The sequence below is a fragment of the Callospermophilus lateralis genome, chromosome 18, assembly GCF_048772815.1.
Source record: "Callospermophilus lateralis isolate mCalLat2 chromosome 18, mCalLat2.hap1, whole genome shotgun sequence".
Lineage (NCBI taxonomy): Eukaryota > Metazoa > Chordata > Mammalia > Rodentia > Sciuridae > Callospermophilus > Callospermophilus lateralis.
Window position 1 is genome coordinate 16,953,590 of NC_135322.1, and position 54,198 is coordinate 17,007,787.

The following is a 54,198-nucleotide window of genomic DNA, read 5'->3' on the forward strand; positions in this document are numbered from 1 at the left end:
AAAAATCTTAAATGGAATGTCTGGAACTTCACCTGTTCTGTGTTAATTATGTTTTCAGAATTTTGACATTACAACAATAAGAAAAAGATCCTTGATTTAACCCCAATGACATCTAGATCAAGGTGTGTGAGTGAACCTTAGGAAGGTCAAGAAACTCATCCTTTTAGCTCTTGAGATTGCCCAGCAGTATCTGAGGCAAAAGTCCTATTGTATTTTCTTGTGTTTTTTTTTTTTTTTTTGGAGGGGACTACTGGGGATCGAATCCAAGGACACTTAACCACTGAGCCACATCCCCAGCCCTTTTTATATTTTATTATTTTGAGACAGGGTCTTGCTAAATTGCTTAGCACCTCCCTGTTGCTGAGGCTGGCTTTGATCCTCCTGCCTCAGCCTCCTGAGCTGCTGGGATTATAGGAATGCACCATTGCACCTGGAGTGATTATTTTTTTAACACAATGCCTTTATTTTATTTTATTTTTTTATGTGGTGCTGAGGATCGAACCTGAGTCCCGCCTGTGCTAGGCGAACGCTATACCTCTGAGCCACAATCCCAGCCCTGGAGTGATTCTTAATACTCTCTTTACCCCTTTCCCACTCAGTTACCATTTATCAAACGATCACTAAGAGCAAATTGTTGTCCAGATTTTAAAATTTAATAAACAGACATACACATAACATGCTCTATAAAAGTTTTTTACACCTTGGTAGCAAATTTCTATACATGATTACATTTACTAAAATATTAGTTTTGCTTGGATTTTTGTTTTGTTTTGTTTTGTTTTGATTTGGTTTAGTATTGAAGATTGAGCCCAGGGGTGCTTTACCACTGAGCTACAATCCCAGCCTTTTTCATTTTTTATTTTGAGACAGGGTCTCACAAATTGCTGAGGCTGGACTAGAACTCACTAACATCCTCCTGCTTTAGCCTCCCAAATAGCTGGGATATAACCTATAGGTATGTGCCACCATATCAATACATACTTAGCTATTGCTTCATATTTTCTCTCTCTCTCTCTCTCTCTCTCTCTCTCTCTCTCTCTCTCTCTCTCGGAGGGGGTCAGATGCAGTGCTGAGGATGGAACCCAGGGCTTTGCATATGCCAAGTGCACACTGTAACACCGAGCTACATCCCATGCCCCACTTCATTCCTTTATAACAACTGTTTATTATTCCTCTATATGTGTTTTATAATTTAATATTTTTTCATGTGTGTTTCTCTTCTAAACAATCTTTTTTTTAATATTTACTTTTTAGTTGTAGTTGGACACAATATCTTTATTTCACTTATTTATTTTTATGTGGTGCTGAGGATCAAACCCAGGGTCCCGCACGTGCCAGGCGAGGGGGGGGGGGAAGAGAGAGAGAGAGAGAGAGAGAGAAAATTTTTTAATATTTATTTTTTAGTTCTCAGCGGACACAACATCTTTGTTTGTATGTGGTGCTGAGGATGGAACCTAGGCCGCACGCATACCAGGCGAGCGCGCTACCACTTGAGCCACATCCCCAGCCCCCCAAACAATCTTATAGCAAACATTTTCCTTGCACATAAAGAATTCTTACTAGTGGGATATCTTTAAGATAAATTTCTAAGACCTGCTATCTGCCACAAAATGTTCTAAATTCACTTTGCTGACTTCCTGCTTCCCATTGACGTAACCATTTTCTAAGGAATCCTCTTTCCTTTGGTATTTTACCAAATGGTATTTGAGAAAACATGTTGGAAGGGATGCTTTACGCCCCTGGTTGGCCTTTTTTTTTTCCTAACCATTTGCTTGGTTTTGAATACATATATAAAATTTGCCTGGAGATTACATAAGAAACAGCATAGATTTCTTGGTTCTCTGGAAAGAAACTCAAAGGTTCACATGAGAAAGAGTCCCTTTTTTTCTTTTATGAATTTTCAACCATGTGAATGTGTGATCCATTCATCAACTGAATGACTAAAAATTTACCAAACACACTGGTGCATGCCTGTAATCCCAGAGACTTGGGAAACAGGCAAGAGGATCACAAATTCAAGGCCAGCCGCAGCACTTAGACCCTGCCTCAAAATAAAAATAAATAAATAAAATTAAAAGGAATGGGGATGTAACTCAGTGGTAAGGCACTCTGGGTTCAAGCGCCAGTGCCACTAACAGAAAATTTTAAGAATTCAAAAAGCCAGTCTTCAAAAGGATTAGAGTTATGGGAAGGTCCAGTGTGCCAGGAAGTTGTTCTATGCATACCACAAGATGGCAGCAGAGAGACACCAAAGCTAGGTTCTGGGCTCTGGAAGGTTGCCTGGGTCAACAGGCAACTTTCTGCTGGCTTCCCTCTATGGTCTTGTGTGACTGTGGCAGATCTAAATCATCCCTAGATTCCTGACCTATAGAAACTGTGAGATAATAAATATTGTTTTGAGCTGCTACATTTGGGGTTAATTTGTTACTGGGTAAAAGATAACTAATGTACATCATAACATTGCATCAAAAAATTTTTGAAGCCAGATGTGGTGGTGCACACCTGTAATCCTAGCGGCTAAGGAGGCTATAAAGCAGGAGAAACGAGAGTTCAAAGCCAGCCTCAGCAAAAGTGAGGCGCTAAGCAACTCAGACCCTGTCTCCAAATAAAATACAAAATACGGCTGGGAATGTGGCTTAGTGGTTTAAGCGCTCCTGGGTTCAATCCCATTATTTTTTTAAATATGTATTTCTAAAATACAACGCAGTGGAGCACACCTGTAATTAGCAACTAGGGAGGTTGAGACAGGAAGATCTCAAGTTCAAACCAGCCTAAGCAATTTAGTGAGGCCCTAAGCAACTCAGTGAGATCCTGTATCAAAAAATAAAAAGTGTTGGATATGTTGCTCAGTAGTTAAACACCTCTGGGTTCAATCCCTGGCACCAAAAAAAATTAGCATAAAGTAAAACAAATGACTCTTTTAAAAAAACAACAAAAATTGCAATGTCATATATAAAAATTGAGGATTATTGAATTTGTTCCAATATTTATGCAGTTTAATTAATGACACATGCTGAAGTACTTGGGGGAGAATACTGTTATCTCTGATTTACTTTGAAATGCATCAAAAAAGAGTAAAAATTAATGGGAAAAAAAACAGAGGCATTCATGGCTCGATATAATGATAAAACAAATTTAGCAAAATATTGTAGAGTCCAAGTGGTGAGTATGAGTGTTTATGATTCCTTTACCTTTTCTGTGTCTTTGAAATATTTCATAGTAAAATATTGAGGAAAAAAATCAATCATGGTTCACATTCTACTTGTCTGAAAAGTGTCATAATTTTATAAACCGTTTATATCAAGATTCAAATAAGATCCACATGTTGAATTTGGCTGGAATACAGGTACTGTATCCTATAAACCACAGTATTTTGTGCCTTTTGGTTTTGGCAACTGAATCTTTCTATTATGACTATACTGCATTTGAGCCCATTTGTCCCAGAAGTTGGCAAAAACCACTCTTACATGAGACCTGTACAATGGTTGCAGCAGCACCTTGATTTGGGCTCCCTGACTTTATAAGGATGTGTTTTCTACTTTATTCCTCCAGGGCACCTTCATAATAACAGCTTTCCTCCAAGTAGCTCAGTTTTTAGATGTTCTGAGAGTTATTCTGGAAGACCAGCCCAGAAGCAGGAGGGCCCCACACCCAGGGCATTAAGCAGTTGCCATCTTGAGATTATTTATTTATTTATTTATCAGTGATTGAACCCAGAGGCCTTAACCACTTAGTTATATCCCCAGCCCTTTTTCATATTTTATTTAGAGACAGGGTCTTGCTGAGTTCTTTAGGGCCTTGCTAGTTACTGGGGCTGGCTTTGAACTCGTGATCCTCCTGCTTCAGTCTCCCAAGCCACTGGGGTTGCTATCTTGAGATTAAAAAAAAAATATATATATATATATATATATATATGCTGTAGATGGCCACAATACTGTTATTTTATTTATTTTTACGTGGTGCCAAGGATCGAACCCAGTGCCTCACACTTGCAAGGCAAGCGCTCTATCACTGAGCTACAATCCCAGTCCCATCTTGAGATTTTTCATGCTATCTTTACATTTGTAGGTTTTTTAAAAAATATTTTTTTAGCTGTAGGTGGACACACTACCTTTATTTTTTATTTAATCATATGTGGTGCTGAGGATCGAATGCAGCACTTCACACGCGCTAGTCTGACGCTCTACCGCTGAGCCATAACCCTAGTCCCACGCGTTTGTGTTTTGTAACTGAAGTCTGGTGGGACGATGGAGCATGTCAGGGCCTGGGAGGCTGACCTTTGTGCAATCTTATCTCCCACCACCCTGAGATGGGTTCTTGGCTGCTAGTCTTCTACCTCCTGGAGGCCTGGGTGTGGATGTGGAGAGGGTTCCTATTGAGCACATGCTCCATGGCCTCTCAGGGCAGGGTGGTAACTTCCCCCTCCCTGGGTTGGTACATCATGGCACAGTCTTGCCTACTCAGATCCAGGTCCCCAGCTCTTCTCAGCACAGAGGTTCCAGTACCAGGACAGCAAGTCCCTGGGGAAAGGAGACCCCTGGTTTGACTTCCCCTCTGGCCAGGGCATAAGTTGGTCCAGTGCAGGTGTGGAGGTGTATAGACTGTTACAGTGCTGGTGAGGGTTAGTACTCATTCTGTGAGTGTCCTTTGCCTTTGGATAGACTTAGTTAAATAGGTTGAGAGAGCTTGTGGAAGAAAGTTTATATTTTAGGTTTGTTTTTTTTTTTTCCCCTGGTTCTTGGGATTGAACCCATGGTGCTCTACCATTGAGCCATATCCCCAGCCCTGTTTTGTATTTAATTTAGATACAGGGTCTCACTAAGTTGCTTAGTGCCTCACTTTTACTGAGGCTGGTTTTGAATTTGCAATCCTCCTGTTTCAACCTCACAAGCTGCTGGGATTACAGGTGTGCACCACCATGCCAGGCCTTCCCTAGCCCTTTTAATTTTTATTTTGAGACAGACTCATTAAGTTTCCCAGGCTGCCCTGAACTTGTGAGCCTCCTGCCTCAGCCTCTCCAATTGCTAGGATTAAAAGTATATGCCACTGCACCTGGCAAATTTTATTTTGTTTTAATTTTTTTATGTCATTCATTTCTTTATTTTACCTGTTTACCGGGGATTGATCCTGGGAGTACTTAACCACTGAGCTATATCCATAGCCCTTTTTATTTTTTGAGTCAGGGTCTTGTAAGTTGTTTAGGGCCTCATTAAATTGCTGAGGCTAGCCTCAAATTTGTGATCATCCTGCCTCATACTCCTGACTTGCTGAGATTTAGGCATATTATAGGCATGTGCCACCACACCTGGAACCTGGCACATTTTATTTTATTTATGTATTCAATTTGCAGTGCTAGATATTGGATGCAAGACCTCATGCATGCTAAGCAGGAGCTCTAACACTGAGCCATTTCCCAGCACATATTTTAATGGTTTTGTTTTTTAATTCTGGTACTGGAAATTTAACCCAGGGGTGCTTTACCCAGTCCTTTATTTTTATTTGAGACAGCATTTTGCTAAGTTTCTTAGGGCTTTGTTAAGTTGCTAAGGCTGGCCTTGAACTTGCAATCCACCTGTCTCAGCCTCCTGAGTCACTGAGGTTAAGGCATGTGCCACTGTGCCTGGCATATTTTAATATTTTTTAATTTTATATTTATTTATTTTTTTTAAGAAAGAGTGACAGAGAGAGAATGAGAGAGAGAGAGAATTTTTTTTTATATTTATTTTATTTTATTTTTTAGTTCTCGGTGGACACAACATCTTTGTTTGTATGTGGTACTGAGGATCGAACCCGGGCCGCACGCATGCCAGGCGAGTGCAATACCACTTGAGCCACATCCCAAGCCCTTTATATTTATTTTTATTTGTTGTAGTTGGACACAATACCTTAATTTTATTTATTTATTTTTATGTGGTACTGACTATCAAATCCAGGGTCTTGCACATGCTAGGTGAGTGCCCTACCACTGAGCCACAACCCCAGCCCCATTTTAATATTTTTTAAAAATATTTTTACTTAATTGTAGATGGACAGATACCTTTTATTTTATTTATTTTATATGTGGTGCTGAGGATCGAACCCAGGGCCCCCCACGTGTTAGGCATGCATTCTACCGCTGAGCCACAACCTCAGCCCCCATTTTAATATTTTTTAAAATATTTTTTTAATCGTAGTTGGACACACTACCTTTATTTTTATTTGTTTATTTTTATGTGGTGCTGAGAATCAAACCCAGCGCCTTGCACATGCTAGGCGAGCGCCCTACCGCTGAGCCACAACCTCAGCCCCACCATTTTAATATTTTTAATAGCACTTTTCCCCTGCTATTTGAACAAGGGTCTCCATTTTGTATGGACTCCACCAAATGTGTAGTCCATACAAAATATGGCTTGTCCTCTCCAAAATTCATGTTGAAATTTGGTTGTTTTGGTGGTAGTGTTGGGAGATCTCAAGTCTTAAGTATAAAGAGGGATTAGTAGCCTGTCGTGGGAGTATACATGTTAATCCCAGCGTTTCAGAGGCTTAGGCAGTAGGATCACAAGCTCAAGGCCAGTTTAGGCAATTTAGTGAGACCCTGTTTCAAAATAAAAATAAAATTGAAAGGGCTGAGGATGCAGCTCAATGGTAAATCACTTCTCTAGCATGCATAAGTTCTTGGGTTTCATCCCCAGCACCACGAAAAAAAGAAAAAATGAATTTGAGCCAGGCTTGGCGGCGCACACCTATAATCCCAGTGGCACAGGAGGCTGAGGCAGGACGATTGCAAGTTCAAAGCCAGGCTCAGCAACAGTGAAACACTAAGCAACTCAGTGAGACCCTGTCTCTAAATAAAATACAAAATAGGCTGGGGATGTGGCTCAGTGACCGAGTGCCTCTGAGTTCAATTCTCAGTACCAAAAAAAAAAAAAAAAAAAAGGAATTGATGTCTTGGTCCCAGGGGTGGGTTAGTCATTTTGAGAAAGGATTGTTATAAAGCAAAGCTGCCCTTGTGCTTTCTCTTTCCTGTGTGCTCACCTCCTCTTCTACCCTTCCGCCACGTTATGACACAGCACAAAGACTCACCAGAAGTCAAGCAGTTAGCTGGCACCATGTTCTTGGACTTCCCATCCTCTTGGTCCATGAGCCAAATAAAATTATATTCTTTATAAATTACCTTGTTTTAGGTATTTTGTTACAACAACAACAAAAAAAATGGACTGAGTCACCAAACTTTAGATTTTGTCCTTCTTTTGGTACTGAGGATTGAACTCAGAGCACTTAACCACTGAACCACATCCCCAGCCCTTTTTTGTGTTTTATTTAGAGACAGGGTCTCACTGAGTTGTTTAGGGTTGCACTAAATTGCTGAGGCTATTTTTGAACTAGTGATCCTCCTATCTCAGCCTCCCAAGCTGGGATTATAGGTAATGAGGGGGCCCCTCGCCACCTCGAGGGAGGGGGCTCCCCCTCTAGGGTGTATACCACCATGTTCTAGATAGATTTCTATTTTCTTCCCCAAATGTTGAGGCTACAGGAGCAGATTATAAGGAACAGATGGGTGAGTGGGCCCATGCCCAGAAATATCTTCAAGATGGATAGAAGCTAAGAGAAGCACTGAGATCTTACTTATTTACTTAATATACTTATTTAGTACTGGAGATTGTACCCAGGGGCACTCAACCACTGAGCCACCTCCCCAGCCCTATTTTGTATTTTATCTAGAGACACGGACTCACTGAGTTGCTTAGCACCTTGCTTTTGCTGAAGCTGGCTTTGAACTCATGATCCTCCTGCCTCAGCCTCCTAAACTGCTGGGATTACAGTCATGCACCACCATGCCCAGAATCCCCAGACCTTTTTATTTTTTATTTTGAGACAGGGCCTGGTTAAGTTGCTTAGGGACTTGCTAAGTTGCTGAGGCTGGCTTTGAACTTGTGTTCCTCCTGCCTCAGGAGAGCGTGGTTGTAAAGCAGATGACTTACTCACACATTGCACATCACTTGACAAGACCCAGTCTCAAAATAAAAAGGACTGGTAAATGAGTAAATGCCCCCCTAAAAAAGTGTGATCCGGAGCTGAGGTTGTGGCTCAGTGGTAGAGTGCTCGCCTAGCACATGCAAGGCCCTGGGTTCGATCCCCAGCACCACATAAAAATAAATAAATAAATAAAGATATTGTGTCCAACTAAAAATAAATATTAAAAAGGAAAAAGTGTGATCCTACTGCCTCGGCCTCAGCCCCCTGAGTAGCTGGAATTACAGCTGTGCATCTCTCCACCCAGTTATGTCCTATCAAGTCAAAGAACATTTGGATTATATTTCCTTTAACAAATATTTATCAAGTCCACGCATATGCCATATGCTGTGGGCACAATGGAGTCTAAAGTCACCATATAGATAGGGCTATTCATAACATTCAGTGGTAAAGTGTGTGCTTAGCATGCTCAATCCCCAGCACCTAAATAAATAAACAACAAAATAAAGTCAACATATAGATACATAGAGCAACCACACTACCTTCCAGGGTAAAGAACTTAGTTCTTGGGGGTGGAGGCTAGGTAGGTGGAGGATATCACTTGTCAGGGCCTATTTGTTCAGATTCTTGCCTCTGTGTATAGGCAGGGCAACTCTGAAATGAGGATTATGGACCTACTTTCAGGCAAGATAAGTCAGAGACTTCTTTTATGACCAGGATTCATACAGAAAGAGACTGGGGTCGGGGTGGGGAGTAGGTCAGAGTGAACTTTCTGCTTCTGCAATTTTCTCAGGGTACCTTATTTTAGGGTATTCTGAACCTCAACACTTGATTCTCATCTCTTACCTGAATGAGGGGCACATTTTCATTCAATATGTTCTCTACACTGAAACCTAACACTGTTCTTTAGACAAAGCCACAGTGAGGTGTTTCAGCCTGGAGAAAGGGCTGTGTTTGACATAATAAAAGATGATGTCCTAGTTTCCAATATGGCTCCATTATAAGGTGTTTTCAAGGGAAATATTTTGCTTGTTTGTTGTTTATGGTACTGGGAACCCAGCCCTTTTATTTTGAGACAGAGTCTGGCTAAATTGCAGAGGCTGGCCTGGAACTGAGATAGGAATTTGAGAATAAAGGCAAAGATACTGAGTCTCAAAGGAAGTGCCCATGAATCATGAATTCCTGAAAACACCCAGGAACAATTGCACCTCCTGAGCAACATGCCCTTTGTCCCTGCCCAGTAAGGTGCGGGCAATACACAGTGCAGAATAAAAGTGGCCCAAAACTATATAGCTCCACCTCTAGTCCAGCCCCTAGCAACCATCTCTATAAACATTAACACCCCATATCAACAGTTGCTATCATTCACTCTAGAGATAGCCTGCATGCTCCCTTGAATTTGTATCTATTTTCCTAAATAAACCTCTAAAGACTCATGCTGCTGAAATTCTTTTCCAATACATATGCCATGACCCTGATGGTCCAGACAGAGTCAAGTTTCCTCTTATCTCTGGGAATTCTGTCAACCTTTCTTTGGAGACATGTCTTCTCCCATGAAAGAACTTGCCCTGCTCTTGCCTCACCCTCCTGAGACACTGGATTTACAGGTTGTGCACCACCACACTTGGCTCAGGAAAAGTTTTAACAACACAGTTATTTTCACCTTAGGCATTGACTTTTAGAATCTACCCCCTCACACAAAGGTGCCAGATGTGGTGGCCCACGCCTGTAATCCCAGCAATTTGGTAGGCTGAGGATCCCAAATTCGAGGCCAGATTCAGCAATTCAACAAGACCCTGTCTCAAAATAAAAAATAAAAAAGGGCTGGGAATGCGGCTCATTGGTTAAGTACCTCTGGGTTCGATCCCTTGTACAAAAAAAAAAAAACAGATAATAGTAACAATAAAGAGGAATTTGTCACCTCCCTCCTGGAAAGGCTGGCACTCCAGTCCTTGGTATGTAAACAAACCACTCCAAGTTTTGTGTACAAAACCTTAGAGATTCCTCCAAGATTTGGGGCTTCATTGCTTTTTTTTTTTTTTTTTTAATATTTATTTATTTATTTATTTATTTATTTAAAGAGAGAGAGAGAGAGAGAGACAGAGAGAGAATTTTTTTAATATTTATTTTTTTAGTTTTTGGCAGACACAACATCTTGGTTGTTTGTATGTGGTGCTGAGGATCCAACCCGGGCCGCACGCATGCCAGGCGAGCGCGCCACTGCTTGAGCCACATCCCCAGCCCCTTCATTGCTTTTTACATGAAGATATTGTTCCACACATCCTGGCACCTGTGGGTTAATCCTTGTCCAGGCTGTAACCATGGTCCTCTTGGTGAGATAAGGAAAGTTTTATTACTGAACATGGTGGCACATGTCAATAATACCAGGAGGGAGGCTGAAGCAGTGACTCAGAATGGCTAAGTGCAAGTTTGAGGGCAGCACTTGGCAATTTAGTGAAACCCTTAAGAATAAAATGGCTAGGGTAAAGCATCCCTGGGCTCAATCCCCAGTACTGGGGAAAAAATGTATTACCCTTTGGGTCACCTATGATCCAGAAGGTCATACATAGATCAATTGTTTCTTCTGCAAACTCCCAGTGATCCTGTGACTCAAATGGTAGGAAGCCTTTCGCCCTAAGTACCCAGACTCCCACCACACACCCACCCTTCCAAAGGCCAATTGTCTGCTCCCCTGCCTGCACTCTGTAGGGTAACATTTAAATATGAGATATGATATTAGCATTTGCTTTAAAATACATTGTTTAGTGTGGTACAGTGGCCACTTGGAAGACTGAGGCAGGAGGATCGCAAGTTCTAGGCCAGCCTTGGTAATTCAAAATAAAAAGAAGTAGGGATATAGCTCCATGGTAGAGTGCACCTGGGTTCAATCCTCGGTACAAAAAAGAAAGAAAAAAAATTTCCTTGATAAAACAAAAATCAAGTAAAAAACACATTTAGACACCCACCTGTAACCCCAGCTACTGGGGAGGCTGAGGCAGGAGGATCACAAGTTCAGGGACAGGCAGTTCAATTTAAGAAGACCCTGTCTTCTTAAAAACATAAAATATAAAAAGACTGGGGATGTAGTTTGGTGGTAGAGAGCTTGACTGCTTGACTGGTATATGTGATCTCCTGGGTTCAATTACAAGTAAGAATTTTTTTTTGGAGGGGCAGGCAGTGAGGCTGGGAGCATGTAGTTCAGTCAGTGGTGGAGCACCTGCCCAGCCTTATGCACTAGACCCTGGACTTCAACGGAGGAGGAGGAGTGGGGTGGGGGAGGGGAGGAAAGAAAAAGAAAAATAAAGTGTGTGGGGGGGCTAGGAATACATATACACACATATGCATACATACACACATATATACTTTACCGCTAAAAATAATGGCCATGGTTTTTCTCTGCAATTACTGACTTAGCTCAGTTATGCTCTCATATGAGCTCATTTACTGCTTTCAACAAACTCTAGGAAGATCCCGACTTGCCCTTGTATTATGAATGCGGAAACTAAATCTCTGAGGTGCAGTCACTGCCCTTACTCGTTCTTGCGTAACCAAACCCCTGGGCAGAGATGGGGTGGGGGGACTGCCCTGGCCCCGCAAACCACCCAAACGTGCACTCCCGGGCAAGGCTTTCCTCTCCTGTTGGACCCACAGAAATCCCGAGAAAGCAGATGGGTGCTTCCTTCACCGCGGGCCGGGCGTGCCTATTGGAAAATCCGATTTGCTGGGCTCCCCGCCCCCAGCGCAGCCCGGGCGGAGGTCACATCCTCAGCTGTCAAGAGCAGGGCGAGGCCTAGTCCCCAGCCAGCTGCCCCGCCGCGTACGCAGGGGGCGTGGCCTGGATTCCCCGGGAGGGGGAGGGCACCAGGGGGAGAGCACCCTGTGTCCTTGGGCGGAGAGGGGAGGTGACTCCAGCCGAAGAGGAGGACGCAGAATGAGGGCCTTGCGGGTGAGGGCCCCCACGGACTGGGCCGGAGCCCCCAACCCAGAAGCCCTTGCCATAACCCGCGACTCCTTAAACATTCCAAGATCTGGGGTCTTGGAACGTGAGCCCCCTTCAGGGTTTGGGACCCTCCTCCAAAACCCAATCTTCTGAGACAGCCAGGACCTCGAATATGGCCCAGATCCCCGGATTTAAACCTCCTTCATTCAGGATTCCCTTTGCATCACTGAGACCCCTACCCCTACTTGGGACTTCTTAGGCAACCTAGAAACGCCCGAGGGACCTAGTCTTGATATTCCCAGGACCTGGTTTCCTCCCTTGAATCTAGGAACTCCCACCCCTCATTATCTCAGGACTTGGATTTCCAGAACAGAGTCCCCTTTTTGTGTCCTCTTGCCTTCCAGGACCGTCCAGCCAGCCTTCTAACCTTAAGCCGTTCTCTCCAGGCACTAAGACTCTTCTTCCAGGCCTTTCTTGTTAGGCCCCTCCTTCCCTGCCCTCGCTGGCAGTTGAATCTTATTTTTAGGCCGCTTTAGGGATAGACTGGTCCCCAAGTACAGGCCTCACCAGCCCCATTTATGGATGACCCTCCAGCTGCCTCCAACCCATCCACCTGCTGTACCCTCAGGTCTCCCAGGCGTTGATTCGCTCCTTCAGCTCAACCACCAGGCACCACTTTCAGAACCGAGTGCCCGAGAAACAGAAACTCTTCCAGGTAGGCGGGGTGGGGAAGAGCCAGGGCTGCAGGCCTGGTCTCAGAGCAGGGCCTGGGGTTGAGGTCAGTGAGGCAGTCAGCATCTCTTCTCACTCCTCACTCCCACACTCAGGAGGACAATGACCTCCCAGTGCACTTGAAGGGCGGGGGAACTGACAACATCCTGTACCGACTGACTATGACGCTGACTCTGGGGGGTGAGTGCTGGGCTTAGCTGGTCCTGAGCTACCTGTGGAAAAGGGGGCTGGTTCCTGTTGGCATTTGGGCGAGGCCTTTGCTAGTGTCCGAGTTGGAGATTAGCAATCTGGGAAGGGGTCGAGTCCTCAGCTGGCCAGGTTTGGTGGATGGGACTGGAGTTGGGTTTGTCTCCGCAAAGGAGCTGGACTAGTGATGGGTCTGGGGCCCAGGTAGAAGCTGAGGACAAAGCCCCTTCTCTTGTCCTGATCAAGGCCTTCAGGGTGGGAGGTGGGGAGTAGGGTGGGGTTCCACCAGGGGTCCTGTTTGGAGAGGGAGCTGACATCTGAACTGGGGCTGGGATCCAGGATGGTGTTGGGGAACCTGTAGGGGGGCTTAAAAGTGGGAGATGAGGTCTGGAGGGGAGATTAGGGTCTCACTCTGTATCCCCCATTCTCCCATCCCAGGCAGTGTCTACAGCTTGTACTGTCTTGGCTGGGCCTCCTTCCCCCACAAGAAGTGAGACCAAGAAGTTTGGAGGACCTAAGGGACTTGGATAAACATCAATAAATTGGCTTCTTGGGAACCAAATGCAGCTCTGGCCTCTTGTGTGTGTGTCCCAGCCCATCCTCCCACCAGCCAGGAATGTGTGCCCTGTGGACAGTCCATTACCCTGATCCCCATGCTGGACCAGGATGTTGCTGCTTCCCAGCTGTCTGCTGATGGCTTCAGACAGCACCCCTGGACTGATTTTCGGGGTTTGGGGACCTGAAATGGTATCTAGGGGCTTTGTAATCCAGATGGAAGCCTCTCGCCCTACAGAAACCCACTGAGGGAGGAAGCCACTGAGCACAGCCCATGACATAGTAAGAGGCAGAGGGAAGTGATGACAGAGACTGGCTCAAAGAAAAAAGCTGAAAGAGGAGCAAACATGACCCTGGGGGACAGAATCCAGAGGGCACTGACATCTGCTACAAGCTCAGGCTCTGGAAGGAGAAGCAGAGACTACTTGGGCTTTTGGGTCCCAGCCTCAGGCTCCATAGGGCCTGTGTGGGATTCTCTGCAAGAACCAGGCTCTGGGTGATATGCAGATCTTGAGGATAGGCATGGAGATAGACAAAACCACCCTATCCCACCTATCCTACTCCCAAAGACTTTCTCTTCCCCAGAGCCCAAGCCACCCCTCGACTCCCAGAACAGGAGGCAGATCGAATAGGGAGCAGCAACTGAGATACATTTATTTCCTCCTGGGCCTGGCAGGCTGTAAGCAGAATACAGGCAAAGGCACTGGGGTGTGCAGGCCTGCAATGGCCTGGAGTATTTGGCTGCTTGGGTGGTAATTTGAATGAGTGTGCCAGGGTGTGTGGGAACTGGAGTGATCTTCTCAGAACTGAGACAGGGCCTTGGGGCATGGAAGCCACTTGAGTATTTGGCTTGGCACAGATATAGGAAAGAGGTAATGGAGAGTGTGTGAGATGGGTGTGGTAGGGGTGGGGCGACCCTTGGGCAGAACATACTAGAATGTCTTAGAGCTGGGGTAACACTCAGGGTATGGCATGTTGGGGCATGGTGGGCCCTGGTTATTGCCGAAGAAACTGGGTTTCAAGGACTGGGTGAAGGAAAGGTCTGTGGGTAGCAGGACCTATGAAGAAGTGACTGCAGACAGGCTGGGCCTTGGGAGAAACCCAGGATCTGGGGTGGCTCCGATGGCGAGGCAGTAAGGGGACAGGTCTGGGATTGCCATTCAGGAATACATAGTCAGCTGTAGCCACTGGAGAGAGAAAGGCACAGAGTGAGGAGCAGGGAACCCCAGAATACCAGACCCCCTTCTCTGCCTATACTCAGGGATTGTCGGGAAAATAAGAAAGGGGGGGAAGAGTTCTGAGCTGGTATACAGGGCTCTGGTATACAGAGTCTCCCTTAGTACCCACACCTAAGGAAGGGGATTCTTACCTCCTGGATGTTCACCTGGATTTGTCCAGAGCCATCTCTGTCAAGAGATTTGAAGGCACCTGAAGGAGAAAGAAAGGATACTTTTATATGGGGGATGGGGAGATTAGGATAATGATATACTACTCAATGGGATGATAAAAAAGTCATAGCTGGCTCATTTACTCTGTGCCAAACATTGTGCAAAGTGTTTCTCATATATTAACTCATTGAATCCAATTCTGTGAGATAAGTGGTTAGTATTGGAGATTGAGCAGGGCCACTCTGCCACTGAGCTACATCCCGAATCCTTTTTTTTTTTTTTTAGGCAGGGACTCCCTATGTTGCCCAGGCTGGCCTCCTTCTTGCAATCCTCCTTCTTTAGTCTCCCCAGTCATGTACCATCAAGCCCAGTGATTGTCATTTAAAAATGAAGTACAGAGAAGTGAAGTGACATGCTCTGGGTCACAAAATAAGAAAGGGAAGAGGGCTGGGGATGTGGCTCAAGCGGTAGCGCGCTCGCCTGGCGTGCGTGCGGCCCGGGTTCGATCCTCAGCACCACATACAAACAAAGATGTTGTGTCCGCCGAAAACTAAAAAATAAATACTAAAATCCTCTCTCTTAAAAAAAAAAAAAAAGAAAGGGAAGAAATTGGGACTGGAACCCCAAGCCTCCCACTAACATCTATGCTCCATTCTCTCCAGTCTCCACCAACAGGATATTGGGGAGTCTCTGCAGACTCCAATTCCTGCCCCCAAAATCTGGTGTGATCCCCACTGCTGAAGCTGACTCTAGGCTCCTACCTACAGTTAAACTGATGCAAACATGGGCCACATTATCTCTTCCCCCACTCACATCACTCACAGCGTCACCAGGCAGGCATCTACACACATGGTGTCCTGGACACTGCACTCATCGCAGTTACTACTGGTCTTCTTGCTAGAAAATCCAAGGGCCATTTCTTGGGCTCTCTCGCTCTCTCTCTCTCTCTCTCTCTCTCTCTCTCTCTCTCTCGGTAGTACTGAGGACTGAACCCAGGGGCTCTCTACCACTGAGATAAATTATACTTTCAGCCTTTTATATTTCATTTTGAAACAGGCCTTGCTAAGTTGCCCAGGATGGTGTCCACTCCCTCTATCTTCTACTTTTTCTTTTTCAATCTTTTTTTTTTGGTACCAGGAATTGAACCCAGGGGCACTTAACCACTGAGCCACATCCCGAGTGAGCCCTTTTATTTTTTATTTTGAAAAGGTCTTCACTAAGTTGCTTAGGGCTTGACTAAATTGCTGAGATTAGCTTTGAGTTCATGATCCTCCTGCCCTGGCCTCCCGCATCACTGGGATTGCAGGCATGCACCACTGCACCTAGCCTCTTTCAATTCTTAATGCATTGTCTACCCTGGGCTCTTGGGAGGCCAAAGGATCTTCCTAAAGCCAAACCTGAGCCTGTCTCTCTCCTAAAACTTGTCAAAGCTCTCCAATGTCACTGGTAGAGTCTAGTCACCCCTGGACTTGGCATTCACAGCCCTGCATGGCCTGATCATGCCCCTTGCTCCTGCATCCTCTCACTCTATTCAGTTCAGATCTCAGACAGACCCAAGTTCAAATTCTGATTTTCCAACTTCCTAGCTGAGTGGCTGCAGTTATACAATTTTGCTTCCCTGAATCCTAGGTTCCTCCTCCATAAAATAAGGACAGTAGGGCTGGGGTTGTAGCTCAGTGGTAGAATACTTGCATAGCATATGTGAGGCACTGGGTTTGATCCTCAGCACCATCTAAAAAATAAATAAATAAAATAAAGTCAAACAACTAAAAATATTTACAAAAAAAATAATATGGGCTGGAGATGTGGCTCAAGTGGTAACGCGCTCGCCTGGCATGCGCGGGGTGCTGGGTTCGATCCTCAGCACCATATAAAATAAAAAATAAAGATGTGTCCACCGAAAATTGAAAAATAAATATTTAAAAAATTCTCTCTCTCTCTCTAAAAAAAAAAAAATAATAATAATAATAATAAGGATAATAATTTCTACTTCTACAGGAATGTCTTAAGGATTCAGTACATTAATGCTCATAAAAGGCTGGGTGTCACTGGGTACAGTGGCACGTAACTGTAATCCCAGTGGCTTGGGAGGCTAAGACAGGAGGATAGCGAATTCAAAGTCAGCCTCAGCAAAAAATGAGGTGCTAAGCAACTCAGTGAGACACTTTCTCTAAATAAAATACAAAAGAAAACCAGGGCTGGGGTTGTGGCTCAGTGGTCAAATGCCCCTAAGTTAAATCCTCAGTACCCGCCCTCCCCCCAAAAAAGGCTGGGTATAGCTCAGTGGTAAAGCATGTACTTAGTATGTGCAAGGTCCCAGGTTTGACTTCCAGTACCAAAAAAAAAAAAGAAAGAAAGAAAAGCAAGCCCTCATGACCTAGTCCCTACTTCCTACCGACCCTCCTATTCCCGTGTCCCCCTCAACTACCCGCTCTTCATCATGCTTTGAACTAAGAATCTACCAAAAAAGCACCCAAAGCACTATTTCCTCTTTCCCTTCAAAGCCTTTACACAGACTGTTTCCTTGGCTTGCAACACTGCTCCCTACTCTCTCACTACATTCATTTTTCTTCATCCCTCCCTTACTCCCGGGGGCTGTCTCAGGTACCTCCTCATTGTGAAAAGCACTCCCTGGGGCTACCCCCAAGCACAATCTGACCACACTCTCCCCTGAGCTTCCCCTCATAATCCTGATCACTCTGAAAAGGCGCCCCATCCCAGCAGTACCAGTCTCAACTGTCACTGCTTGTGGCTTACTAGTGGAATATAAGCTGTGTAAGGACAGGAACTGGGGCTGTTTCCATCACTGCTCTGCCCCTACCACTGCACAGCTCAAAGTCAGGCTTAGAGGAAACTTTGGAGAACAGACCTTGAACAAATCCCTGCCCGAGAAGAGAGCTGGAGTGTTACTCACGGAACATGGCATCCAGCCTGACCAAGCAGCTGATGAAGTTGTCAAAATCCATGTTTCCTTCCTCATCAGAGTAGCGCCGGATGATCATGTTGTAGAGATGATCATTCAGGCGGAATCCTGAAAATGGTTCAGTCTCTTAGGTGTGAAGGCCATGTGGCCCAACCTACTCTAATTCCCAGGATTCAACTACCTCATCAATCCCACCTCCAACACCACCATGTTCCTGGTGGCCCTACCTGCTGCCTCAAAGGCCCCTGGGAGTTCAGAGCTGCAGATGGTCCCTGATCTGTCAAAGTCAAACTGTTTGTATATGGCCTGTGGAGATAGGATAGGGTCTGATTGAGCATCATGGGACATGGTGCTTCCATGGATTGGGGGTCTTGGGTGCTAGGAAATTTCAAAAGACTGCCACTCACCTGCCACTTTTTTATGTTGTTCCACAGATACTTAAATTCCTCGAAGCCCAGCTTGCCTGTGGTGTCACTCTGGCAAGAGGTTGTTAAGAACACCATGACAGCTGTACATAGATATACATACTATATGCCCTAGACACATGACAATATTATAAATTCAGGAACCTGGACTAAAATGTCAGCTCCCATTCAACATCCATCATGTCACATGGGGTGTGGTTTTATTTTTCATTTTATCTACACATCTTTCTCTCTCTCTCTCTCTCTCTCTTTTTTTTGGTGACTCTGTGTGTGTGTGTATATGTATGTGTGTGTGTGTGTGTGTGCGTGCGCGCGCGCGTGCACACGCGTGATATTAGGGATTAGACCCAAGGGCACTTTACCATTGAGCTATATCCCAAAGACTCTCTTTTAACATAACCATGGGATATTATATTGTGCTTCTTCAAATTACGAATTCTTCACCTAAAAAGAATTATGTCCTCATTTATCTATATGATCGACATCATGCTATGGCGTGTCAATGCCAAACCATCAGTTTTCAGATTAGGATCTGTGGAGGAACAGGTTGAAGATCAGAGGCCAGAGATCACAGCCACCCTATGCCCTCATGTATGGTAGGCAAACACTAGACCGACCACTGATGTATATCCCTAGCACTCTCTGTCCCATTTCCCCCCAGTACTAAGATCAAGCCAGGCAAATGCTCTACCATTGAGCCACATCCCCAGCCTTTTACATTTTATTTTGAGATAGGGTCTCCCTAAGATGCCCAGGCTAGCCTGAACTTGGAATCTCCTGCCTACCTCCTGAGTCACTGGGATTATAGGTGTGTGCCACTGTGCCTGGTTTATAAAATTTTAGATAGTACCTTGATTTAATATGTGTTAGGACATGTAAAAAACAGGCATGGTAGCGCATGCCTGTAATCCCAAAACTCAGGAGGCTGAGGCACAAGGATCATGAGTTCAAGCCAACTTCAGCAATTTAGCGAGGCACTCAGTAATTTAGCAAGACCCTGTCTCAAAATATTAAAAAAGGGCCGGGGATACAGCCCAGTGGTAAAATGCCCCTGGGCTCAATCCCTAGTACCAAAAAACAGAAATAAAAAACCCCTAGTATCTTAAAATTTTAAGGAACTAAGGTTATAACAAGTATCTGTTAGGAATGTAGCTCAATGGTAGAGCACTTGCCAAGCATGTGTGAGGCCCTGGGTTCACTCCCCAGTCTCTCTCTCTCTCTCTCTCTCTCTCTCTCTCACACACACACACACACACCCCCCCCAAAAACTGAATGAGATATTGATATAAAGCCCTTAGCCTGGCATTTAATAAATTCTCAAATAACAACAATGGTTAAGACTTATTAAGTTACTTAGTATATTCCAGATATTGTGGTAAGCTATTCAGGAACATCACTTTTCTCACTAAGTCCTCAGAACCCTAGCCCTACCTGGATTACTTCCAGAGAAGAAAACAGATTCAAAACTGAAAAGTCAGAGTCAGAACACAGTAACAGCTGATGGGATTGAACCCAGAAGGGCTTTACCATTGAACTATGCCCCCAATCCTTTTATTTATTTTGAGTCAGTGTCTCACTAAATTGCTGAAGCTGGCCTTGAATTTATAATCCTCCTACCTCAGCCTCTGGTGTAGTTCGGTTTACAGATATGCACTACTGTGCCCATTTTGCAGGCAGGAAAACTAAGGCACAGAGAGGGTCAGGAACTTGCTAAGAAGTAGAGCTGGTATTGTTTCACCCTATGGAATATATGTATGATCATGATGTGAATTCATATTTCTATATTGCCCTATGTTCTAGGTGTGCCTGTACCCAAGATCAGCTAGTGACTGGCCCATGTGTGGTCATATATTTTTTTGTTGGTTTGTTTTTGTAGTGCTGAAGATTGAATCCAGGGACTCATGTATGGTAAGAAAGCACTGTACCACTGAGTTACATCACTAGCCCACATGCATTTCTGTGTATATGCCTTCATATACCACATCATATGTGGTATATGGCATGTGTTGTGAATTTACGTACATGTAAGTGTTATCAGCTTGGATTCTCAAGCTCAAAAGTCCTGTGTCCAAATTCCTATTCTCTCATTTACTCTTCTTTATAACTTCAGACAAATGTTTGCTTCTCTTTGAGCCTCAGTTTCCTTACTTATAAAATGTAGTATAATAATTTCCCCATCCACCAGGGTGTCTGTGAGGTGCAGACCATTAACCTAAGTGCCAGGTGACATTATTTATTGCTACGTGTCTCTGGGGTATTTTCTGATATATGAAAGTTCATGTCACTGGGTATGAAAGCTGTCCCAAACATACTCTCAGAAAATTCCCCTTAACCCAGGCCTGGTGATGCACACCTGTAATTTCAGCAACTCAGGAGGCTGAGGCAAGAGGATTATAAGTTCAAGGCCATCTCAGCAACTTAGTGAAGCTCAAAGCAGCTTAGCAAGACCCTGTCTCAAAAAATGCAAAAGGTTGGATGTAGCTCAGTGGTAAAGAATCCCTGGGTTCAAGAAAGAAAGAAAGAAAGGGTAGGGGAGAGAAGGAGAGAGAAAAAAAAAGGAAAGAAAGAGAGAAAAGAAATTCCCTCTTTTTCCATGTCCTTCCCTAGTCTGAGCCCAAAAGGATACATCCATCACAGCCACCATGCTTCGACATGTGTCAATGCCAAAACCATCAGTTTTCAAATCAGGGTCTGTGGGGAACATGCTAAAGATTAGAGGCCACAGATCACAGCCACCCCAGCACCTAGGCCTCTAAACCTGCCCCATGCATTGACCCTGGACACTCACGGCGGGTCACGATCTTGTTGAGAATGTTCATGAGTTCCGTGGCACTGACCTCCATATCCTGAGGGCAGAAATTAGGGGCACGTCAGGGGAAGAATGAAAGGGGTCTGGATGGGTTATGAAGGAGAACGAGAACTTTGGGATTGTCAATCAAATATATGTGTACAAGAAGAGTCCAAGGGAAAGACATGGAAGGATTAGGACAGAGCCGGGTCCCCAGGTTACTTACATCTCCAGCCAGTTGGGCAAAGAGTTTCCGGAACTGCCGGACCTCCTCACTCTCGTTGGCCTCAATGTTGGAGTAATGGGTGCGCGGGGGCTGCAGAGGGAGAAGATCTCAGAGGAGATATGGGGAAGGGTACCTTGGCTCCCCATACCCAAGCACTGATGGTGAGAAAGTGAGTGGGCCAGGCAGCCTAAAGATCAGAGGACAAGCAGTGGTTAGTGAACAGGAAGTATATGTGGCACGGCTGAAACCCATGGCTAGTTTGGGGACTTGGCAAGGGAGGGACTTAATGACAGAGAAATTTCATAAGAGGGGGAGGGGAGGCTTATTTATAGGAACAGGGATGGAAAAAGCCCAGAAGAAGCGGGGTCTCTGGTTGTGGAGGGCCGCTTACCGGAGGCTCGGGGTTGTACTGTGCAGCCGCCTCGCTAAGAGGAGACAAGAAGGAGTTAGTGCGGGGGGCGGGGCCTCCAACGGGCAAAGCCCTCAGAATCTCCAACGCCAACCCCCGAAATCCCAACCTCCCACCCGCCTTACCTGGTCCCTTCATCTTCATCTGTTCCTGTCTTCACCTATCCCAATCCACAGATCCCTAGTTCTGCCTCTCCTCTCACTCCATCAGGCCAGCCACATCCCACAGTCCCACCCCCACGTGGAATCCATTCCTGCCAAGGCACATCCATCCAATGGCAGATGTCAGAATCATCTTGGTCCCACTCAATTATCAACCTGAAATCCTGCCCACTTCATTCACAACACCCCTTCAAAGACTCTTTTCACAAAGGCTCTGCCCCTGCTTCCCAGGGCTTAATCCTCCTCAGGTCCTATCTTCCCAGGACCCTTCTCCATCACTTTTGAATGTCTGTTTTCCCAGCATCCTAACCCAGATCCGTTAGGCTCTGTCGCTTTGAGAGGTCACTGCTTGTTGATGAAGGCTAATTAGGCATCAACAGACAACCTGCCCCACCCTGCCAGGGCATTTTTCTCTGTGAATGCAACCAGTTCTCTAACAGGCCCAGCTCCTTCTTGGCCATTTCCCCTATTCCATTAGATCCTGACCTCTCCTGGGCCCACTAACTCACCTAGGACAGCAGATTTTACCTATGTCAAGTACCGCCCCTACTAAGTGTCATCCAGACTCATTGGTTTTCCTCTAGAACTTTAATTTCAAGATTATCTAATAAATGCTGCGCCGTCCATTAAGTCCTCCCCTCCCCCACCAGCAACAGACCGGCCCCCTTAGAGCCCACAAGTATTGACCCCCATAAGGGAACTACGCCCATGACAAGCCCCACTCCCACAAGGTGACATCAGCCTCATTAGGGCCCTCTTCTTAAGGCCATCTTTCTGCCCAGGCCAGCCCACCCTAATTCAAGCGCCCGGACCACTCTCCAGGTTTATCCCATTCTATTCGTGTTGGACCACGCCCCTCCAGACCCCGCCTCACCTGATAGCGCTAATGACTCCGCCCAAGATGCGCATGGCAGTTCCACCGCCTCCACCTCCTCCTCCTCCGCCGCCGCCGCCGCCCCCGGCGCCGCTGATCAGGCCTCCGAGCACATTCCCCAGGCCCCCACCTAGGCCCCCGCCTCCTCCTCCGCCGCCGCCGCCTCCGCCTTTCAAGAACGAGTTAACCAGGAACATGACTGCGACTGGCTCCTGAAGGGGAGAAGGGGGTCAGGTAGCTGCCTCGCCCCTGAATCCTCCCTCTCCCACAAAAATACGCATTTCCGGCTGCAGTTCCTAGGAGAAGAATCTGAGGCCTCGGGGTGGAGACCGATCCTAAGGGGTCTGGGCTTCTGACAGAGGGTGGTTTTCCTTTGGGTGGGGTAGGGAGGAAGAAGGGTCAGGTTTGAAGCCGTGGGTCTAAAAGGTACCTGTCGAGCTTGAGGGACTTTGGGTTGAGTGCGTGTATAGACATCGTTAAGGGGATGGGCACAGGTCTGCCGCGGGGTCTCCAGATGGCGTCCCCTGGTGGTGGCAGTGGTACCCGGTGTGTCTGGGCGTTCGAATCTGAGATCCAGAGCCCCGGAATTGAACCTGGGGGTCTTCGGCGAGTCGAGCTCGCGGATCGGGGACCCTTGGCCCGGAGGCCACCGGGGGCGAGGGTTTAGGAAATTCCGAAAGTGGCTTTGTGCAATTGGTTACTCTCGGCAACGGGACTACAAAGTCACCCTGGGTCTGAGGGTTCGCGTCCGAAGTCAGAGCTGTGAGTCTCGAGGCCCGGGATATCAAGATCCGCACTGGAACTGGGGGCATGGATCCTAGACCGTGGTCTGGACGCCCCAAGGGAGAATTTAAGGGGTGCACCTCAAACCTATGGGCTTGTATTTTAGATCCTGAGACCGAGGATGGGGAGGAGTCCGCCGGACGGGAAAATGAGGATAGATCAGGCCTAGGGGTTGGAATCTGAGATAATGGGTCCTCGGGCCCCTGAAGCCGGGGCTTTAGGGTCTCGCTGGGTCTGGGGGCTGCTGAACTCAGAATTGCAGTATGCAGGGGTGGGGGTCTGGGCCCGGCGGTCACCGCCTCACTTACAAGTCCGGCGGTCGGGTAGTCTGTGGTCTGCTACTCCCGGGCCTCCCGCTGCGTCCGGCTCCGGAGGGCGGGGCCCATGACTCAGGCCGCAGCTTTCGCCGTAGACACTGCTAGGCGCCAGGGCGTCATCCGCGCGGTCCTAGAGCCGGCATTGAAAACTGCGCCTGCGCGCGGCGGCCTCGCCCTAAGGTAACGGGCTGCCCTGCAGTAGCTCAGCCCAGCAGGTTTCCCGTGCTGAGGTTCAAACCTCGCCCAGACAGGTGCTGAGCCTTCTCTCACTGCTCAGCGTGAACGAACTGGAGCTCCAAGGTAACCTTCCCCGCGTCCTGTGAATTTTCGCCCCGAGGCCTGACTTCACTCGTTCAGTCCGTTCCAAAAGAGGCACAACAAGTAGCCCCTATCCTGACTTTTTTGCGACAAACAGCACCTAGAGGCCCCCAGTTTTGTTTGGCTCGCAAGCTGGGGACAGACACTCGCAACTGTGGCAAGGGCAAAGGCAGACTGAATTTTGCTGCTCCGTGGATCTCCATTTTTTTTCTTTTTTTTCCCCGTGAATGACACTAAAGTGTCGCCTTCAGTCTGACAGTCTCTAAAGAAAGCTCGGATACAGGAAGGCCTTTGGCCTTGGCCAGTTTTCTGAGTACATATGTTCCAAGGACCCTGAAGGTACATTTGAGACTACAACTGATGCCTTTATTTATTTATTTATTTATTTTATTTTTTATTAAGCTGGGAATTGAACCCAGGGGGGCTCTACTACTGAGCTATATCCCCACCCACTCCTTTTTTTGTTTTTTTTTGTTTTTGTTTTTGTTTTTGTTTTTTTGGTACCGGAGATTGAACTCAGGTGCACTCCACCACTGAGCCACATCCCCAGTCCTATTTTATATTTTATTTAGAGACAGGGTCTCGCTCAGTTGCTCAGCGTCTCGCCCTTTCTGAAACTAGCTTTGAACACAGGATCCTGCTGTCTCCGTTTCCAGAGCCGTTGGGATTACAGGTGTGCTCCAGCTACCGGCCCTTTTTACTTTTTATTTTGAGTAGGGTCTCACTAAATTGCTTAGGGCCTCCGTACATTACAGAGGCTGGCTTTGAACTTGGATCCTCCTGCCTCAGTTTCCTGAGTCTCTGGGAATACTGGCATGGGCTAGTGCTACTGGCTGATGTCGCCTTTAGAGGCCTTTTTGCCCTACAATTTGGACCTCCAACTTATGTGTGCCCAGTTATTTTTCTGGGTTCCTCAGCAGTCTATATGGCACTTAGACTGTCTCCTGAAGGTTGGGTAGGTTTCAATTTGAACTTTGGCTTAACCCTATAATAACTGTGCAACCCCAAAACTGACTTGATGCCTCTGAACAATCAATTCATCTGTGAAATGGGAGCATGGGTTGCTACTTCCACTCTAGTAGGCCCCTATCAGAATTAAGTGATAAACATAGAAAATGACAGCTGTTAGCCTGTGTGTGCCCATGCTGTTCCTGTAACCTAGAGCCCAGTTGGACTCCCAGCTGGTTGACTCTTGCTCATCCTTAAATAATACTGACAAAAACAAACAACTGGCCAGGTGCAGTGGTGCAAGCCTGTAATCCCAGTGGTTGAGGAGGCTGAAACAGGAGGATCACAACAAGTTCAAAGCCAGCCTCAGCAACAGTGAGGTGCTGAGCACCTCAGTGAGACCCTGTCTCTAAATAACACAAACTAGTGCTGGGGATGTGGCTCAGTGGCTGAGTGCCCCTAGATTCAATCCCTGATACCCCCCTCAAAACAAACAAACAACTGACTAGCACTCTTGTAAGCATTTCATGTATATTAGCTTGTTTGTCCTCACAGTAGTCCTATAGGATGGATGCTATTTATTATCCCCATTTTACAGATAAGTAAACTGAGGTTAAACCCAAATAGCTAGGCTCCATAGCCTGTATCTTTAACCACTACCTTTATGCAATGACTCTTCAATAATATAATTAATACAATAATAGTTCAAATAACAAGATCACAGAACACAGACTGCAGTTGCAGCTAATGCTTCCTGAGGCTTGCTGGGGCGAAGCCAAGGCAACTGCTATGCAAGCTTTCAAGCTTTTTGTATGAGTCAAGATGTAACAGGAGAGAAAATGGAGGCTCTGAAAGGCAGGTCACAGAGGGTGGCAGGACCAGGTCTAATCCTGGGCTTGGCTGATGATAAATCTTTTGGTGATGACTAATCTGGATTTCCTTCTCACCACACCCCTCCCTGGCAGACAGAGCAGCTTTAGTCCTCTGTCTTGTCCTTAGGCTCTGTTACTTCTTGTTGCCAGGCCTTTGCACTGCTGTGCCCACTGCCTGGAGCCCTCCTTTTGTCTCTGTGCCCCTCCTTAAGACTAGATGAGGCTGTCAGTTTTATGATCTCAGAACTAATTGCACTTTCTCATAGCAGTCACTATCCAGGACAGTTACGTTCTCTAGTTCTGTCTTCCTGATTTTTTCCAATTTTTTTTTTTTTTTTTGGTGCATTATATTTATACTGTCTCCTTGATTTCTTAATCCTGGGCATCCCCAAGCCTTAGGTTTTGGTCTTCCTGTCTGTCCCACTCAAGCCATAAATTACTCTGTCTTGAGGCTATCAACATCCAAATTTCCATCTTCAGCCCAAACACAGCCTCTGAACTCCAGACTCCTACATCCTTCATCCTGGGGCAGTGTAGGTTCTCAGGCTTCACACATCCTAAACTGAGCTCCTGACCTTTCTCCCAAACCCACTCTTTCCTAAATCAACAGTATCTCTTCCAGTTTGAGGTCAAACATCACTGGGTCTCCTTCGACTTCTTTATACCCACTAGTTTACATTCTGTCACAGCCATTCTGCCTTTCCAAAACCCACAGAAGCAGCCAGGCTTGCTGGTGCAAGCCTGTAATCCCAGTGGCTCAGGAAGCTGAGACTGGAGGATCGAGAGTTCAAAGCCAGCCTCAGCAAAGCGAGGCGCTAAGCAACTCAGTGAGACCCTGTCTCTAAATAAAATACAAAATAGGGCTGGGGATGTGGCTTAGTGGTAGAGTGCCCCTGAGTTCAATCCCTGGTGTTCCCCCCTCCCCCCCAAAAAAAAAAAAACCCACTGAAGCATTAAATGGTGGAAGAACCAAGGTGGAAGGTTGGTAAAGATATGCACATTTATGTTTAGTCAGGCTTGAGGGCCAAAGTTATGCGGTAAATCTGGTTCTTCAGGTTCATTGGCATCCTCATGGCACCAGGGACCAGAGCTTTGGGGAACAGTTTCCCTTTGGCTTCTGTTCTAAGCATAATTGCCTGTAGTAAGCTAAGATAGAGAAATAAAAAACTATTTAGCGGAGCAATGACTAAGTCTCCTTCACACTTTTCAATTTTAGCTGGGCTGTAATCCCAACAGCTCAGGAGGCTGAGGCAGGAGGATAGCAAGTAAAAGCCAGTCTCAGCAATTTAGCAAGACCCTGTCTTAAATTAAAAATGGTTTAGGGGCTGGGGATGTGGCTCAGGTGGTAGCGTGCTCGCCTGGCATGCGTGCAGCCGGGGTTCAATCCTCAGCACCACATACAAAACAAAGATGTTGTGTCCGCCGCTAACTAAAAAATAAATATTGAAAAATTCTCTCTCTCTCTCTCTCTCCCTCTCTCACTCTATCTTTAAAAAAAAAAATGGTTTGGGGATGTGACTCAGTGGTTAAATGCCTGTAGGTTCAATCCCTGGTGAAAAAAAAAAATACATATAAAATCTGGATGAGATGTTATGTTGCCTGAGATTTGATTTAAATAATGGGGTTAGGAGGAATGAACAAAATAAGATTGGCCATATGTTGACATTTACTGAAACTGGGTTATGGGTATTGGAAAGACCCATTCCTTGCTGGGCCAGGTGGTCCAAGTTTGTAACTCCAGTAACTCTCAAGCTGGGGTAGGAGGATCTCAAGTTAGTTCAAGGCCAGTCTCAACTATTTAGTGGGACCCTGTCTCAAAATAAAAAAGGGCTGGACATGATGGCTTGGCCTGTAATCCCAGAGAGGCTGAGACAGGGGGATCCCGAGTTCAAATCCAGCCTCAACAATGGCGAGTCGTTAAGCAATTCATTGAGACTCTGTCTCTAAAAAAAATAAAAATAAAAAATATAATAAAAAAATAGGGCTGGGGATGCAGCTCAGTGGTCGAATGCTCCTGAGTTCAATCCCTGGTGCCCACACACACACAAAAGGGGTGGGGATGGGGATGTATGTAAAGAGGTTAAAGTGCCCCTGGGTTCAATCCCCTGTACCAAAATAAATAAAACTTGTTCTAAAACGTCTCCATTGTGAAGGAGAATCAAGAGGGAAATGGGGCCTGTGTGATTGTGAGCGGCCGATATGTCCATCCTCACCCCACCAACCAAATCCGCCTGACCAACGTGGCAGTAGTTCTCTATAAGCGCTCAGGTAAGTGCTTTGAGATCGCCTGCTTCAAGAACAAGGTTCAGGCGCGCAACAGCGTGGAAAAAGACCTTGGATGATATCCTGCAAACCTACTGAGTGTTTGTAAATGTTTCTAAAGGTCAGGTTGCAAAGAAGGAAGATCTCATTAGTGCATTTGGAACATATGACCAAACTGAAATCTGTAAGCAGATTTTGACTAACAGAGAGGTTCAGATATCAGATAAAGGCACACACAGCTGGAGCAGATGTTTAGGGATACTGTGGCAGACAAATGTGTCAACCCAGAAACAAAGAGGCCATACACCCTTATCCTTGTTGAGAGAGGTATGAAGGACATCCACTATTCAGTCAAACTCAGCAAGAGTACGGAATAGCAGGCTTTGTAAGTGATAAAGTAGCTGAAGGGGGAAATGAAGATCAAACGTGTGGACAGGAGGCTTTGGTTCATTCCAGTGAATGAAGGGAAGAAGCTGAAGGAAAAGCTCAAGTCGTTGATCAAGGTTATAGAAAGCAAGACTAGAGCCAGCGGCTAGAAATTGTGTCTTATTGACCCAGGCTGCTTCTGAGAAATTGGTGAGCTAATAAAAAAGGAAAGAAACGGGAAAGGTTCTTTGGAAGTACTCAAATTGAAAGATGTGGAAGAAGGAGATGAGAAAATTTGAAAGTCATCAGTGTCTTCAGCTATGAAACACTAAAGCAAATGTTTTTGTTTCCAATGGCACTATTTTCTGTGATTTGCCAAAAAAAAAAAAAAAAAAAAGGCACAATTTGACATTTCTGTCTTGTGTTAATATGTACATAAAAAGACTTCCTACATGAGGATAATGTGGGAATCATTTTGTTTTAATTTTAAATTGGGGGCTGGGGATGTGGCTCAAGCAGTAGCGCGCTCGTCTGTTGTGCGTGCGGCCCGGTTCGATCCTCAGCACCACATACAAACAAAGATGTTGTGTCCGCCAAGAACTAAGAAAAATAAATAAATATTAAAAAATTCTCTCTCTCTCTCTCTCTCTCTCTCTCTCTCTCTTTCCCCCACTCTCTCTCTTTAAAAAAAAAAAAAATTTAAATTGGTATTCCAAACAAAAATGAAAACTCAAAAGTACCAAGTCCAGGGGCTGGGGTTGTGGCTCAGGGATAGAATGCTGGGCTAGCCAGCAAGGCGCTGGCTTCGATCCTCAGCACCACATAAAAATAAATAAAATAAAGGTATTGTGTCCAACTACAACAACTAAAAAAGAAATATTAAAAAAAAAAAAAAGTTCCAAGTCCAGAGTATCATTTTGCTGCTGTCTGAGGCCTTTATTACTTTCCAAAATGAAAGCTACTTGAGACAACTCTTACGGCTAAAAAGTTACAATTTTGTACATTATATAAGTAAGATTACTTGGGGGGATGTATGACAAAAAGTATTTACTGGAAAAGAAAACGTGTCTTGTTTCTACGTCATACAGCCTGAGCCCGTAGAGGTAACCATCATGTGGGTCAAGCTTGGATGATGACTTCCTGATTATCTGAAATAGGCATGTGGTGGCTGCAGGACTAAATGATTGTCACTGAACATGCTGCCGCAACTGGGATTGTTCTTGGTAAAATAAAATGTCATTCACTGATTCTTAATATAGTATTACAGCTAAAATAAGTAATCATATAATAAAATTACTAGTATAAAAAAAAGAAATGGAATTTTTTTTTTCCTCTCTAAAACGGTTCCTCTTGCGCACTGACCACCTTGAGGGTCGAGCAAAAGCCGGGGAAAGCTACTGAGATGCAAGAAAAGTAGGGGGACAGGAAAGCGGCCCAGCAAGCTCAAGGCCTAAAGTTGAGGTCATCTGCCGCCTTTCACTGCGGCCAGAAGTCAGTTGTAGCGCCGCCTCCAGGACGTTGGTGCCTCCGTACTCGGGTCCACAGGATTCCGTGGGCCCTCCGCGCCTGCGCCGTCCGGCACGCAGCCGAATCGCTCCACCCACCCCCCACCCCTAGCGTCTCTGGAAGTTGGGGGAGACTTCTCCTCTTTGAGCTAGAAGAGGCTGAGATGTCGCGTGGTTCTCTGGGAATGAAGTTCGCTCGCTAAACTGGAGTCCCGGCCCAGGCCGCCGGAGAGACTGCGGGCCCCACAATGTGCACGGCTCACGGGCAGCGGCTGGGCGGTGCGCTGCTGCCCCCTCGTGGTGGCTGAGCGTTTTGGGCTGAAGCTAAGGACACCCCCTTGCAGGCACTTGGGAGGCAAGGGCCCTCCTGGTAACCCGTGGGAATCCTTTCCAGAGTGGGCCCATCAGGAGGGTGGGAAAGGTAAATGTGAAGAAACTGGGGCGGGCCGCTGTGAAGATGAAATGAAATCAGCACGTTTACTGTGCACTATGATATGTTACCACGTTGCCATACATATATATAAGTACAGCTAATACTTAATCGTAAGCATTTACCTGGGGGCAGGCACTTATATTAACTCACTTAGTTCTTACAACAGGGACCACCACAGGGACAAAGGGGCGGATAAACTCACAAGTTTAATTCATAATCTGTTATCTGCTAATATCTTCCCATACCCCTCCCCACTAAGTCTGTGGGACGTGCCTCCACACCCCACCTTTTGTGTATGTGTGTGTTAGTAGGGATTGAACCTAGGAGTTCTCTACCTCTAAGCTACATTCCAGTCCTTTTATTTTAGGACAGGGTCTCTTGCCCAGTCTGCGCCTACACTAAATCAAATCGACCAGTGAGTGAGTGCAAACCTCAATTTTCACATGGAAGAAATTCCTTTCAAAAATTATATTCCTGACTAGTGGAAAAATTATATTTATGGGCTGGGGTAGTGGTTCAGTGGTAGAGCACTTGCCTAGCATGTGTGAGGCACTGAGTTCGATTCTTAGCTCCACATATAAATAAAGGTCTATCAACATCCAAAAAAGATTATACTTGTGACAGTGGAAAAATATGAGAAAAGGCTGGCCTCCTCCATTGTTTGGGCCTGGGGAGGCAGCCTGAACATTTTTCTCATCCCATTTAAAGCCTTGCCTGATTTCTTTTCTGTTGTCATTGTGTCAAAAGTTCCCGTCTCCTGTATCAAGTGCTATTATTGGTCATGCAGGAGGAATACATACATATTCATTCACTCACCTGGGGTTTGAATCTGGGTAGTTGGTGTCAGACTAAGGTGAACTCTTCCTCACTAAAGCTATTACCACCTCTCTTCAGCAACTCAGTTATCCCAGATTTGTAAATGGCAGAAATCAACTCAAGGACTATTGTTAGCATGTGAATCCTTAAATTTAACCTAGCTACCCAACAAAAACAGCTTTCACTATTACTTTATCACAGGGATCAGGTTTCTGATCAGCATGAATAACCAAAAGGATTACTACAGTCCTAAAATGATCGATATTTTTATTGAAATGCATCCCCCCACACTACCTAGCATATTTGGTGATTTTATTCCTCTTTGCTCCATGCCCACAACCTTATTAATATAGAATTTACTAAAAAACAAAAATGGTCAGTAATTATCTGTTTTTTAAACAGGCAAAGGCTGTGTCTAATTCACGGGTGTGTTTCCAGCATCAGACCTAATATACTGTGGGGCCTCAAAACTGTGATTAAAAAAAATGTGGGGAAATTATGTTGATGTTCAGTCTTTCATCTGCAGTGGGTTTATGCTCAGGGTTTATGAAATCAAGCAAGGTTCACTTTGCTCTCAAAGAGGGGAGGGTGGGCAGGCATGGGCAACTGTTGCAGGAGGAAGAGTTAGTGGATCTGGTGGAAGAAAATCCACAACTCCTTTCTGCTGCTTCCCCTTGAGGTTTTGGATCTAGTGACCCTAGACCATAGTTGAGGTTAGATAAAGTCCATGGTCTTTTTTTTTTTTTTTTTTTTTTTTAAGGTATTGGGGATTGAACTCAGGGCCTTGCACATGTTAGGCAAGCACTAAGCTATATACCCAGCCTTTTACTTTTTAAAAATTTTTTTTATATTTTTGGTACTGGTGATTGAACACTCAGCCACTGAGCCACATCCCCAGCCCTCTTTTGTATTTTATTTAGAGACAGGGTCTCACTGAGTTGCTTAGTGCCTTGCTTTTGCTGAGGCTGGCTTTGAACTCTCAATCATCTCTCAGCCTCCCAAGCCACTGGGATTACAGGTGTGCATCATTTAAAAAGCCTGTCCTTTAAATTTTTTTTTTTTTTTTAATAAAAGTGAATGAAAGGAGGCTGCCTAGCACAGGAATATGTTCCAAGGCAGGCTTTTCATGTGGGATCTGCTGGATTGATGAATGCTCATCGATATGAGAAGTTAAAATGTGTAGATCATTTCTAGGGCAGGTTTTTTTTTTAAGAATATGGTAAAACTTCATACTGTCTTCTCCCATTTGCCAGCACAAAGTTGACAATTTTGAAAATCCCCAGAAATTGTGAAGCCATTGATAGGTCCTGGAAGTGTGAATAACCACATGGAAGTTACTAGCAATCACTGAGAACACCTGCATTGGACTGAGCACATAGAGGTTATTTGTTATAGCATCTGGTGTCATGGCAACACTTTTTTGTGGTGTTGGAGATGGAACTTGGGGCCTTGCACATGCTAGGCAAGTGTTTACTACTGAACTACACACCCCAGCCCTTATGCCTACACATTGATCACCATTCCCCCTCCTCTGTGGGCACCCTAATATCAGTAAAGTGTAAGCATCAGGTCATTCTGTAAAGTGAGTCTCTAATCTCTAATTATGATCCAAGCTTTCATAAGCATGTCTAGGTTTCCAATTTGGAAATTATCTGCATGATCCCATCCATTGCCAGTTTACCATGTTGAAAACTGGAAGGTGTTAAAGCACACCTTGGAAGATTGTCTAGATCTTCCACCTCAGTTTGGCAGATCTTCATGCTTGTGAACCTTACCTGGAGCTCAGAGGTATGATTTTGGGAGGTCAGTGCAGTTATGGGGAGCACATGATTCTCTTGCCCCTTATTTGTCTTGCCCACATCCTGCACAGGCAATGGAATTGGGGTCCCTCTTGGTGCAGTGAGCTGGCTGTGAAATAAAAGCTAAGAAAGAGAAAATGGCAAAGAAACCACAGGACACAGGAAGTAACTTTAGAAAGCAGGGGTAGGACGGCTCTCCGATATTAGTGATCCAGCTTCCACACTGGACAGAGAGAGAGCTGGAGCCCGCGCTTGCTTTATTTATGTGGGGGAACATCAAAGGTTTTTCATAGAATGTTATTTGCCAAATAAGGTAGGAGATGGGCTGTCCAGATCCAATGCCCAATTACGGAGGAGCTAGGAGAGCTATCCTACTACTAGAACAGGGACAGAGATCGCCTTGGGCAGTCTACACATGGGAAAACTGGGATCATTCTCAAGGAAGGACATAAGTCCCCCATGGCTCGGTACCGAGTAAAGGACCACTCAAGTAGCTTCATGGATGGCTTCCCACACTTTTGGCTTCATCATCTGGAGATGTACTCTGATACCCAGTTTTTTAAAAATATTTATTTTTTAGTTGTAGTTGGACACTATATCTTTATTTTTATGTGGTGCTGAGGATTGAACCCAGGCACCTGGATTAGAGTGCTAGGCGAGTGCTCCACCACTGAGCCACAACCCCAGCCCCTGATACCCAATTTTAAAGTGAGTCTCAGATCCTCAGTGCTGATTCTTATTCTGCTGGACACACTAGCTGAACTTGCTTGTGGTGCTGGTTGGGAAGCTGGGGTTACCTTCTCCAATGCTTTCACAATTCCTTGACAGGAAAGGGTTCTAAGTCTTGGAGTGCTTTTCTAAAGTAACTTTGTTTTTTGTAGATGGATAACTTTATTGGTCTCTCTGTGGGGGTGCAAGTATAGATATGTATGTCTGTCTATCCCTTGCAAGTGTTTGATGTCAATCTCTTGAGTGTTTTCTGTGTGCACGTGTGTGACTCCATAGTGTGTGTGGAAATTTGTATACACTGTTTTGCACGTGAACTCTGTTGTCTAGTCGTAGTCTATAGGTTGTCCTGTGTTTGAGGGAGCGTCCAGGTATTTGGGGTGTCCTCTATCTACTGTGACAGGCATCAGAGTAACATCAGGCTTTATGTGAGATGTGAACAGCTTCTCAAGGATCCCCTCAGCTTGCAGGCAGTTCAACTTTATTCTTTTTAACTGTAGTTGTCCCTGCTGCTGCTTTCCCTTTCTCCAGAAGTTATAATTAAGTAATTGCAATAAATAAGCAGCCTAATTAATAGTCATCCTATGAAGAATCCCTCCCAGAAACTAATGAAGGGTTATCACTGCACCTGCAGACACATGCATAGTGCAATTCAGGCTCCCCAGAACACACTGATTGTAAATGCATGTCACATGCCTACGGCCAGGCTCTGTAATGCTATGAGGATAGGCTTCATGTCACTTCTAGTCTGTGGATTCTTTTCTTTAAAATATTAAATGAACAGGTAAAGCCTCGACCCACAGGGACTGTGACAAGACTACTTGTTGGCCTTCATTGTCCTTTCTGTCTCCCTGCTTTTTTTTTTGAACCTTGGATTTAACTCTGGCACTTGACCACTGAGCCACATCCCCAGCCGTGTTTTGTATTTTTTTTAGAGACAGGGTCTCATTGAGTTGATCAGTGCTTCCCTGTGGCTTTGAACTCCTGCCTCAGCCTCTCAAGGTGCTGGGATTACAGGTATGTACCACAGCACCCTCTCCCTGCTTTTTTAAAAATATCCTTTTAGTTGAACATAATACCTCTGTTTTATTTATTTGTTTTTATGTGATGCTGACGATTGAGCCTGGGGCCTCTACTGCTCTACCACTGAGCCACAACCCCAGCCCTCCCTGCTTCTTTATACAGGAACTTTTGATAGCTGGCTAGAAACATGGCTGCCCTGAACAAAGACTACACTTCCCAGACTCCTTTGCAGTGTCACATGTAGTAATGTAGAAAAATTCTGACCAATGAACTAGGGATAGTTTGTAGTTGTACATCTTCCTTAAAGGCAAACATCTCCCCTCCCCTTCTATTCTTCCTCCTGATTGTAGCAGATGAGGTAGGAATCATGAGTAGATGGGAGAGCAAGACACAAGGAGAGGGAAACCAGCCCTGAAGTGGTGTGGGGAGATTAATATATAAACTCTTGATTTCATGAGACTTTTTTTTTCCTGCAGGGGAGGGACAGGGGACTGAACCCAGGGGGCTCTATTGCTGAGCTACATCCCCACAACTTTTTTTTTTGGTACGGGGGATTGAACTCAGGGGCACTTGACCACGAAGCCACAGACTCAGTCCTATTTTCTTCTTTCTTTAACGACAGGATCTCAGCAAGTTGCTTAGTGCCTCGATTTTGCTGAGGCTGGCTTTGAACTTGCTATCCTCCTGCCTCGTCCTCCTGAGCCTCTGGGATTAGAGGTGTGGGCTGCACCCACCTCCCAGAACTTTTCATTTTTTATTTTGAGATAGGTTCTCACGGTTGCTTAGGGACTTGCTAAATTCTGAGACTGGCTTTGAACTGCAATCTTCCTGCCATGTGTGGCTGGATGAGACTTTATATGAAAAATAATTAAACTCTCATCCTGTTTAAGCTACTATTATTTGAAGACTCTGTTAAAATTGCAGAACATTATATTGAATAGCAAAGGACAAAGAGCAATCATTTCACAGGCCTTTAGCTATTACTTGAAGGATAAAGACTTGCTGGGTGCCAATGTGTGCCCGAAATCTGAGTGACCAGGGAGGCTGAGGCAGGAGGATCACAAGTTACAAGGCTAGCCTCAGCAATTTAGCAAGGCCCTAAGCAACTTAGTGAGAACCTGTGTCTCAGATAAAAAATAAGGTCTGTGGATGTAGCTCAGTGGTAGAGCACTCCAGTAAAGAAATAAATAAATAAATTCTCACCCTACTCAAACTCTGCTTTGCCTAGGTCCTTATTTAATCCTCATTTACCCAGCTTCTTCATGCCATTTCCACATACTTCCCAGGTTTTTGATGCATTTAATGTACAAATCTCTAAAATCAAAGGGAGGGAAAAAGGTGAATAAAATTAAAACGAGGTCAGGAGCAGAGGGCCAGGGGTACACATGTAGAGAAGGGCAATGAGTGGCTGAGACAGGAGCTGGAACAGGGAGATGCCCTTCCCTGGGTGTCACATCTCGTCCAACCCATAGTCTTCCTCTGGGAAATCCCCCACTGTCACAACCGATGGCTTGACGAAGGCTCCATACTTGGGCTGGCATTCAAAGTAGCGTTTCCCATTCACACTGCAGAACATGATGGGGAAGCAGTGGTCAAAGGATCCCATGTGGCTCCCACTCAAAATGCAGTATGACATTATAACAGGCTCACTCAGCAGCATGCGTGGAATTACACATACATGTTCACATATGCATTCCCAGACACACATACACAGATGTCTCAATGGAACACTTGTTACCTGCCATCGTTTTTCCCTAATGGCTCATCATAGCGGACACCAATCCAGTAGCCGGGCTTGAAATCTGTGAGTCCTGCCCAGAAGAGAAATTCTGATGAAACCTCTGGACACATCTCACCTGGAATCTGTGCTTGCTCATCAAGGAAAGCCTGTCCTGGTGAAAATCACTCCTTGCTACTTTGATTGCTTCCACCCAGGACCACCTTTATCTCCTGTCAGACCAAGATGGTAGCAGCTTTGCTGATCTCCTAGCTCCCACCCTGCCCCCTATTCACTTATCCAAGAGGTTTTGGGTTTTTTTTTTTGGTACCAGGATTGAACCCAGGGGTGCTTAACCACTGAGCCACATCCCCAGCTCCTTTTTTAAAAATTTCATTTAGAGACAGGGTTTTACTAAGTTCTTAGGGCCTCACTAAGTTGCTGAGGCTGGCTTTGAACTGGTGATCCTCCTGCCTCAGCCTCCCAAGCTGCTGGAATTACAAGTGTGCACCATGGTACCAGGCACGAAGAGGTCTTTGTAAAACCTAAGGGGGCTGGGTTTGGTGGTACACATCTGTGATCTCAGTGGCTTGAGAGGCTGAGGCAGAACTTCAAGTTCAAGGGGGGCCCCAGCAAGACTTTTTCTCAAAACAAACTAAAAAGGATTGGGGATGTGACTCAGTAGCAGAGTACCCTTACTTCAATCTCCATTCCCCCAGACACACAAAACTTAAGATGGGATGGCACTGCCACATCTCTGAGAGGCCTCCGAATAAACATTAACATTTAACCTTGGGTTGCTAGGCTCCAAAACTCTTAAGAAATCAACTTCTGCTGTTTTAACCACTCTATGTGTGGTACCTGGTTAGGGAAATCCTAGCAAATTATGCACAGCAAAAAACAACAAAACACAACAAAAACAACAAAAAAAACAACACAACCCAACTAAAAATTGGGCAAAGGATATGAGTAGACATTTCTTCAAAGAAAATACACTAATGGCCAAGAAGACATGAAATGATGCTCAACATTATTAGCTATCAAAAAGACACAAATCAAAAACATGATGTTCTACTTCACACCCACCAGAATACCTAGAATAAAAATGACAGATAACAATTGTGTGGGTGAAAATGTGAAGAAATTGGAACCTTGCTGGTGGAAATGTAAAATGGTGCAGCTGCTTTAGGAAACAGGCTGGCAATTCCTCCAAAGGTTAAGCAAAGAATTACATGTGAGGCAAATTCTCCTCTTAGGTATACAGAAATGAGAACATGTCCATGCAAAAGCTTACTATATGAGAATGTTCATACAGCATTATTCATAATAGCTAAAGAATGGAAATGACCCAAATGTCCATCAACTGATGAATGAACAAATAAAACATGGTATATCTATATAATGCAAAATACTGATACATGCACAATACGGATGAACCTTGAAAACAATATGTGAATACAGCCAAGGACTGCATATTTAGGATTCCTTTCATAGGAAACAACCAGAATAGGCAAATCTACAGAGAGAGAATGTAGATTAGTGGTTGGCTAGGGCTGGGGAGGTAAGGCTTCAGAAATGGGGTAAGGCTGATAATGGTTTTAGGATATCCTGTGAGGATAACAGAAATATTCCAAAATTGACAATTAGCGATGTAGCACAATTCTCTGAACATACTAAAAACTACTTAATGAGCGAGTTGTACGATCCATGAATTTTATCTGCGCCTCTCACTTTTCCACCATCAACGCTCTGGGTTGTCACTGTCAACTGGAATTGGAATTTCCTTGAATGCCAAGGCCCTGGCATTGCCAACCTCAGGACAAAGCATAAGGTCTCAGAGACTCAACTGAATGAATGAATGGTATCTTGGGACCCAGGAATCCTGTGAGCCACATACCTACATACATGACAGTGCCCCGGCGACTGGCCTGTCCAGGTGCCCGCACCTCACAGCGGCTGCCCACAGAAATGGTGCTGGCTTGGGCCTTCTCCTCTTCAAGGCGCTGGTTGGTCTCGGCTTCTTGCTGTGCTCGCTCCTCTTCATTGTATCGGCCTACCTTGCTGCGCTTCAGGAAGGAGCGAACTGTGTCTGTGGGCAGGGTGGGGGACAGGGTCAGACCTGATCTCTGGGGATGTGTCTCCGACCTCTTCAGATAACATCCAGCCACAAGGGGCTAGAATATTCTATATTCACAGAGTATTTCTTCTAGGTGTCAGAGAGCTGTCCCCAAGCTCCATAAGTCTCCCACCATAGCTTTGATTTTTTCCCGTGACTCCTGGGGTCTCCCTACAATCTAGAAACTAAAGGGATGCAACCAGCCTCCAGTCCTTCACATGACCCCATCTTTTTTTTGTACTGAGGAAGTAACCCATGGGCACTGCTTTACCACTGAGCCACATCCCAGCCTTTTTTATTTTTTGAGACAGGTTCTGACTAAGTTGCTGAGATTGTCCTCAAACTTGCAATCCTGACTCAGCCTCCCAGGTCACTGGGATTACAGGTGTGTGCCCTGTAACGTGACCCCATCTTCTTACATATCCCTCCAGTCTTAGGTTCACCTTCAACCAGTCGCTGCAAGCCCCCTTCCTTCCCACCACACATTCTGACCCATCAGCAGAAGCCTGAACTGACTGCCATTCTGTCCTCTCCACAGCCCACTAGATTCTGTCCTTATACCCCATCTGCCCCACCCCATGCCTCCATCTGGCCCTGAATGCTCCCCACAAACCATTCTCCTGCATTCCCCAAAGGCCCCTTCATCTTCCTAGCCCTCATTTGCTTCCCCTCACATACTTAGGAGTCCCCATTCCTACCCCATGCCCTGTGCACCTTAATCATGTACCCACAGTCCCATGCCCTCATAGGTACCCACAATGAACCTCACCCCTTCCTCCATCTTCCCAAGCCCTCTGCCTGATTTCTGACCTCCCTGTGATGGTCCTCTCAGTCCTACCTGGCTTCTTACCACACACCCTCATCCATCCCATCCCATGTGTTCTGTACCTTGCCTCTGGTCATAGGCTTCTTGAGAGAGCTCAAATTTTTCCACTTTGGACACGTCCTCATACTCTCCAAGGCGGGCACCACTGTGGTCAATGACCTGTGGTGAGGAGAGGAAGGTCAGCAGGAATCAGTCTAGCCAGGAAGGCCTGGGATGCTAGGGTACAGCTGCATGCTAGAGCACTCTACACACTCAAGCCTTTCCTGATTTGAAAAAGACACCTTCACCTTTATCCCAGCTATCTCCCCTCTCCTGAGCCCAGCAGAAGGGACAAGAGTAGATATCTACACTGGCCATCTTTCCTTTCTCCTCGCCTTCCAAAACCCTGGAGGCTGGACTGCCCCGAGATGTACCCTACACACTAGCACCCATATCACTGATAGCCCTGAAGTCAATGAATCTAACTGGCAGAGATCAGACGGCTCATAGCCCTCTAGGCAGTACATCTATCCTCACTGGGACTCTGGGACCCTCGCAGGATGGCCCCCATCTCCAGAACACCTCTTCTTGAGCTATTCCAAATGTTCACCCACTCATTGCTTATGGAGCTCCTCCAAAGGTACCCCGGAGGTCCTGAGCTGGGCACTGGGAACATGGTATAAAAAGAGACATCCCATGCCCGCAGGCAGTGCTTATTCTGCTGTGCTGGGGGATCCAGCCGTAAACAGACAAATAGAGACAAGGACTAAACGCTACTTGATGGCCAGGGCGAAAGACAAAAATACAACAAAGAAGATAAGGAGCATGGGAAGGTGGACAGGGCAGGCTTTCAAGAGGAGGGGATGTCTGAGCCAAAGCCTGAAGGATGAGAAGGAACAGCAGGTGTGAAAACCAGAAGCAGATACATCCTTGACCTTCTGGAGGAGAAGTTGTTGTGGGTGCGGTGAAGGGAGCCAATGGGAGAATGGGAAAGATAACAGATCACTGTAAACTTTGGGTTTTACCTGCATTGTGGTGCAGAGATGGCTCTCATATGGATCAGGGGTTCATAGGCTCTCTCTGCTGCAGACTGTTGGGGTAGGGATGGGAGCAATGAGGCCAGGGGAGGGGTTGGGATGTCCAGGAGGGAGGGGTGAAGGTTGGACCAGGGTGGGTGCAGTGGGAGTAGGGGAAGAATTTAGATTCGGGATGATTTTGTAGGTGGAGCCAACAGGGTTTGTGACAGATTGGGAGTGGGGAAAAGAGTGGGGAAAGAGAGGGATCAAGGACAATCCTAAAGTGTTTAGTCTGAACCACTAGGCTAACACGGCAAAATAAAAATGGTCCTTACCTCCGAGTCTAGGATCGATAAGAATTTCTATTGCCTAGGTCATGAATTTTTTTAAAGTTTGAAAAACTGTCATTTTAAGCAGTGCATGTAGCTGATATTTACCAACAGAAAAGGAATTTTAGGAAAAAAACAAAATTCCCAGAGGTTCTAACCCTGGGACACCGTCCTTGAATAGCCTGGGATATACCACATGGGTGTGAAGCCCTCTTGATTGAGGGTGCTGCTACCCATGACTGACCCCACTTGCATCCCTCGGCTATAGCTGCCGGACAGCCCCAAGTCTCAATTCTGTGGGCCCAGCAGAGTCCTGACTCATAACTGCTAGTCCTGCCCATCACTTCATCTGGACTCTTACAGTATCCCCCTCCTGGTGTCCCTGTTCCTCCTGTCCCCCAGTCTGTTCCTCACCTGCAGCCCAAGGGAGCTTGTGAAAACCTGAGTCAGAGCAGGGCCCTTAGGCTGACTCCTTCCCAGTTCCCACTTTCTTTACCCACAGTCCGGCACTCACTGTGCTCCCTCCCACCTCAGGGTGTTTGCATGTGCTATGTCCTCCTGCCAGAGCACCTTTTCCCCTTTTTGGTTAACTCTCCCTTTTCTGTAGGTCTCTGATCAAACAGCACCCGCTCCAGGAATCCTCCCAGACCTCACTGATAGGTTAGATACCCCAGTATAGGATCTCCCAGCTCCATGATCTCCTGCAAGGCCCTCAGTTAAAACTTACCTTTCATATTTGCTCCTGTGATCATTTGGCTAACATCTACCTCACACACTAGACACGGCTAAAATAGAGACCTCCTCAGATATGACTCACAGCTATACTCCTGGCACAATATAAATGTTCAATGAACAATTATTGAATAACAAAGGACAGAAAATAAAGAACCATTACTCTGGGTGCATGAACTTCTAGAGTCGTGCAGACAAAATGAAAAATTCTATCAATATTTCATGCTTAAGAAAGTATATTTCATCCTGAAGTTGAGTTTTGTCCTCTGCAAAATGAGGATAATTATATCATCTTCTTGGTCTTTTTTTTTTGGTGGTGGGGGGGTGTACTGGTAAAGCACTCCTGCTTTACCAGTTCTTATTTTTTATTTTGGGGGAGGGCCTTACTAAGTTTCCAAGGGTCTTGCTAAGTTGCTGAGGTTGGCCTTGAACTTGCAATCCTCCTGCCTCAGCCTACCAAGTTTCTGGGATATAGGTATGCGTCCTGCACTTGACCTCTTGGTCTTATTTTGTAGAGTCAACTCATCATCCAACAGTGATTCACTGAGTATCCTCTGTGCCAGGCATTGTTCCAGATGCTGAGGACACAGCAGTGAAATAGAGTGATGAAAATTTCCACTCTCCTGGACACTCAAATCAGGGAGACACAAAATAAACCAGACCAATGAGAAAAATCCAGAGTATGTCAGAGAGTGATAAGAGCTATGAGCAAAAATTTAAAATATACTCAGATGCAATGACAATATATCTGTAATCCAAGCAAACCTGGGAGGCTGAGGGAGGAGGATTCCAAGTTCAAAGCCAGACAGTAAGCCCCTGTGTTGAAATAAAAAAATTTAAAAATCTAAAATACAGAACAAAAAGGAGGGAAGGGATGAAATTATAATTTTATATTTAGGCATGTGAAGGTGTCACTTGAAATGTGACTTTTTTTTTTTTTTTTTGGTACTGGGGATTGAACCCAGGGGCACTTTACCACTGAGCTAACCCCCCGCCCCTTTTTATTTTTTAATTTTGAGACAGGGCCTCACTAAGTTGCTTAGGGGCCTCACTAAATTGCTGAGGCTGTCTTCAAATTTGTGATCCTCCTGCTTCAGCAACCAGAGTTGCTGGGATTATAGGCACATGCCACTTTGCCCAGCAAAAGATGACATTTTAAGTAAACATAAGAAGAAAGGGGGAAGCCATGTGGACATATAAAGAATTATCATGAAGAAAATATAATAAATATAATACAGCACATGCAAAGGCCCTAAAGTGGAGTTCACCTGGGATGTCTAAGGAACAATGTGCCGGGTAAAGACTGAGGTGGGAGAGGGGAATGCTAAGCAGAGAAAGAACAATGTAGGCACAAAGAGGTCCTCTGCATTCTAGCTTCTCCCAACCTGTCTAGCCTCATTGCTCACAGAGGCTCACCTCATGCTCTAGAACTCTGTACACTTTTTTCCATCTACTTGGGCATGCCCCTTCTACCTCTTTGCGCATCCTTTAGGTCTCAGCTCAAATGTCCCTTCTTCCAGAAAGCTCTTTCTGAAACCTCCAGGTGCAGTCAAGTAACACTTCTGGGTACCCCCAGTTCCCTAAGCTTTTACTATCCTAGCACAGACTACTCTGGGTTGTCACTATCTATTGGTTTCTATCTGTGCTGGACTGGGGATGCCATGAGGGCAGGGCTTATATGGGTTATTACACAGGGCAAGCACAGCAAATATCTGTTGAGTAAGTGAATTAATGAGGTATGAGATCCCAGCTGGGTGGCCTCACATGGATGCGGCAGCCGTCATCTACAGGATAGGAGCCCAGCAATGCATCCTCCTGATCCAACTTGCTGTAGAATTTGTCATCAACTCCATACAGCTCCAGTTCCATGCAGGAAGCAGGGCTGCCCACCACCAGCTCCAGTTTACACTGCGGGGATGAGGAGAAAGGGAGTCAGTGACCCCATCATCTGCCCTGAGGCTCCGCCTATTATTAGCAACCATCACCCTATCTCTGCTTCTCTAAAAGACCATCCAGGGCCTAGGAGGTTCTGAGGGGCCTTCCCGGCCCCACCTCTTCTACTCTAGCTCCTGCCTTCTGGAGCACCGGGTTTTTCTCTGGACTCGCCCCTACTCTCTGCAATCTCAGATTCTCTCTGGCCCCATCTGCATAGGCCAGGTCTCCAGGCTCCGCAACCTCAGAAATCTCTAGCCCCGCCCCCTACATTCAGGCCCCTCCCCACCTTCGGGAAACCCCGCATTTTTTGCCCCACCCCTCTAGACCCCGCCCCCCAGTCACACCTTAAACTCAGCGATGGTGAGACTCCGACTGTACCGCTTCTCAGAGCGGAAACTGTTGAGGGAGCTGCTAATGAAAACGGTCACTGTGGGCGCCGATATTCCCGCCACCTCCATTTCGCCGCGCCTTGCAGTGGCCTGCAGCCCGATACAGCCGTCTCACACCGGCTCCGCCGCCGCTGCTTCTGGGATACCAGCCCCGCCCCCACTCCTGGACCAGACCAATCCACGCGCTCTCACTTTTAGGATCCACCAATCGCCGCTGTCCCTTCTCCACTGCCAGGAAAAGGACTCGCCCTCTTCTTAGACCCAGCCAATCCCGAGAGGCCTTTTATAGTTCACAATTCTTCCAATAGCCACACCGGAAACGGCCGGGTCGGGCCGAAGCTGAAGCTGGGAGGAAGAACTGGCAGGAGTTATCCCGGTCCGCGAAGGGTAAGCGTGGCGCGTGTGCACTGGCGTGGATCCAAACAGAGTAATGGCTTCTTCTATTTATGTCAGGCACCTAGGGGGTCACTTTGTGCATCATATTCCCGGATTTTGCACTATATCCATCCTATTCTGTAAAACGGGGTGGCGAAGTCCCAAAATTGGAAGCAATTGCCATAGAATATTTTTAAAAAATTAAATCAAGGGAAGCAATCAGCCAAACCTAAGCGCGGAGAAACCGAGCACAGGGCTACCGTCAGCTTATACACGTGCGCGGCTCCGGCCCTCTTTGGCGCCGCTGCTTGGCCTGACCCTTCCCGCGACCTGTAGCGCGGCGGAGCAAGTGCGGAAGGCTTGACAGGCAGTTCGTCGCTATGGAACCAGATGGGACCTACGAACCGGGCTTCGTGGGCATTCGATTCTGCCAGGAATGGTGAGAAGGGAAGTAGGTGCGGAAGGGGAGCAAGGACTTGCTCAAGGGCTGACCTCTGACTTCCTCCTCCCTACAGTAACAACATGTTGTACCCCAAGGAAGACAAGGAGAACCGCATTCTGCTTTATGCGGTGAGTGCGAGCTCGCAGGCCTCCCCATGGCCTCCAGCCGCCCCACTGGATCCCCTCGTGGCAGAGTGCTACTTTGTAAGACACACACTTCCTATTCGCTCCCGAAGTGTATTGGTCTCACCTATCACTTTCTTGTCCATCCGGCCCGTAGTCATCCCCTCCGGGAATCTCCCTGCCCTCCCATTCCTATTGGTGACCCCTAGTCTCTTGGTGACCCGCCACACTCGACCTTTCACAGTGCCGTAATTGTGATTATCAGCAGGAAGCCGATAACAGCTGCATCTACGTCAACAAAATCACGCACGAAGTGGAGTGAGTGTCTCGTGACCAGGGATTGGGGGCAAGGGTGTTGTCTTGGGAGTCCAGGTCTGAGCTTATTTATTTACCTCCCCATTCCTGCAGCGAACTGACCCAGATCATTGCTGATGTGTCCCAGGACCCCACGTTACCACGGACCGAGGACCATCCATGCCAGAAGTGAGTTGGCAGCTAGCAATGGGGCGGGAGCATGGCTTGTCCTACTGGGTGGTGGAGAGAGGTGGGAAAGGTGTATTAAACTGGGTGACTGGGCCTTCCCTTCAGGTGCGGCCACAAAGAGGCGGTGTTCTTCCAGTCACATAGTGCCCGGGCTGAAGTGAGTTGGCTGGGGCAAGTTTCCTGGGAACCTGGGGCTTGGTCTTTCCCTGTGGGTGGAGATATAAATATTGGGGTGATCCTGCTCTTCCCTGAATCCTGGACTGGATCCTTAACATTGGGAAAGTTTCCTTGGCTGTTCTTTTGGGATGAGGTCCTGCTGGGTGGAGGGTCCTATGCTGTGCTCTGGAGGCTCCAGACCCTTCTAACCAATTATCCTTTCTACCAGGATGCCATGCGCCTGTATTATGTATGTACTGCCCCACACTGTGGCCACCGCTGGACCGAGTGACCCCTCTCTCTTTCTCCTAATAAATGCCAGGTTCTGTTTGTTTGTTTCCTGAAGTTTATTTGCTTCATGGGTAAGATGCTGGTACAGTCTCAGGTGGCCCCATGCAGGGTGCGGTGCTGTGCATAGGCATCGGGCCGTGAACTGGTGAAGCCACAGTCCTCACACACATGCAGCTTCTCCCTGCGCTCACGGTAAGCATAGCTGGCCGGCTGCCCATGCACCTTGGCGAGGTGTGCTTCCAGGGAGCATCGCTGGGTAAATGCTTTACCACAAGCTCCACAACGGAATGGCCGGATTCCTGTGAAGAAGGGGTGCAGAGTCGGGCAGGGAAATGGCCTTCTGACTAAAGGTTTGCCACCTTCCTCTCCAAAATTGAGCATTTCCTGCCCCTATCCCAAACTCATCAAACTTCTATTTATGACCCATTTGCTACCCGCCACCCAGTACAAACATGGGCCAAACCCCTGTGACCACTGTCCCTCACTAGAAAATTCCTTCCCCTGGGGAAGATGGTGGGAGATGTTCCTTTGCACCCTGCGATTTAGGACCTGAGTTCTGTAGCCAGCATCCATCTTGTCTCCACTACCGTGGCATCACCTTATACCCACTTGCTGGGGTCTGAGGTACATCAAGTCTCAGGCCTCCTGTTACCTGTGTCCCTGCCCTAGGTACACAGACACTGGAAATTCCACATCCAGGGCACCTGCCTTCATTCCATCACCATCCCAACTGGTCTAGAAGCCCCTCACAGTCCTTGCCACTACTCACCAGTGTGAGTCCTCATGTGGCGCTTGAGATCGAAGGCATCGTGAAAGCCTTTGCCACAGCAGCGGCACACATGGCGGCGAGCTGGACTGTGGCACTTGAGGTGTCGTGTCAGCATGCGCTGCAGTGGGAAGGCCTTGGGGCAGAGAGGGCAGCCAAGTGTCCCAGGGCTCCTGGGAGCAGAGGCCAGGGTTCCTTGCATGGGCTGCCAAGGGGATGCAGAAGTTAGCCCCTCCATCTGGACCCTGCCCATACTTGGCATAAAAATACTTACAAAGTACTCAGAATGCAGGATGAGGAAGGCTGGAGTCTGATCAGTGCAAACACATGCCACCTTCTCCCCAGGGCCTTTCCTAACCAAACCCCATCATGCTTGCCTTGCTTGACATTTCTCCATAGCAAGTATCATCCTCCAACATACTAACACATATTTTTCTAGTTTTATTGTCTGTCCTCAGCACCAATCAGAAATAAAAATTGATTACAGTGTGGATTTTTGTCTTACTACTGTTAAGTGCTTAGCACCTGGCTCAGAATAAATAGTGAACTAACCTTGATCACATTTGCATTCTGGCTATGCTTCCCTTCTTCCCTTGCATGCACAGCTGAAATACCCCTTCTGAGAGGGCCCAGTAACCCTTAGCCCCCATCCTGCTCTTATCACCTTGTCCCATGTTCTGGCATAAAAATTAATCACCATCCACTCGTTCGCTGGGATCCTTCTCTGCCCCACTGGACGTAGAGATCTGCGGCAGTCTACCCAAGGAGTACGGGGCTTCATTGAGACCTAACTGAACTCATTCTAGGACAGGAATGGCATTCCCAGCAGGGAAAACAGGTCTTGGGGCTGAAGGGCATGTGTAAACGGGCTCAGGAGTAAGGGACTGTCAGCTTTTGGAAGGGGCAAAACAGCTGGGGCCTGATGGTCAGCTGCAGACTCACCGCTGCCCAGGGGTCCCCAAGGCGGGAAGACTGATGTGCCGGTGGCCCGGCCAGGCTGCTGCAGTCTGAAGAGAGAAAGCTGGTGGTGATGCCTTGCCTCTTCCCCTGCCCCTCATCCCCAGGCTCAGTGAGGGGCCCACCTGGAATATAGGCATCTCCTCGGAGCTGGTCAGGCAGGTGGCCCCAGTTAGGTGGTTGTGGACGCCGACTCCTGACCAGGAAGACTCGAGGCATCACCTCAGGAATGGAGAGGCGGTTGCTCACAAGCAGAGAGTTTCCTCCTCCACCTGCTGTCAGACCTCAGCCCAGGACCACTATCCCAGGTGGGAAGGGAGGGATGTGGGGGAGGAACCTCTTTTTTTATGCAAATTTTGAGACAAGCCCAGGGAGCAGACTTTGCTGGCTCTAGTAATCTTGACCCTAAGCCTGTCATTCATCCCCCTTCTTTTAGATCAGGTTCCTGAGGGTACTCTGCAGCCTCGGGGACAGACAAAACTCCCAGAGGATCAAGCCAGGGGAAAAGAGCCTAGGCATCTCTGGGGGATGGTGAGAGGAGAGAAACATGGCTCCAGGACTGGCAGGAAGAAGGACTTGAGCATTGTTTGTCAGGCAAATCAGTCACCACCGGACATCCAACAGCGTGCTTGGTTATTCAAATCACAGCAGCTGTCTGAGGAAGCAGGGGAAGGGGGTGACTGTGATTGTCCTGCTCTGGAGGGTGTAGGGAAGACAGCAGAGTCAATAGGTAAGGGCAAAATAAAGGTCTAGGCTGTGCATCCTCAGGCAGGAAGGAGGCTCTACCTCTCTGATCTTCAGAGACCCAAAGCTGATATAGTCAGCAGCTCTATTCAGGTGTATCAGGCATTAAAACACTTTTTTTTTTTTAAATAAATAATTTCCTGTGACTTCCCTTTCCCGCTGTCTGGAAACTAAAGGGGGTCACCTGATATAGCCAGGGGCTCCCTGTACCTTACCAGAAGTTCAGGCTCTGTTCTACATCAGTTCTTATCTAACTTCTGAACTGGGATTGAGGATTTTGAACACTCCTCATGAAATTATTTTCTCTCATTTATTTACCAACAATTTTCTAAGTTCTATCTAGAGACAGAACCTAGCTCAGCACTGAAAATGAACATATAAGTCCACGGAAGATAAAGCATTGACAGCTCAGGATGCTCAAGGCTGTGAAGGGGACCCAGATGTGGTGGCTCACACCTGTAATCCCAGCTACTCAGGAGGCTGAGGCAGGAGGATTGTTGAGTTCTAGGTCAGCCTGGGCAATTTAACCAGACTGTCTCAAATGAAAAAGGCTGGGGTGGAGCTCAGCATCATCATTATTATTATTATTATATATTTTAGCATTTCTAGCAGGTCCTGGGTTCAACAAAGAAATAAAAATAAATGTAAAATGAGTAAATAAACTGAAGAGAGTGAACAGGCAGAACCATCCAAGCTGTGACAGAAAAATCCTGGAGGACTTTGGGGTTCCCAGAAGAGACTCCTGATCAAGTGTGGGGATTCAGGTATGGCTTCCTGGATGTGATCCCTGAAAGTAGATGTTTCTGGTGAAAGGGAGAGGGTGTTCCAGGCAGAGGGAGCCTTCTACCAAGACTTGGCAGTGTGAGGAGGAATATCTGAAGGATATGGAGAACAAGTCCAAGGACATCTCTCCTATCTGCAGCTGTCTCCCCTATGGCTTTGTCTGGGGTAAAATTGAAGCTTTTGTCATTTAAAATCCCAGGCCTCAGCCGGAAGGAAGGGACACAAAAGGACTGAACAGGCATCTGACCCCTTATCCTATGGGTCAGCTGAACCCCAATACAATAAGCCCCAGGAAATTCCCTATTCACACTCCCGGCCTACCCTAATGGATCAGCTGACCCTAATATTGTGGACCCCAGGAACTACCCTCCTGTCCCACCCTAAATGAAGCCCATAAAACCCAGACCCGTGTTTTAGCCCGCTGCCATTTTCTATCCCCAAAATGAGCCACATGGAATGTTTGACCCATCGACTCTGCTGCTGAATAAAGGGCCTCCCGCCCTCTGTCATTCGAGCTAACAACATGCCCTGAGAGTCAGTCTTCCTGATTTCATCACTGTGGGTCTGTGCCTCAAGCTTTGCCATTTAATCTCCTGGACCTGGGCTTTCTCACTTCCAGTTTCTTCATTCTGAATATGGGACTAAGGAGTCTCCCTGTCAAGATTTGTGTTGAAGATTCCCCGCAGATCACAGGTAGATTCAGAGAGTGTTTAGCATGGGGTGTGGCAGAGGCTGATGTGTTAGTGGGGGTGGTTAAGAGGCCTTGAGGGGTGAAGTGGCCAGGAAGGCTGTGGATCCGTTGATGCTGGTTTTTTGTTTTGGGGTACTGGGGATTGAACTCAAGGGCATTCGACCACTGAGCCACATCCCCAGCCCTTTTTAGTATTTTATTTAGAGATAAAGTCTCACTGAGTTGCTTACTGCCTCAGACTGGCTTTGAACTCGCGATCCTCCTGCCTCAGCCTCCTGAGCTGCTGGGATTACAGGCGTGCGCCCAGCCGGTTGATGCTGTTTTAAGTGGCACCTCCACATCACAGTTGCTGGATTTTATACAACCATGACTGGTGTGCCTTTTGCAGGTCTGGCAGCTCAGTACGTAAGAGCTGGAGTTTTCCTGGCCATTTCAGCTACTGGGGAGGCCAAGGGTAGATGTGCGGCGACACTGGTGAGTTGCAGCAAAGGGTGGCTAGTAGGTGGGGAAGAGCTACTTTCTGTTTTCAGTACTGTGGATTGAACCTAGAGGGCTTTATCACTGAGCTACATCCTCTGCTCCCTACTTTTTAAAATTTTGAGGAAGGGTCTCACTAAATTACCTAGGCTAGCCTAGAACTTGCAATCCTTTTCCCTTAGGCTCCTGAGTCAGTAGGATTGTGGGTGTGGCCACAGCTCCTGGTTGCTTTTGTTTCTTCTCAGGTGCTCAGTTCTCTATGCCCACCACCAAGTCTCCTGGGGCAACTGGTTCCTGTGTTACTTCTGAAAATGGATTTGGGAAGAAAATTATTCCAGGCATCATTTTTCCCATGCCCTTCTCTAACCTGCTCAGCCCTGCTCCATGCCCTGGGATACTGACCCTGTTGCCCCCTGTCCCACGCTCTCTGGCTTCCAGTAGGATTGAAGCAAGAATTAAAGACAGGCAGTTAGTGTAGCTGGGTGATCAGGTCAGATGGAGAAAATGAAGGCCAGTTTGGGAGAGACCCGCCCCCTGGGAGATTGGAATGTAATGCCTCCAGAGCCCTTTGATTACCAAGGTTACTTGCCTATACTGCCCCTCTCAGGTTTTTTGTTTTTTCAAGGGAATATGGGCATTGAATTCAGGGGCACTCAACCACTGAACCACATCCCCAGCCCTATTTTGTGTTTTATTAGAGACAGGGTTTCACTGAATTGCTTAGCGCTTTGCCTTTGCTGAGGCTGGCTTTGAACTTGGCTCCCTCTAGCCACTGGGATTATAAGTGTGTGCCCCTGAGTCCAGCCAGAAGAAGGTTGTTAATGAAGCAATTCCTGAGCAGATAGGGAGCTGCTAATTAATGTCCCCTGGGCTGCTGCTCCCTTCCTACTGGCACTCCACCTTGGCCCTTCCAGCCCACCTGCATCTCCCAGCATGTAGGATCCCGGAAAGGAACAAGATAAGGGAGAAGAGCGCAGGAGAACAAAGAAAACTTAAGATATATAAAAGGGACAGCACTTTCTTCTCCCTTGGATTCCAACTCTGGGTCCCCTTCTTCCTACCGGGAGAAGTCTGCGTTACTATTCTTTGAATAAAATTTCTTGCTTTCTACACTTGCTTCAACGCTTCTCTGATGTTAAACGTCAACATTTGGGGAAGCAGATGGTAACTGGCAGTATCAGGATTTAGACAAAGGGATGTCCCCCAGGAGATGGGGAGGAGAGTAAGATCAGGAGGTTGATTTCCCCAGCTCCCTCCATGCAGTTGCTAGGGCCACAGCTCCCCTCAGGGCAGCCCTCGCCCCAAGATTTGCTCTTCTGGGTTCCCTCCTTTTGTGCCTCCTGCCTACAGGTGATACAAACTCCCCTCTGGCACCAGTACTGGATGCTGTATCAGCCTTGGCAGTTTCCCTGATCCCTGCCCACATCTTTGCAAATGACTCCTTTGTTTAACTCTTTGGAATATCCCCTAAGAGTGTGAGCATCTTCCTGCTGGGGCCCTGTTGGTTCACAAACCTCCTGCCTTTGAACACTCCACCACCAGCAGGGGTTTCTTTCTTTCTTTTTTAAAAAATTTTTTTAGTTGTAGATGGACACAATATCTTTGTTTTATTTATTTTTTTTAATGTGGTGTTAAGGATGGAATCCAGTGCCTCATGCATGTGAGGCAAGTGCTCAACCACTGAGCTACAATCCCACCCCCCAGCAGGGGTTTCTTCTTCTTCTTCTTCATATATGTATTTAGTTGTAGGTGGACACAATACCTTTATTTTGTTTATTTGTTTTTATGTGGTGCTGAGGAACGAACCTAGTGCCTCACACGTGTGAGGCAAGCGCTCCATCACTGAGCCACAATTCCAGCCCCCCCATCAGGGGTTTCTTAACCATATGGTTTGTCCAAAGAGCAACTCTGATTTTTCCAGGGATTAAAAACTTGGCATTTGGGCTGGGCATGGTAGTGCATGCCTGTAATCCTAGCTACTTAGGAGGCTGAGACAGGAGAATCATAAGTTGGAGACCAGCCTAGGCAATTTAGCAAGATCCTGTCTCAAAATAAAACTTTAAAATTTTTTTAATTTGTTATTTTTAGTTATACGTGACAGTAGAATGTATTGTGACATATCATACATACATGGAGTCTAACTTCCCATTTTTGTGGTTATACGTGATGAGTTGTGTATTCATATATGAACATGGGAAAGTTATGTCTGATTCATTCTACTTTCTTTTCCTTTTCCATCCCCCCTCCCTCCATCCACTTCCCACTGTCTAATCTGGTGAACCTCCCCATGACCCGTGTCTGTTCTGAGTCAGCATTCATATATCGAGAGAACATTTGGTCTTTGGTTTTTTGGGACTGGCTTACTTCACTTAGCATGATAGTCTCCAGTTCCATAGATTTACCAGCAAATGCCATAATTTCATTCTTCTTTATGGCCGAATAACATTTAATTTTGTGTATATACCACTCAAAAAATAGTTTTTTAAAAAGGGTGGTATTAGCACAAAAAGATTGGGCCAGATGCAAACTTCACAGATCAGCCAAATGCTTTTGTTCAGGAATGGGGAGTCATGGTTCTGATGGACTCACTCTCCTGGTGGAAAATGAGCCACTGAACAAAGAAGGGCCTGGGCGTATGTAGGTTATGGGTGATTTAGTGAGTGTGTCAGTTTGGGCATTCAGGAATTTAGGTTTTTGTGTTGGGAGTCAGTGGTTAGCACCTGGAGAGGATTTATCTTGGAAGAGATTAGTGTTTCCAAAAGATTATCATTCTAGGTTTGATGAAACACTTTCTCCCCACCAGTGGCCAGCATCTGAAAAGTATTTATCTTGAAAGAGATGAAAGCTATCAGTGTATGGCTTTCTATTTCATTCACTCCCTTTCCCAGGCCACACTCTTGGGGTTTTTCATTTTCCATATCCAATAGGTGGCGATGTAGCTCATTGGTAGAGTGAACCTGTGTTCAATATTCAGTACCTCCCACCCGCAAAAAAGCTTTGCATTTGAAAGAGGGGATCTGGATCCTCTCTAACTACCAGCCCACCCTCCTTTCTTGCTGAGAACCCAATTCTGTGCCAGAAGAGGAGGGATGGCCCAAGCAAAAGCAAATTGAAGAAATCTCCATTCCTGTTGCCTGTGATGAAGGAGAGAACTCTGAGGATTTGCATTTCTTTCCTGCCACCTTGGGTCTGCTCTGCTTCATGCCTTTGCTTCTGATTGAACGAGGATGTACTGCTGGGTGCCACAGCAGCCGTGTTGCAAGTGTGAGGCCCTGAGCTGGAAGGTGAAACTGACTCAGGGTGACAGAGGAGAGGAAGAGGCCAGGCTCACGATGACATAATCAAGAGTAACAAATGTCCCTAAGCTTGGGTCCCCATAAGCCAAGTGTTTGCTATGATACAGTTGATTATGATGCAGAGTGAAAAGAGGGGTAATTGTGTGAAGAACTGGATACCATACCAAAACTTGCCTCAGGAATCTCGGGCAACAGTGGCCAAAAAAGGAAGGCGGGTCACAGTCCTATGAGGGTGGTCTGTGTTAGTGTTTCCTAGATTATCATCCTAGGTTGGATGAAACACTTTCTCCCCTGGAGGGCCTGGACTGAGCCCTGGGGCAGAGATCAAATCTGTCTAGAAGTTCTGGGCCACCTCCCTGAGGCAGAGGGGAGGGAAGTTTGACAATATTGGACATCTCCCCAAATACCAACAGCAAAAAGCAGTTGTTTCTTGGACTTAAATGTTATAAAGCAACGAGGCCCCATTGCCCCTCTCCATTCATCTCCTCCTCTCTCCCTGGCTTACTCCCTTCCAGTCACCAGAGCTTGGCTGCTGTTCCTTACACATTCTGGGTCTGATCCTCCTACAGGGTGTTTCCGTCTACCTTAGTATGTTCTTGAAATGTCCTCTATCAAGCCTCAGCTCAAATGTCACCTAGGAAAGTCCTTCCCTGGCCCTTCAATTAGCACAGTGAACCTCTTGGCCTACCTAGTTTCACGGCTATTGTTCTTATTTCAATGTCTGTGCCACTTTCTGGAGGGTGAGTGCCACCAGGCGGATGCTTTGCCTGACCTGTTCTTCACTCTTCCCTGAGGAGTTGAACAGTGAAAGGCACCTGGAGGGACTGGCAGGTGCTCCTGAACAACAG

At 46.5% G+C, this 54,198-nt stretch overlaps 5 protein-coding genes, 1 long non-coding RNA gene and 1 pseudogene across 10 annotated transcripts; 4 read left to right on the forward strand and 3 right to left on the reverse strand.

Annotated features, from left to right (window-relative positions):
• Nucleotides 1-11,790: 11,790 nt before the first annotated feature.
• On the forward strand, nt 11,791-13,373 carry Cox7a1 (cytochrome c oxidase subunit 7A1). The gene is made up of 4 exons (XM_076838465.1): nt 11,791-11,899; nt 12,522-12,608; nt 12,721-12,805; nt 13,250-13,373. The coding sequence occupies exons 1-4, from the start codon at nt 11,885-11,887 to the stop codon at nt 13,303-13,305; spliced, it is 243 nt and encodes an 80-aa protein (XP_076694580.1). The 5' UTR covers nt 11,791-11,884; the 3' UTR covers nt 13,306-13,373.
• A 622-nt stretch (nt 13,374-13,995) lies between these two features.
• Capns1 (calpain small subunit 1) lies at nt 13,996-23,738 on the reverse strand. Its single transcript, XM_076837736.2, has 11 exons — nt 23,652-23,738; nt 22,561-22,772; nt 21,508-21,541; nt 21,117-21,206; nt 20,891-20,948; nt 20,729-20,793; nt 18,085-18,153; nt 17,905-17,983; nt 17,669-17,785; nt 14,736-14,794; nt 13,996-14,553 (listed from the first exon to the last, which is right to left on the reverse strand). Exons 2-11 carry the CDS (start codon nt 22,755-22,757, stop codon nt 14,527-14,529), a joined length of 795 nt encoding a protein of 264 aa, XP_076693851.1. The 5' UTR covers nt 22,758-22,772; nt 23,652-23,738; the 3' UTR covers nt 13,996-14,526.
• On the forward strand, nt 23,728-28,725 carry LOC143383194 (ribosome maturation protein SBDS pseudogene; annotated as a pseudogene).
• Nucleotides 28,726-36,007: 7,282 nt separating this feature from the next.
• Nucleotides 36,008-43,910, reverse strand: Tbcb (tubulin folding cofactor B). The gene is made up of 6 exons (XM_076837791.1): nt 43,723-43,910; nt 43,208-43,351; nt 39,450-39,546; nt 38,343-38,534; nt 36,467-36,539; nt 36,008-36,293 (listed from the first exon to the last, which is right to left on the reverse strand). The coding sequence occupies exons 1-6, from the start codon at nt 43,834-43,836 to the stop codon at nt 36,179-36,181; spliced, it is 735 nt and encodes a 244-aa protein (XP_076693906.1). The 5' UTR covers nt 43,837-43,910; the 3' UTR covers nt 36,008-36,178.
• Nucleotides 43,911-44,078: 168 nt separating this feature from the next.
• On the forward strand, nt 44,079-45,690 carry Polr2i (RNA polymerase II subunit I). Of its 5 annotated transcripts, none has more exons than XM_076838166.1 (7): nt 44,079-44,154; nt 44,354-44,581; nt 44,658-44,712; nt 44,951-45,024; nt 45,115-45,189; nt 45,295-45,346; nt 45,575-45,690. In XM_076838166.1, the coding sequence occupies exons 2-7, from the start codon at nt 44,523-44,525 to the stop codon at nt 45,635-45,637; spliced, it is 378 nt and encodes a 125-aa protein (XP_076694281.1). In that variant the 5' UTR covers nt 44,079-44,154; nt 44,354-44,522; the 3' UTR covers nt 45,638-45,690. The 5 variants fall into 5 exon arrangements, with proteins under 5 accessions (XP_076694281.1, XP_076694284.1, XP_076694285.1 ...); XM_076838169.1 differs by having other exon boundaries at nt 44,972-45,024; XM_076838170.1 differs by having other exon boundaries at nt 44,975-45,024.
• A 36-nt stretch (nt 45,691-45,726) lies between these two features.
• On the reverse strand, nt 45,727-47,578 carry Ovol3 (ovo like zinc finger 3). Its single transcript, XM_076838171.1, has 4 exons — nt 47,485-47,578; nt 47,345-47,409; nt 46,406-46,607; nt 45,727-45,935 (listed from the first exon to the last, which is right to left on the reverse strand). Exons 1-4 carry the CDS (start codon nt 47,576-47,578, stop codon nt 45,727-45,729), a joined length of 570 nt encoding a protein of 189 aa, XP_076694286.1.
• Nucleotides 46,367-50,048, forward strand: LOC143383508 (uncharacterized). The gene is made up of 4 exons (XR_013089151.1): nt 46,367-47,667; nt 48,704-48,867; nt 49,506-49,579; nt 49,966-50,048. It is a non-coding gene; the product is annotated as an uncharacterized LOC143383508 (long non-coding RNA).
• Nucleotides 50,049-54,198: the final 4,150 nt, after the last annotated feature.

What these genes read in the sequence shown, in the direction of transcription:
- Cox7a1 (XM_076838465.1), top strand. An exon ending in AGAAACAGAAACTCTTCCAG is followed by an intron (nt 12,609 to 12,720) that starts GTAGGCGGGGTG and finishes TCCCACACTCAG; the next exon opens with GAGGACAATGACCTCCCAGT. An exon ending in TATGACGCTGACTCTGGGGG is followed by an intron (nt 12,806 to 13,249) that starts GTGAGTGCTGGG and finishes CTCCCATCCCAG; the next exon opens with GCAGTGTCTACAGCTTGTAC.
- Capns1 (XM_076837736.2), bottom strand. Translation starts at nt 22,757, where the DNA reads ATGTTCCTGGTTAACTCGTTCTTGAAAGGCGGAGGCGGCGGCGGCGGA. An exon ending in CAACAAGATCGTGACCCGCC is followed by an intron (nt 20,794 to 20,890) that starts GTGAGTGTCCAG and finishes TGTTCCCCACAG; the next exon opens with ACCCTGATTTGAAAACTGAT. An exon ending in TCCAGGTGAACATCCAGGAG is followed by an intron (nt 14,554 to 14,735) that starts GTAAGAATCCCC and finishes TTCTCTCTCCAG; the next exon opens with TGGCTACAGCTGACTATGTA.
- Tbcb (XM_076837791.1), bottom strand. Translation starts at nt 43,836, where the DNA reads ATGGAGGTGGCGGGAATATCGGCGCCCACAGTGACCGTTTTCATTAGC. An exon ending in ATGACGGCTGCCGCATCCAT is followed by an intron (nt 39,547 to 43,207) that starts GTGAGGCCACCC and finishes TCCTCACCACAG; the next exon opens with GTCATTGACCACAGTGGTGC. An exon ending in GGGCACTGTCATGTATGTAG is followed by an intron (nt 36,540 to 38,342) that starts GTATGTGGCTCA and finishes TCTTCTGGGCAG; the next exon opens with GACTCACAGATTTCAAGCCC.
- Polr2i (XM_076838166.1), top strand. Translation starts at nt 44,523, where the DNA reads ATGGAACCAGATGGGACCTACGAACCGGGCTTCGTGGGCATTCGATTC. An exon ending in ACCGCATTCTGCTTTATGCG is followed by an intron (nt 44,713 to 44,950) that starts GTGAGTGCGAGC and finishes GACCTTTCACAG; the next exon opens with TGCCGTAATTGTGATTATCA. An exon ending in AAAATCACGCACGAAGTGGA is followed by an intron (nt 45,025 to 45,114) that starts GTGAGTGTCTCG and finishes CCATTCCTGCAG; the next exon opens with CGAACTGACCCAGATCATTG.
- Ovol3 (XM_076838171.1), bottom strand. Translation starts at nt 47,578, where the DNA reads ATGCCTCGAGTCTTCCTGGTCAGGAGTCGGCGTCCACAACCACCTAAC. An exon ending in TTGGGGACCCCTGGGCAGCG is followed by an intron (nt 46,608 to 47,344) that starts GTGAGTCTGCAG and finishes TCCCCTTGGCAG; the next exon opens with CCCATGCAAGGAACCCTGGC. An exon ending in CCACATGAGGACTCACACTG is followed by an intron (nt 45,936 to 46,405) that starts GTGAGTAGTGGC and finishes CCTTCTTCACAG; the next exon opens with GAATCCGGCCATTCCGTTGT.